The following is a 72,089-nucleotide window of genomic DNA, read 5'->3' on the forward strand; positions in this document are numbered from 1 at the left end:
TGGACCTCACCTGGAGCAGTGCACATGACCCTGCTCCTTAATGACTCTTTTCGCCATAGCCTAATTCATGTTCTTTATGGCACGTTTACAGAGTCAAACTTTGTGCATATTTTATTAGTAAGTAAAGTCAGTCTCTCCAATATACCATGAAGAACACAATCCAGAAGGTCTTCTTCTGCATGAAGATCTATCTAAATATAACAGAACATTGGACAATCAAATACGTAACACAACAAATAGCATCTTCAACATATGGTGCTAGTCTAACTGGATGTCTACATGTAGAAATATGCAAACAAAAATCTGAAACCTCACATTAAATGGCAGCTTTCTAGGGACAAGGTAACAACTTTTTATTCTCTCTTCTTAGAAATGACTGGGCATGTTATTATTTATTTGTTTGTTTATTTATTGATTTACTGGTGCATTTGTGAGGAATTGAATTGACAGCCAGGCACATTCTAGGGAAATGCTCTATCACTGAGATAACTCCCAATCCAGCCTTATTTTTCTAAAGACTCACAGGCAAAAGACCTGTATGACAAGAACTTCAATTCTTTGAAGAAAGAAATTGAAAAAAATACTAGAAAATGGAAAGATCTCCCATGCTCACGAATCGGGAAGATTAACATAGTAAAAATGGCCATCTTACCAAAAGCAATCTACAGATTCAATGCAATTCCTATTCTTTACAGATTTTGAAAGACCAGCCATCAACTTCATATGAAAAATTAAGGATATGGGATAGCTAAAACAATTCTGTACAATAAATGAACTTCTGGAGGTTATCACCTCCCTGATTTCAAGCTTTACTACAGAAGAATAGTACTAAAAACACATTGTATTGGCATAAAAACAGATAGATATATCAATGTAATCAAATAAAAAACCTGGAAATAAACCTTCACCAAAAGACACTTGATTTTTTACAAAGAAGCCAAAACCATACAATGGGAAAAAGATAGCATCTTCAATGTGTGGTGCTAGTCTAACTGGATATTTACATGTAGAAAAATGCAAATAGATCCATATCTATCACCCAACACGAAACTAAAGTCCAAGTGGATCAAAAACCTCAACATAACACAAGGCACCCTAAATCAGTTACAAGAAAAAGTCAGAAAAGCCTTGAGCTCATTGGCACAAGAAATAACTTCCTGAACAGAACACCAACAGGCTCTAAGACCAAAAATTAACAAATGGGACCCCATGAAACTAAAAGGCTTCTATAAAGCAAAGGACACTGTCAATAGAATGAAACAACAGCCTATAGACTGGGAAAAGATCTTCACCAACCCTACATCTAACAGAGGGATAATATCCAAAGTACATAAAGAACTCAAGAAATTGAAGACAATGCAGCCAGTCTGGATGAGACCCGATAAGCTAGGGTCAGATGGAAGGGGAGGAGGACCTCCCCATCAGTGGACTTGGAGAGGGGCATGGGAGGAGATGAGGGAGGGAGGGAGGGAGAAAGGGTGGGATTGGGAGGGAATGAGGGAAAGGGCTACAGCTGGGATACAAAAAGAATAAACTATAATTAATATAAAATATTAAAATTTAAAAAGTAAACACCAACAAACCAAATAATCAGATTTTAAAAACGGGATACAGAATTAAACATAAACTTCTCAACAGAGGAATCTCAAATGGCTGAGAAGCACTTAAAGAAATGTTCACCATCATTAGTTATCAGCAAAATGCAAATCAAAATGACTCTGAGATTCCATTTTATACATATCAAGATGGCTAAGATCAAAAACTAATGTGACAGTACATGCTGGTGAGGTTGTAGAGAAAGGGGAAGCCTCCTCCATTCCTGCTGAGAGAGTAAATTTGTACAGTTACTTTGGAAATCAATCTGGCATTTTCTCAGAAAATTGGGAACAGCTCTACCTAAAGACCCAGCTAGCTATACCATTACTAGGCATATACACAAAAGAAGTTCCACACAACAATAAGACAATTTGCTCAGTTGTGTTCATAGGGACTTTATTTGTAATAGTCAGAAACTGGAAACAACCCAGCTATCCTTCAAACGAAGAAATTATAAAGAAACTGTGGTACATTTACACAATGGAATACTATTCAGCTATTTTAAAAAATCATGCAGGCAAATGGATGGATCTGGAAAAGATCACACTGAGTGAGGCAACCCAGACCCAGAAATACAAGCATGGTATATATTCATTTATAAGCAGGTGTTAGCCATATAATACAGGATAACCATATTACAATCCACAAACCTAAAGAAGCTAAATAACAAAGAGCACCTTAAGGAGGATGCTTAATTCTCATTCAGAAGGATAAATAAAATAGACACTGGAAGTGATTGAACAGAGGGAAGAGGGTGGGAGCCTACCATAGATGTCCTCTGAAAGACTCCACCCAGCAGGGGATCGAAGCAGATATTGAGACTCACAGTCAAACTTTGGGCAGAGTGCTGAGAGTGTTATGGAAGAGTAGGGGGGATAGAAGGACCCAGAGGGGACAGGAGCTCCACAAGAAAACCAACATAGCCAACAAATCTGGGCTCAGGGCTCCCTAAGAAGACTGATGCATCAACCAAGGAACATGCATGGAGAGGACCTAAACCCCCTACTCAGTTGTAGCCAATGAGCAGCTCACTAGTGGGTTCTCTAGTAAGGGGAGCTGGGGCTATCTCTGGCATGGACTCTGTTGCCTGCTTGTCAATCACTTCCTCCTGGTAGGGCGGCCTTGTCAGGCCACAGAGAAAAGGATGCAGCCAATACTGACAAGACTTGGTAGGCTGGGGTCAGTTGGTAGATGACAAGGGCTCCCTTTTCTGAGGACTAGGGGAGGGAATAAAGTGGAAGAGGGAGGGAGGGTGGGATTGGGATGAGCCAAGCAAGAGGGCTATAATTTGGATGTAAAGTGGAATAGATTTTAAAAATTTTAAATAAAAAAATTCTTCTTAGTGCTCAGTGCAGATGGAGACCAATGTGGCTTTCCAATTCTGAAATCTCAAAAGACTGTTAGCCAGATAAAATTGTCTCAGCTTTCATGGGTCAGACCAGGATAAGAGTAGCCACTTTAACCATTTAGCAATGAATGCTGTTAAAATCTAATGGGTGATTCAGAAAAAAAGATGACATAAGACTCTAAGCCATGCAGCTATGACAATTTTGCCTGAAAAAGATTCTAGGAGATCTGAAACATTAGGGATTATTAAAGTAAAAATTGCTTCCTTCTATATAAACTTTCTTTCAGTATGCTTGGCCAGCCAACTGCCAACTTATAATTTCTATCATTTTTCCTCTTTTTAGAGTATTTTATTGTCTGGAAGTAGTTCTAGATAAGTAATAACAGAAAATATATATTACAACTTCTTTTAATCTTGCTCTCTCTCCTCCTGAGAATTTTATTTCAGACAGTCTCCTTAGGAATCATTTCATGAATCATCATACTTCCTCTTAGAATATGTGTACTTTGAAGCTTACACCCTTCTGTGGAAGTTGTTCTTTGTTGAAAGGTGGGTTATATAGATCATGAAAATGACTTAGATCCAGCTGGGAGAGCACTATGCAAACTTCAGCATCACCTATTCCTTTACTGTTTAATGCACCTATTATAACCATTCATTCATCCTTTCATCTTTGCCATAATCATTTTCTCTTTCAATTATAATGCAATGCTAATCAATTTCATGAAATTATACTTTAGTTATTCAGCTGTTATTTGATTTACTACTCTCCTTAAATGTAGATATTCAAATTGATCAATGTATTTTTCTATCTGACATCTTGTTTATATATTTCTCTATGGATATGCTATATTAATATATTTAAGGTGTATATACACTCTTTTATGGACACATTGTTGAGATATTTTTTATTATTTATTTGTTTATTTTACTTCTAAATCACCATGGGAAGAACATGTCTTAGCTACCCTCTGGTATAGAGAAGATGAGAGGCACACAGAGAGCTGACTGGGCATTAACTTAAAACTGCAAACAGAGTCGCCCAGATAAGCCAATGTTAGTCTAATCGAGATCAGTCCAATTTTGGTCAGTGCACAGTAAGTCCAACTGTGCTTAGCTAAACTACCCAAATCAGCTTACAGAAACAAGAATGAAAAGCTTATTAGATTAGTTAGCATTTTCTAAGGATAACCCCCCCCAAAAAAAAAAGCAAAAACAAAAATACAAACGTAGTCTGAGTGGCTTAGGTAATATGACTTTATTTTCCTAAATTGCTGGAGGCTAGAAATGTAAGATTAAGGTGTGAGTGGGTTTCATTTTCTTTGAGTTCTCTTACCTAGGATTGTAGGTGGGTTGGCTTTCCTCTCAATGGGTATTTGAGAGGAAAGTATTCCCTTCATATGCACACATTTATGTTACAATTTGTTCTTATTAAAGAATACAAAGCATATTGGATTATTTCTTATCCCCATGACCTCCTTTTATCTTCATTACTTATTTAAAATGTTTTAAAAATACGACTGTGAAAAGCTGGGGCTTAGAGTTTCATGAACACTAATTTGAATAGACATAGTTAGGCCTATAAAGGCATATCCCCAAGAGTTTGCCTCCTTACCTAATCCATCAATAGTCGGCTAGAACAAGTGAGAAGGGTCATCTCTACGGGTGGAGACAAGAGTTCTGAACATAAAAATCTATAGCGAGTCAGACTCTTTTTTTCCAAGTATTAAAAGTTACTGAAATATCTTTTAATAGTCACCCTAGGACATTGGAAGGGTATCTTAACCATGAGGAAAGACAACAGGAGCTCTGAAACACAGCCATGAAAAGAAAATAAAAAAGAAAAGAAAAGAAATAACATGAAATAAAAAGAAATAAAATACCCTAATCCAAGAGAGGTGGATACAAAGGGAAGAGTGGTCCTTACTTCATGCAGTCCTATAGTCCATATAAGTGGTGAGTTTATAGCCACAGAAAATAGCTTCTTGAGTAAATATTAGTGCCAATATGCTGAGAAGATAGCTCTAAATTTGATGGAAGACACTAATACCTAAGCATACAACCCAGGGAAGGAGACTTCTGAGCTTAAAATGTAGTAAGAAGAACATCCAGAATTTGTTTCTAATATGTATTAGATATGTATGGGGAAGGCCTTATTTGTAAGAGAGAAGAGTAAGAGTAATTTGGACATTTGGAGATCTTAACGGTTATTCTACAGGGTGTGCTCTTGACTGTTGTTCTTTGTTGGGCCTGGATCTTGGCTGGATCTTGGCTCTGGACCTCGGCTTCCAGATGGAGAACGGGCATTGCATTTCTCTCAGAAACAGCTAGAGCACTTTAGGGTAAAGTCCAAGTGCACTTTAAGCAAGGGTGTGGAAAGGTTTTCCGTAGTGTTAGAGTTTAGCTCTTTTAGCATGAGACCACCAGTGGCAATGGAAGCTCTGTGCTCCAAAGGCTATGATGATACCAAAGTGTTACAGCTCTTTGTCAAGCTGCTGTGCTAAGCACAGAAGTGTGGTGTGGGCCAAAGCCCATGTCTGGTTGGCTTGCAGCTAAGACGCAGGTCTGGTGAGGCCCAGGCCCAAGCCCAGTGAGGCCCACACCCAGCCGGCTGGAGGGCAGGCCGGTGAGACCTGGCAGAAGATAACTGACAATCTCAGATGGTCTTGAAGTGAAAAAGCAAGTCCCTTTATTTGTGTGAAATCAACGGCAATATAAATGCTGGGAAGAGGGAGGGATTTCAAGGTGAATATGTTTCATTTGCTGGGGTCAGGGATACTTAACAGTCATAAGAAGAAAAAAATAGTACCTAATTATCCTGGGGGGGTGATCTCCAAGTACAACTGAAGGTCACTGCTTGGCTAAGATCCTTAGCAGGGTGGGGCTTGAAATTCTTAGATGTTTGCTAGAGCAGTTTCCTTATCAGGAAAGGATCTGGCCTGTAATCTGCCACGTTAAAAGACCTGGAATCACCCTGATCTGGGGGGGGGGGGGGGGAGGCTGGAAGGGAGAGACTGTTAGCATCCCACTGAGAAAAGGCAATCTTTCCTCACAGACTGAGGGCAAATAAATGGCTATCTAGAGATGACTGCCTTCAACCTCCTTTGGCAGAGTCTCATACTTGAGCAGGTTCCTTCAGTTGGTAACATAAAGTACAACCCATGAATTTGTTAGGAATGCATATGTGCAGGCCCCAAACTATGACCTTCTGAAATCAGAATCTAGACTTTAATAAGATACCTGTGTGACTCTTAAAGCACACTGAAGCTTGAGAAGCATGGATGTAGAGAGCACTTTTGATTGGAGGTCCAAGGGTAAGTTATCGCCCTAAACTGAACAACACATCAAGATTGTCTAGTAATGTCACAATACCACTACAGTGCCATTTGATCTAGAATCTGATTATGTACCCGTGTGACAAAGGGCAGCTGTATGTGGTAATGTTGTGCCCAGACGGTGGAGACACTGAAAGACCACTAAGGAGCCATTCCAATGCAAACACATGAGGGTTGTTTGCAGGGGTTCACAACAATGGATCAGTATTAAGAGTGCTGAGTGCCAAATCAGCAGGGATTTTATTGGGGTTTCAGCAAGGTTCAGGAACTCCAGCTTGGCAGTTCTATGACTGATTGACATTTAGCAAATATCGGGTGATAAAACCTGATTGATTATGTCTGGAGGGCCAAACCATAATTGTTTCACTCAACCTATTGCAAAGAACACCTGGATAAACTTGAGGTATTTAATGATTAGCCATTGCTAGGGTTGATGGTTAAATATTACCAGAGGGGAGCAGTCGAAGCACATTTGTGTGTGGGGTTCGGGGGTCTCCTTTTTTGAAAGTGGAGTTCATGCCCAGGTCATTTACCCTTAAGAAAGAGGGTATTTTTGTTTGTTTGTTTGTTTGTTTTTCCTTGTTTGTTTTCAGAAATGAGGTCACACAGGCCTCACATTTCCCCCTCAAACAGGACACCATCTCAGATCTTTGACATGGGTCCAAGGGCTGGTACTGAGACTTTAACAGCGTGAGGTGGACCTTGGAGACCTCATCTTTAAAAACCTTTTTTCTGATGATTGTCATAACGCTCAAGGGGCACAAAGAAGAAACAGAACTAAGGGTCAACTTTCTGGTATGTCAATTGGCATGATAGGAACCCATTCCTTAGGCTAGGGAGCCACTTTTGACTTAGCATTTCGACCTGTTAGGTAGGATAATGACTGACAAATTTCTCTTCTTCTGTAACTTTTTCAGGCTGTCATTAGTTCAGTGCTATCAGGAACCCAGGAAGGCTGAAAGGCTAGTCTAGGCAATAGTGCACTTATCAAAACCATTTAATTAGCAATCCAGTTGATGAGACTGGGAGCCATCACATCGGCTTAACTCGTTTACTTCAGCTTTCAGCAAGTCCAGATCTCAGCAGCTTGCAATCCACAGGTGATCCCTAAATGGAGTCTGTCAGCCAGGGGAAAATCTGCTGAGACAAATATAAACTAGAGACAAAGTTTATTGGGGAAGTAAGGAATCCCAAGACCAAGGGGAAAATGCCGTCTCAAAAACAGGAGGATGTATTCATCTGGGGTCCATCTGAGCTGTGGCAGGCAGATCCAGGCCTTATGACTTTTTGATTTCCTGAAACTCATATAAATTTTAGTTTAAAAAAGTAAGTATATTAGTATCACCATTGTGTTGAGATCTGTATTTTAGAAAAAGCAGTTAATAGGTGTCTATAACACAACAGGAGTAGACTCATGCCTTTAAGACTTTGTAAAAGCTATACTTTAGACAGAGATGTTTTTAGCATTATCAGAAGCACTTTTAAGTCCATATCCAGATGACAACCAAACAGAAATTAAAATCTTGATCTTCTGACTAAATAATAAGCAGTCAGTGCACCATCAGTTTGTCAGAACTATATTGATTAACGTCAAAACTCTGACCTTTTGAAATTTTTTTAATTTTTTAATAAATTAGTTTATTCACTTTGTATCCCAACTGTAGCCCCCTCCCTCATCCCTCCCAATCTCACCCTCCCTCTTTTATCTCCTCCCATGCCCCTCCCCGAGTCATAACAACATAAGCACAACAATAGTATAGAGGGGAGAGAAAAATCTGAAATATTTCTCTTATATATTCCTTAAATAATTTTCTTCTAACATTACAACTTGCACTGACATATCTTAAAACATCTTCTTGGACTAACAAACATTTTTATAACTTGCATTTACTAACTTTAAAGCACCTTCTTAGACCCTCAAATACCTTGTTAGAGTCTTTCCTTCATAACATTCATTTAACAACCTTGAAACATCTTCCTAGACCCTCAAACAACTTTTTAGATTCTCATAACTTAAACTTTCATATCTTTAGCCCTTACAAAAACTTTACATCTTTCTATCCAGTTATTCACCATAAGGCACAGGCAATTAACATGAATCCAGCGAGCAAGGCAAATCTGTTTGTCTTTTTAAACAAGAGATTTAGTGCCCAATAGTTTTAACTAGCCAATGAATCAACTAATAAACTAACAGTGGATCTGTCTGCTCTTTAGCTACAAGCTACCATTAGCTTAGCTTAACCATTAATGTGGTCAGAGACCTGAGAAGGATAAATTATAACCTAGATCAATTTATGTATTAATCAAAATGACAGAGATGACTAGTCAGTCCACCGCCTACACAGTTGTCCCCAGCTTCTGTGGTTTCATGGCATCACGGGCAGAGGCAGTCTGGCCATTGGGCACAAAAGATGAGAGACGGTTTCTGTGGAAAAGAGAACATGAGAGACTGGCTTCATATCTCCTTCAGCAACATGAAACAATAACTCTCCAGGGCTCCATTCTTGTCAACAGTTCAGACTGGGCCTTATGAGCAGGCAAGACATTGGGGCAGTGTTGCCTGATGGTTAGCATACCACAATCTAGAATGGAAGACATCTGTTGTTTTGTCTGAACCTTCTCTGAAACCTTGGGGAGCTACTGGAAGGATTTGGGACTCTCTGTCAAAATAAGCTTACAGATGTTAAAATGTCAACATCTGACAAACTTGAGGGGCAGCATATCTGAGTTAATCTTTGTCTGTCTTTAGTTATCTTCTCTAAACTGTATCCTGTGAATCAGAAATGTTATAATCTCTAATTCTGGCATATTCCAGAGATAAATGTTTTAGGACCATATCTATTTCAAGTAGATCTATGTAGGCAAACTTTGTAATTATCCATACTAGGCTTAACCTTGAAAATGTAAACAAGAGATTAGGTAAAACTCAATCTTGAAATTAACTGCAACAGTTATTGGCATAACTTTAATTATATTTCTAAACTAAAATCAAAGCAAAACTTTCAATCACAGATAGTTCATAAAGGGACTGGAAAATCTTGCTAATCCTGGTCCTACCATATTGCATTATTTAGACTAAACAGCAAAAGTTTAAAGGACAGAAGTTGCACTTAGTGCTAAACAGGGAACTGAACACGGTTGGTAGCCATCAACAAAGATGGTGGCATACCATGATTCTACCACAACCAAGATGGTTGCTAGTCATTTGACCGCCCTTAGTTAAAATGGTGGTAAGACCATATGCTTGCCCTTAGGGGAGATGGCAGTGAAGCCATGGCTCCATCGTCTTTATTCTTGAACCAACATGGCATCCAGCCATGTGCTGTTACAGGCTTTGGCAGGCAATCTAAAACATACCCATTAGATGTCACTGCCTCTCACAATATAGCACTGAGGAGCATTTACAGTTTCCAGTAAACAAGTTCTAACACTGTAATCAAATAAGTTTTAGAACCAACTGCATAATAGAACAGTATAAAACAATTGTTAAACTGTACTCAAACTATTCTGGCCATACCAAACCAATCAGCCAGAAGGAAACAGAATTAATCCATTAATTCAGGAACTGGCAGACACAGACAGCTTGTCAAAATACCCTTTAAACTGTTTCATAAGCCTTAAACTTTAAAAAAATAAAAAATCTTCTTGCAATATCAAAATAAAGTACCCTTTTTTAGGAGTGAAGTCACAAAGCATAACCATAATTTTAAAAGTCAAAACCAAATTTTATTTGTGTAAACAATTCAGTGTCTCTAAAATCAATACCAATTTGAAGTGAGACTTGTTTTCTTAGTCTAAAAGGAAATAGGAGGATAAACAGAATTCATTACAACTAAGAGGTTTTGCTTTTTTTTTTTTTGCACTACACCACACCACATGGCAATTTCAAGATGGCGGAGTCACATCACATGGAAGGCCACATGGTTGCTACTTAAAAACAGCTGTGTTTTTGTAGATATTACAAACACATATGCACACATATATATGTTCTAAATGAGAGCTTGAATTTAAACTTCAAACGTTCAATAACTATTCATCTATAACGAAGACACACAGAGTATATTATCCGATTAAGATCAGACAGAAGAAATAAACATGTAATGGCCATCCATATATCCATCCATACATTTAAAACAAACAGACAGAACTTCCCGTACTTCCTCCACCTGTAATTTCAAGCACTTTGTTATCTGCGAATCCAGGCAGGAGCTGGGGCTCGCTGGCAGCATTGCTTGGTTTCAGCAAGAGGCAGACGCGGCTCTGGACACTCTAGCTACTCGCTGGAGCCTGTCCACCGCTGAAGCCGCTGGATCACCCCCTGATCCTTGGAAAAGTGGGCACCACCACCACCACGGGGGTGTCTGTCATATTCCCTTCCTGAAGGCCAGGCTTGCACAAGCCACGCTCTTTGCAGCAGCGTGAGGACCCGCTGTGCTGGGATTTCAGCCAGCCCAGGGGCAGGGGCGGCAACACTTGGGGTGGGGGATGGCTTTGCACCACAGGTGACACCAACCCACCCCTCCCCCAGCCATCTTCCCCATACGGGGCTTTTCCAGCGTCCTGATGGTAGTATGCTCATCAGCTGCCAGTACCTGACGGTCAGGGGGAGGGTGGACCCCCGTGATCTAGCACCCAGCCCTGCCTTCATTCCCTGCCCACCCATGCCAGAGTGTTCAGGGGAAGGGGTGGTGGTAGTGGGGGCTGCAGATTGGTAGCAGCAGAGGCCTGGCATGAGCTCCCTCCTGCTCAGCTACCAGGGCTAGAGTGGAGGCGCCAAGTATTTGTGGCTCAGGACGGGCTGGGGCCGGCCAGGACCTGGCTGTTTCCCATCCACAACCAGAGGCGTCCCAGCTCGTACTGGGGAGCTTGGGGCAGGGAGAGTCACTGCGGCCCACAGCTCTGTTTGGTCACAGTCCTACTGAGACCCTCATAAGCAAACAAAGACACAAAAAGGCAACACAAGAAAAGAATGCACTGCACAGGTACAGTGAGCACAAAAAGAAAAATGAGAGGGAAAAAAAACAAAACTCAGAATGGCGGCCTGAACGAGGTCTTCCTCAGTTCCTCCTTGGAGGACTGGATAGAGTGGAGAAGTCAGCTTAGTCATTTCTCTGGGAGTCTTCTCACACGCTGCCAAGATTACCTCAGGCTGCTGTTTCTGCAGAGGCAAAAAGGACTTGACCCAGGTAGGAGGGTCACAAATCAAATCTTTCCAGGTGACAATGGAAGGGACCTGGTCACGATGTTCCATATGAAGATTAAAGATGGCTTCGCGGACTCTCCTCACTGTCCCTAAATCAAAGGTGGCCTTGGATGGCCATCCTACCCCGAAGGTGGACCCTTCTGAGCTACAGAGACTAAAGAGTTTAGTCTTTTTAACCTAAAAACTTAGATTATGAACGCTCTCCCTGACTTCCTTAAAATGTCCCATCATGAGAGTTAAAGGGGGTAGTCGCAGTCTGTCCCATCGTCTCAGTCCAGATCAAAAGACAATAATAGATGACAGACAGATAGACAAACACACAGACAGACAGAGACTAATACAGAAGAATCTGTACTTTATATGAGTCAGGTTTGCAATGAACATTGTAAAATTCTCCTGCACTTTATATGAGTCAGTTTTGTTTTGTTTTGTTTTTTTCATGCTTCTAGTTTCCATCTAAATTGTATTTGCATCATCCTCTAAGTGTTGGTCAGGATGTTATGTTCTATCTGAGGAGAGTGCTCCCTCATGATAAAATTCTTTTTGTCTAAGTCTGTCTTGGTCTTCATAAAACACCTTCAGATCCCAGTCTCAGGCATATTCTTTTGGTACATGCTGTTAAGTAGTCAATGCATCTAGACTGAGTCTCTTTTTTCCTTTCCCAACGATGAAACGCTTCCATCTAGGCTGAAGAATGACTCAACTCTAGTTGTTGTTGTAGTAGTAAGAAGAATTGAGTGGATAAAATGTCATGAGTGGTACACATATTAGGAAAAAGCCAAACATCTACAAAACCTCTTTGTTTGCAAATTTGTGGTGCTTTCTCTAACCAGGTTCTTTTGAATGACTTGTGTGTATTCCTCTCATGATACTCATTTTCTTCCACCATCCTGCCCTCTTTCCAAGATGAAGGGGATGTAATGAGCTTCAGGAGTAGAAGAAGGTGACCATTTCTGGGTGGCTAAAACATTCAAGATTTTCAGATTCATCTATTCACATTTCTCTGTCTCATTTGTCATTGTTAAAAGCTGAATATTTTTTTTACATGAGTTGTTCCCATGCCTAAATGCTAAGCTTGAATCTTAGCTTTCAGTACTCCCCAGAGGTAAAGAAAGTCTTTGTTATGCTACCAAGGAGGCTTTCAAAGATTCACATTTTTATTTTATTTGATGATTATCAGTGAAGATTTGAAAATTATATCTTTCCCACTCTAAAAGTGGAGCTTAGAAATACTTCAACAATAGCCACTCAATTTTAGTCTTAAAAGTTTCTATTTCCTTTATTTTGCTCAAATTCCTAATAACTTAGCAATTAATAGACTCCCATCAAACAACAAAACACTGAAACTAATTTTGTAGTCCAGTTACTGCTGGGAATGTGGTCATTATTGACAGCCAGCTGGCTAATACATTCTCAAGCTACAAAATGTCCTTGTCTGCAAGATATTTTTTCGTAAAACACTACAGATTATATTATCTAGAGAATGGACTTAGAAATTGAAATTATCACACTAGATGTATATTCCCAGGCACTTTTTTTAAAAAAATCAAAACCTTTGGAAGAGAAGTGGGGAAAAAAGCAGGATTGTGTTGTAAGAGAAATATAGAAGGTGTCATCTCTCCTGACCAGTGGGAGTTCAACGGGGTCCTAAAGGGGGTGGGGGGGCAAAAAGAATAGGTGAACACAGAGATGCGAAGAAGGAAGCCAAGTCTGTTTGTCTGATCAAGCCCTCGTTTATTAGAAATTTTTACTCAACTTTTATAGGGAGAAGGCAGGAAAAAGGGGGAAGGCTTAATTACTGCTGCAGGAGATAGCAAGAGTGCTTTCATGGCTTGAATATTCTGCCTGCAAGATACCATAAGGATGTTTTCTTACAATATCTCACGGATGCTCTAAAACTAATAGACGAATGTCCTCACAAATCTATCACCCATGACTTAGGGTCCTAGATAACTCTTTCACTAAAGAGCTTTAGGTCTCCACTAAATGACCTTTGCTCACTGTTTGGCTTTGGCTTCAGTAAATAGCTTTGGCTCCCAGCAGTCATCCAATGCCATAGAATGCTTAAGAACTGCAATGACCCTTCAGTTATCTTACATTTCAGGAAGAGGATCTGGGCTTCTGTACTCTTCTGTCATTCAGTGAGGGAAGAATGGGTGATGGCATAGTTTCCATCAGACAATGTGAACGCAATCTGTTGGTATAATGTTCTTTTGGAATGTATACATCTTACCCGTGTTCATTCAGATGCTGATTTCTCTTCCCCACTCTCTGGTTTCAATCCAGACATTGCATTGTGATACTTATTCTAAGCATCACCTGTCTCAACTTTGTGTAAACATGCCAAAATAAAATAACCAGCCACAATGTTGAGCAGTGGAGAGGAAGGAATAGGAGGGAAAGGGGAGGAGCCAGAGAACAGGAAGGAATGGGAGGCAGAGGAGGAGAGAGCTGGGAGAGAGAAGCTGGAGTAGAGGTCTTGGACCAAGGTGGAGAGATGGACCGGACCTAAGATATTACTAAAAGCAAGTATAATGGGTAAAATCTGAATGGTAGGAACCTATGTTGGCTTGGAGGTTTAGGATGGAATAACTATTGCCCAGCATTGTAATCTAGGTTAATTAAATAAATCCCAGTCTCTGTGTGGTGATTTGGGTATACAGCTGGTTAAGGATTAACCACCGCTTTACTAAAAGATATATCAATAGTAAATATTAATGACTAAATACAACATCAATCATATTGTTTATTGTATCTGCTGCCTCTTAGAAAGACTTTTATTTGATCCTGACAGTTGCCTACACACTAAGAGATTAACCATGTTCTCCATTGCTTTTCCAATAATTTGATTTTCAATTATTTAAGAGCTCTAACTAATCTACTTTAACTTTTACTTCTCATCTCTCTTTCAAAAAGTTTTTAAAGTTATTTTTTCAATTGAATGGATTTTTTTGCCTCAAAACTGTATAAAGCACATGTACATGTACAATGTTTCTTGACTGTTTATACTTAAAACACGGACACTTGAAGGGCAAAATGGTCAGATGTGAAATATTTTGTTTACACCTTTTTTTTTTGAGCTGAAAAACAAAACTTAGCCACTATTATCTGTCTTTTCATGTTTCTGTGGAGATGTATATGCTAATTTGATTGTCTTTTGTATGTGAGTTTTGGTTTTATTTTGTTTTGTAGGCCACAGGAACTTAAAAAAATGTACAATAGTTGTCCCAAGATATCTTGGAGATAGCTAATTCAGATCAGATTGGATTTAATTACATAGTATATAGAAAATGGGTCCTTCCAGTGACTCCAATGTTCAGAAAAATGTCTTTCTTTATTTCTGGAAAACAGTCTTGGATTATTGTCTAAAAACTATTCTGTACCCTGGAAATCCAAGTTATTTATAAATTGGTTTTTTATTCTGTTTGTCAGTTCCATCTCTAAATTCTATTTCCTTCTCTGCCCTGTTTTCATTCTCTTGATTGTCAAGTGGTCCTTCTTAAATTTCATTTCAGTATGTTCCCATTAAAGTAATTTGCAACACTAATATCAATAAACACAATAATTTGGAAGGAGGAAAACTCACTGAGTATCACTCCACACCAAGAATTTGAGGCAAGTAACAACTATGGAAAGAGAGAGAATTAGCCTCTACAGAAATGACCTCCCTTCTCAGTTATCCAATACAAAGGGGCCAGTTATGAAATTATATACACACAAGCTATGCTAAATTAACTCAGCAGAAGTACTGGGATTAAAAACCTGTGCCACCACACTGAGCATTGGTATAAAAAATTTTAGCTGATTTTTTTATCATTTTGCTTCTTTTTAGTCTACCTTTACATGGATGTGACCTATGATTTTATTTTTAAAATAAATATTGTATTTTCAGAATGTCTACTTTCCTAGATGGCCTTTGTATGCAAATAAAGCAACTGTTCTAGAAAGATGACTAGGTTCTGAGCTCAAGATTAGCTTCAGCTGGTGTTAAGGTCAGTTTCTGCAGCCTATGGCATTATTTTTTAATAATGTTCAGTATTAAATCTATTATTTATTTAGTTAGTTTTTTTTATTTAATCACTTTACAGCCTGATGCCAGGCCCATCTCCACCCAATCCTTTCCTCATGCCCCCTCCCGTCATGCTCCCCTCTTTTCTTTTCAGAGAAATGGGGGGACCTAAGGGATATCAATCTACCATAGCACCTCAAGTCATAGCAGGACTAAGCACTAAGGCCTCTTCCACTGAGGCCACACAGGGCAGCCCAGGTAGGGGAAAGGGATCCAAAGGAACAGTCAGAGAAAGCCCCTACTCCCATTATTAGGAGACCCACAGGATAAGTGTGCTACACATCCGTTACATGTGTGTACGGGGTCCAGGTCTGGCCCATGCAAGTGCTTTGGTTAGTGGTTCAGTTTCTGTGAGCCCCATAGGTTAGTTTACTCCATATGTCTTCATGTGGGTGTTCTTGACCCCTCTGAGTCCCTCAATCCTTCCTCTCATTCTTCACCAGAACTCCTGGAGCCTATTGTTTTGCTGTGGAACTGCATCTGTTTCTATCAGCTGCTGGATGAAGCCTCTCAGAAGACAGTTATGCTCATTTCTCTCCTTCCCTAAAGAAGTCCACAGGTGACCGGAGACCAAAGGTCTCACCTCGAGCGATATTCCCTCTCATTCAGAAAGCCTCACCATCGTTTCCCTGCTTTCAGCTGTCCCTCCACTCACCAACTCCAGCTTTTCAGCTCCTCTGCAACTCAGAAACTGCATGCTCGTTGCCAAAGAGGACCTGGGCTAAGATGATCAATCCTCATTTAGAAAGACAAATGGGATGGACATTGGAAATAGGAGAAAACAAGTAACAGGACAGGAGCCTACTGCAGAGGGCCTCTGAAAGACTCTACCTAGCAGTGTATCAAAGCAGATACTGAGACTCATAACCAAACCTTCCGCAGAGTTCAGGGAATCATATGAAAGAAGGGGGTGTTAATATGACCTGGAGAGGAAAGGAGCTCCCCAAGGACCATATATATCTGCCACAGGGATCTTTTATGAGACTGTTTCTCCAACCAAGGACCATGTATGGATATAACGTAGAACCTTTGCTCAGATGTAGCCCATGGTAGCTCAGTATCCAAGTGGGTAGCCTAGTAAGGGGAACAGGGACTATTTCTGACATGAACTCAATGGAGGGCTCTTTGACCTCCCCCCCCCAAGGGAGGAGCAGCCTGATAGGCCACAGAGGAGGACTTTGAGGCCAGTCCTGAAGATACCTGATAAACCAGGGTCAGATGAAAGGGGAGGACGTCCTCCCCTATCAGTGGACTTGGAAAGGGGCAGGGAGGAGATGAAGGAGAGAGGGTGGTTTGGGAGGGAATGAGGGAGCAGGATACAGCTGGGATACAAAGTTAAAAAACTGTAACTAATATTAAAAAAAGAAGAAGAAAGTTATGCTGGCTCCTGTCTGCATCAGTCTCTTCAAGCCCTCCCATCCAGGCCCAGATTCGTTGGCTCCATTAGTCATTAATAATGTCGTGGGTTGGCTCTCTCTTGTAAGGTGGGTCTCAAGTTGGGACAGTCATTGATTTGCCAGTCCCTCAATCTCTCTCAATCTTTATTCCTACATTTCTTGTAGGCAGAACAAATTTTGGGTCAAAGGTTTTATATGTGGTTGCTGTCCCCCTTACTCCACTGGAAGTCCCACCTGGCTATAGGAGGTGGTGACTCAGGCTCCATATCTCTGGGAGGCTTCAGGGAGTCTATGAGGAGGTGATCAAAGAGCCAGCCACTGAATTCATGTCAGAGACAGTCCGTATTCCCATTACTAGGAAACCCACTAGGAGACTGAGCTGCTATGGGCTACATCTGTGCAAGGGTTCTAGGTTATCTCCATGTCTGGTCCTTGGTTGAAGCATCAGTTTTCAGAAAAGACCCCTGGATCCAGATTTCTTGGTTCTGTTGCTCTTCTTGTGGAGCTCCTTTCCCTTCCAGGTCTTTATATCTCCTCCTCCTTACATAATATTCCCTGCACTCTGCCCAAAGTTTGGCTATGAATCTTAGTATCTGCTTTGATACACTATTGGGTAGAGTCTTTCAGAGGCCCCCTGTAGTAGGCACCTGTCCTGTTCCCTGTTTTCTCCCTCTTCCAATGTCCATCCTGTTTGCCTTTCAGAAAATTTCTTTAAGTGCTTCTTGGTCATTAGAGACTTCTCTGTTGAGAATTCTCAGTTTAGCTCTATACCACACTTTTTCATTGAGTTATTTCATTTGTTGGTGTTTAATTTCTTGAGTTTTTATATACTTTTAACATTAGCCCTCTGATGTAGGGTTAGTGAGTTTTTTTCCATTCCATAGGCTGCCATTTTTTCCTATTGACAGTGTCCTTTTCCTTACAGAAGGTTTTCAGTTTTATGAGGTCCATTTTATTAATTATTGATCTTAATGCCTTAGCTTTTGGTGTTTTCTTTAGGAAGTTATCTCCTGTAACCACTGAGTTCAAGGCTTTTTCCCATTTTCTCTTGTACTAGATTTAGTGTATCCTGTTTCATGTTGAGGTCTTTGATCCACTTGGACTTCAATTTTGTGCAGGGTGATAGGTATCGATCTGTTTTCATTCTTCTATATGCAGACATTCAGTTAGACCAGCACCATTTATTGAAAATGTTTCCTTTTTTCCATTTTATGGTTTTGGCTTCTTTGTGAAAAAGCGGGTGTCTGTAGGTATATGGGTTTATTTCTGGGTTTTCAATTTGAGTCCATTTGGTTTTATGCCAATACCATGCAGTTTTTATTACAATTATTCTGTAGTACAGCTTGAAATCAAGAATGGTGATACCTCTAGAAGTTATTTTATTGTACAGGATTGCTTTAGCTATCCTTGGTCTTTTATTTTTCCATATGAAGTTAATGATTGCTCTTTCAAGGTCTGTAAATAATTGTGTTGTAAATTTGATGGGAATTGCATTGAATCTGTAGATTGCTTTTATTATGTTAATCTTACTGATCCATGAACATGGGAGTTCTTTACATCTTCTGATATCTTACTCAATTTCTTTCTTCAGAGACTTGAAGTTCTTATCATACAGGTATTTCACTTGCTTGTTTAGAGTTCATCAAGATATTTTATATTATCTGTGGCTACTGAGAAGGGTGTTCTTTCTGTAATTTCTTTCTCAGCCCATATATCACATACAGAGGAGCACTACTAATTTTTTTCTTTTTTTCTTTTTTTTTTTTTAGTTAATTTTGTATCCTACCACTTTGTTTAAGGTATTCATCAACTGCAGGGGTTCTCTGGTATAATGTTTGAGGTCACTTATGTACAGTATAATATCATCTGTGGATAGTGATACTTTGATTTCTTCCTTTCCAAACTGTATTCCCTTGATCTCCTTTACTTGTATTATTACTTTAGCTAGGACTTCAAGCTCTATATTAGAGAAACAAAGAGAGTGGACAGCCTTATGTTGTCTCTGATTTTAGTAAAATTGTTTAAGTTCTTTCCATTTAATTTGATGTTGTCAATAGACTTGCTGTTATTGTGTTTAGGTATGTGTCTTGTATCCCTGATCTCTCCAAGACTTTTATCATGAAGGGTTATTAGATTTTTTTCAAAGGCTTTTTCAGCAGCCAATGAGGTGACTATGTATTTTTTTTTCTTTCAGCTGTTTATATGATGGTTTAAGTTGATGGATTTTCATACATTTAATCATCCCTGCCTCTCTGGAATGAAGCCTACTTCATCATGGTGAATGATATTTTTGATTGTTCCTTGATTTGGTTTGAGAGTATTTTATTTTTGCATCAATGTTTATAAGGGTGATTGTTCTGAAGTTCTTTTCATTCTTTTCTTTGTGTACTTTAGGTATCACGGTGACTGTGGCTTCATAGAATGAGTTTGGTAATGTTGTTTCTGTTTCTATTTTGTGGAATAGTTTGAGGAGTATTAGCATTAGCTCTTCTTTGAAGGTTTGGTAGAATTCTGTGCTGAAACTGTCTGGCCCTGGCCTTTTTCTGGTTGGAAGACTTTTAATCATTACTTCTATTTCTATTTAAATTGTTTGCCTGAGCTTTAACTAACTTTGGTAAGTGGTTTCCACCAAGAAAATTGTCCATTTCATTTAGATTTTTCCAGTTTTGTGGCATATAGGTTTTTGAATTAAGATCTAAAGAGTCTTTGGATTTCCTCAGTGTCTGTTGTTGTTACCCCTTTTTATTTCTGATTGTGTTACTCTGGATACTCTCTCTCTCACTAACTTTCTACCTCTTAGTTTGGCTGTGGGTTTGTCTATCTTGTTGATTTTCTTAAAGAACAAACTCTTGGTTTTGTTGATTCTTTGTATTGTTCTCTTTGTTTCTACTTTATTGATTTCAGCCCTGACTGATTATTTTCTGCCATCTACTCCTTTTGGGTGTGTTTGCTTCTTTTTGTTCTAGAGCTTTCAGGTATGCTTTTAAATTGCTAGTATGAGAACTCTCTGATTTCTTTATGAAAGCACTTAGTGCTATAAACTTTCCTCTTAACATTGCTTTCATTATGTCCCATAAGTCTGGGTATGTTGTACCTTCATTTTCATTAATTCTAAAACATCTTTAATTTCTTTATTTCTTCCCTGACCCAGTGGTCATTGAGTAGAGAGTTGTTCAATTTCCATGAATTTACAGGATTTCTACTGTTTTTGTTGTTATTGTTGAAGTCCAGCTATAATCCATGGTGGGCTGATAGAATACAAGGTGTTATTTCAATTTTATTTTATCTGTTGAGGCTTGCTTTATAACTGAGTATGTGGTTAATTTGGGAGAAGGTTCCATGAGATAATAAGAACAAAGTATATTCTTTTCTTGACCGGTCCCGCAGGTCTGTCAACAGAGATCCTGAATGGGGGAGTGGGAATGAAAAAGGGGGGACAAGGGTGCGAGAAATGCAGACCAAGACAGTATTTCTGATCAAAGTCTCCGTTTATTGGAGTTTTCCATGCAACTATATAGGCAGAAGCAGAAGGAATGTATGGCAGGGTTACTAAGTGACTAGAACTCTCAGCATTGCCCACCAAGATATGCTAATGATGGTGATTTGGAAAGTTCCACAGAAGAGTTACTTAGGAAGCCCTGAGGGAGAGGAGGATTTAAGGTATTTCAGGAAGATCATCTTATCGAAAGCCCCAGGTCAGCCAGGAATGCGCTCTTGTATCCGGGCAGTAGTCGGGTCAAGCCAGATGCCAAAATTCAGGACAGCAAGGTGCCAGAAGGCCCCCGACATTTTCTGTTTGGATGGAATGTTCTGTAGATATATGTTAGATCCAATTGACTCATAACATGGATTAGTTTCATTATTTTTCTATTTAGTGTCTGTATCTCATTGGTGAGGTAGGGATGTTAAAGTTTTCTGTTTAATGTGTGGGGTTAATTTGTGATTTAATCTTTAGAAATACTTCTTTCATAAATGTGGGTGCCCTTGCATTTGAGGCATAGATGTTTAGAATTGAATCATCTTTGTGGATCTTTTCTTTGGTAAGTATGAAGTGCCCTTCCCCAGCTCTTTTGATTAATTTTTGTTGAAAGCATATTTTATTAGATATTAGAGTACCTACTCCAGATTGCTCCTTGTGTCTGTATGCTTGGAAAACCTTTTTCCATTCTTTTACTCCGAGGTAAAGTCTATCTTTGTTGCTGAGGTGGGTTTCTTGCATGCAGCAGAATGATGGATCCTGTTTTCACAACCATTCTGTTAGCCTGAATCTTTTTATTGGTGAATTGAGACCATTGATGTTGAGAGATATTAATGACTAATGATTGTTAATTCCTGTTATTTTGATGTTGGTGGTGTTCTCATGTGTGTTTGTGCTTGCTTCCCCTCCTCCTCCCCCACTTCCTCCTCTTTCTCCTCCTTTTCTTCTTCTGTGAAACTATTTCTTTTCTGTGTTATCTTGGATGTAGTTACCCTCCTTTGGATGGAGGGTTCCTTCTCTTATTTTCTGTAGGGCTGGATTTGTTAATAGATAATGTTTAAATTTGTTTTTGTCTTGTAATATCTTGTTTTCTTCATCTATTGTGATTGAGAAACTTGCTGGGTGTAGTAGTCTGGGCTGATATCTCTGGTCTCTTAGGGTTTGCAAGATGTCTGTCCAGTCCTTCTTAGCTTTTAGAGTCTCTGTTGAGAAGTCAAGTATAATTCTGACAGATCTGCCTTTTTATGTTACTTGATCTTTTCTCTTGCAGGTTTAAATATTCTTTCTTTGTTCTGTAGATTTAGTGTTTTGATTATTATGTGGCAGAAGGAATTTTGTTTCTGGTCTAGTCTAATTAGGTTCTTTATGCTTCTTGTATGCTGTAGGTGTCTCTTACTTTAGTTTAGGAAAATTTTCTTTTATGGTTTTGTTGAAAATATTGTCTCATCCTTTGAGCTGGGATTCTTGACTTTCTTCTATTTTTATTCTTCGTAGGTTAGGCCTTTTCATTGAATCCCAGATTTCCTGGATGTTTTGTATCAGGAATTTTTTAGATTTAACATTTTCTTTGATTCTATCAATTTCTTCCATCATATCTTCTATTACTGAGATTCTTTCTTTCATCTCTTAGATTGTATTGGTGATGCTTGCTTCTGTTACTCCTGTTCTCTTTCCTAGGTTTTCCATCTCCAGGATTCCCTCAGATTGTGCTTGCTTTATTGCTTCTACTTCCATTTTCAGGTCTTGGGCAGTTTTACTCATGTTCTTCACATGTTTAATTATGTTTTTCTGTACTTCTTTAAGGGATCTATTAATTTCCTCTTTAAAAGCCTCTACCTGTTTGATTGTATTTCACTGTACTTTTTAAAAGGGATTTATTTCTTCCTTAAAGTTCTCTATCATCTTCATCAGATTAGATTTAAGGTCATTTTCTTATGCTTCATCTGTGTTAAGATATCCTGGGCTTATTGTAGTATGATAGCTAGGTTTTGGTGTTGCCATATTGCCCAACCTCTTATTATTTGTGATCCTATGTTGGCCTGTAGCCATCTGGTTGTCTCTGGTGTTGACAGGCCTCAGGTAATGCTGGCCAAGTTGTGGTTCAAAAAATAGAGCATTGGGAGAAAAGTGTGCTTTACCTCTGTTGGGCATATTTTAGGTGGACCAGCTAGCTAGTGGTCTGAGGAGTAAGTCATACCTGTGGTCCCTAATGGTGCCAGGCCTCTGGGAATGTAAGTACAGCTGTGATCCAGGAGACAGAGCAGGCAAGGGGGAGGTATTACCTGTCTGTGCTGGATAGCCACCATGAGCCTCCGGGTATGCAAAGGGGATGGGATGGAGTTCATCACTACTAGGTTTGCAGGAGGACAAGGCAGGCTAGGAATTGTGGTCTAAGGGGTCTCACCTGGTGGTCCTTAGGCACTGCCAGCCTTTGTGAGTGCACATAGGAGTGAGGTAAATGGTTGGAGTGTTCAGGGTCCAAGGCATAGCTTACTGCTGCCGTGTTTGCCCAGCAGCCTGGTGCAGGCTTGCGGCTGGCATGTAGAGGTCTCACTATTCTGCCCTAGTAGCTGCCGTGATCCAGGGATGGGTTCTGTGCTGTGCACCAGGAATGGGGTGGGCAGGAGATGGGGCAGGGCTTACCACTGCTAGGTTGCCAGTAGGACAGGGCAGGCTGGGAATTATGATCCAGGATAAAAACCTGTACACCACACTGAGAATTTGTGTACAAATTTTTAACAGATTTTTTTTAATCATTTTGCTTCTTTTTAGTCTACATTTGCATGAATGTCACCTATGGTTTTATTTTTAAAATAAATACTTTATTTAAAAATATTTTCTAGATTAGACAGCCTTTGTATGCAAATACAGCAATTGTTCTAGACAGATGACTAGGAACTTAGCTCAAGATTAGCTTCAGTTAGTGTTAAGGCAAGTTTCTGTAGCCAATGATGATATATTTTTTTTAATTCCTTTTTTTCTTTGTGTGTGTGTGCTTATTATATGGGCTCTAGGGAGCAAACTTGGGTGATGAGGTTTGACAGTAAGTATCCTTACCCACTGATCCATTTTGCCTGTCCAATTCTGCTATTCTGTATTGAGTATTTGTGTCCTTACACATATTCCACTCCCTGTCCCTCACACCTCCCTCTTTTCTCACTTTTTCTTTTTTTCTCTTTTTCTTTCTCTTTATTTTTCTCCCTCTCTCTCTCACACACACAGACACACACACATGCACAGAAGTTTCAAATCTTTTTCCTCCCCTTTGCATTTTTTCTATGTAAGTATCTAGAGGGCATATGTCTATTCCAAAATTAACTCATTCCCCTGCGGAAATAATTGCTTTTTCTGTGAAATCTATTTCTTTCATGTTTTATAGTTTCAAACATGAATTTCAGTCCTTTCCACCTCCATCATCTTTGGTACCTCCTTCCTTTGGCTGCTGAAACTTTCCAGCTCTCTTCCTTTCATATCTTTTATGCGTGATTGTAACTCACTGACTTTAACTAGGGTTGCCTGTGTGAGCAAAGAAATTCTCTTTCCTTTGTTGTGGTGTATTCTTTGAGTTGCCCCTGCTCTTGTAAATAACCTCTCCCACAATCTCATGTGGAAGTATCTCCTTCTAAGATGCTGCTCTGGTCCTGCTTGCATTGATTCCTTACTTTTTGATTCTCTGGTGGCAAGTGTTTGAATCTGCCAGAATTTAAGTTTTCTTGGAGGTTTTTTTATTTGTTTGTTTTTTTGTTTTTGTTTTTCCAGTACGTTGTAACTCACAATGAGAGTTTTTATTGGAGGATTAATTCTACTGGACTCTGGTTTTCTTTTTCTCTGATGATTCTGGATTCCCCTTTCTTAGGTTTCCTAAGTAATCCCACATTACTTTCCCCCATACCAGCTAAAAACTTTTCCAATACTTTATGCTCATAGTATTTTGTTTTCTGACTCTCAAATGTAAAGAAATTATGCTAGTTTTTGGCCACTAATTTTAGGGGGTGCGGGATGCATATGGGAGAAGTGAACCAGAAGTCATTATCATTCTGTCAGCTTTGAAAAGCTGTCAAACTAAATTCTAAACAACAGTATGCCAGTTGTAAGAGTTGTGATAGAGCTCACAAATATGTTGAGATAATTTGTTCCTAGCTTGGGAGCAAGCAAACCTGTAAGGACACCCATTATTACTCACCACACCCATCCTGACCTCACCCTGGCTCATGAGGGGTGAGATGTAATAAAAGTCTCCAGTAGGATTTTCACAATAAATACCCCTCTAGTTTCATTACTGACTGCAGCTTCTCGCCTTCACACTTTTTCTCATCATGGAATAAGATAGTGTCCCTAGTATTCTTGAGCCTTTTCAATAGCTAGTTTTACCCTTAGATTCTCTTTAAATATCATCTTGACTTAAGGCAAGCTGGGTTCTCAACATTTTCTGCAGAAAACCACAGAAAAGTATGTGCACTCCTATAATTGCACTCTTATAATATGATCTTCTGCTTGTTCATACTGTGTCTACCAGCTTCCATGGATGCCTTCATGGTGACTTCTTCATCCTGCATTTATTTAGAGTAATTCTAGCCTGATATTTAGTAAACCAGTATAAGGACTAGTTAGATAATTAAAAGAATACAAATGCATCAGAGGTGCCTGTACATTGCCTGGTTCCAGCCAGAGGGAAAATGCCCTTCAAAAATGTTTTGTTTTTGAATGACTAGAACTCACTGGTATCTAGGACACAGTTTTGTAAGCCTTTAACACTGGTCACAGGGTTGCTGGAACCTAAAGAGTAACCAGACTTACCCATGGGACTTGTAAGTGTAGAGTGTACTGTCTGATGCTCTCTCTTTTCTTAATTCTACCCATGTACCATTTGGGGCAAAAAGTTTGAATCTATCATCATTGTATAAATCTAAGCCGTAATAGCCAATGCATTCTCAAGATCACAGTATTGCACTCATGTATATAGAGTTGCACTTAAGCAACTCAAGTCCTTCCTTTCCTTTGTACAACCTTTAATTCTATTAAAGAAGAAATGCAAAATTATTGTAAGATTTTAAATTCCAAAGCACCTTCTTTCTTCTACACAGAGAGACTTAGGACTTTAAGAATAAATAAAGCATATATTTAGGACCAGAAGGGACTTTGTGATCATCTTACAGACACAATTTGCCCATAGTTCTGGTAGCAGAAAGAGAGGTAACAAAACTCACAATCACTCCTTCTCTCCATCCCCTCTTTTCTTGTTCAAGTTGCAACGATAGTGGCCTCTCCTAGATATCCCCTAATGTATTTAGGTCAGCTAGGGGATCCCTGGTGGCAGTTTAGAAATCTCTTGATTGCTCCACATTGCCATGGTATCACAGGTGATATCATGTATTACATGGTATTATATTACTTTCTCAACCTATGTCTCAAAGCCTGTCTCAAAGCCTGACAATCTTAGATATGGTCTATTCTTCCTTCATTTTACTTTTGATATATAAAAGGATACAAAATTTCCTTAGGAAAAAAAAAGGAAAAGTAAGTAGAAGCCTCCCCAGCCAGACTTTGCTATGATGTTAATCAAGTATTCTTCAGTTAACAATTTTTCCCCCAAATTTTTCACTTAGGAAGAAAATTAACAATGACTTTTGAGCCCCTTTAGGTAATCTGCAATCTCAAAATCCTTCCTTTCACTCTTTTCTATCTAGATGGTAAAGGGGTAATTCTGTATTCTCTGAGAGTAGAAAAGTCATTCACAATCCTGATCTTACTATATCCCAAGGTGCCTTCAACAATACAGCATTGTCAAGCGACTTTCAAAATGAAATCAACTGAAATTGAAACAATAAATTTCTTCTATATCTTCAGAAGATGCAGAAAGAGTGTATTATAAAACAGAGCAGTAAAGGGTGTGCCCTAGCAGGTGGGAATTGTTGACCCCAAGAGAAGATGAAAATTCCATTAGCATCAGCCATGTATTTAAGATCTCACAGGTTTTAGGAGGAAAAAAAAAATTCAACCAGAATAGTCAAAACAAGAAACCACATCTAGCAAGTCAGGGCACTCCACAGCAAATCTGACAGTTTGAACACCAGCTAAAGTTTTTTTATAACACCAAATTTAACATGCACAGGCTTCAGATCTGTCACTGGAAGCAGGATGATGTCAGTGAGAAAATCTGGTGTTGTTTCATTTTCACAAGTTTTTTAGGATATGAAACTGAGCTGTGGGTTGAGAATGTCACCACAAAGAAGGGGTAATAATTAGTGATCAGTGAAACAAGGCCTGCTGTGAGGTTAGGAATAAAAATCTTGCTTTTTAACAAGCAAGTCTGTCATAGGGAGGAGGAAGTGAGGCCCATGTGGTATGCATCACGCCAGAGGCTCTGGTGTTTAGAAACTTTGGGATTCTGTTTTCTGGGCCATGTGTGTGATGCTACGTGAACGGAGCCAAATCCACACTTCAGGGGAAAGCCGGTGTATGTAGTGAAATATGTGATGGTGTGGGCACTTGTGTCTTCCCCTTCACTAGCGTGGCCTGTCGCCTTTAAATCTTGAATTGTGAAATCTGACAGCTCAGTTCTATTAAGAAGTTTGGGAAATCTCTTAAGCAGTCAGTGTTGAAATCTGAGACTCTTTCATTAGTCTTTCTATGCCTGTTCAAGTCTCTGGCCCATGTTGAAGGGGTAATATTCTTCTCTATTAAATATGCTTTGCCTCAACTTAATTTTTAATTATCTTAGAATGGTTGCATGTCTGTGATTTTGGAGAACCTGGAATTGAAGAATTCGGGGTACATACTTTAGCTACAGTTCCCCTGGGGAAGAAATTGCTGGTAACCTTTTGAAATCAAGTTGCTCCTTTTTCATTAGTTACGGGATACTAGTTTTATGTGGATGACAATGATTCATGGTTGGGAAGCCTTATTTCTCTTGCTTTTCATTTGAGGCTATATAGCCATGAAATTAGGTCTTTATCTTGATGTGCTAAAAAGAAAGTTACATGAAAGGTAGAATAAGACTCAAAATGGCGTGAAATCACAGACAAGTCTGCCCCTCTAATGTAACCTTCTTCTCCCTGCAATCTGGCATTTGCTTCTGATGGTTTTTCTTCCCGCAAGCTGACTTGATTGATGTAATTATTGACTTAATTTGTCAAACTCTGCCTGAACCATGGGGTTCAAATATTGATCAGATGTTATTTTTAGTACCCCTGAAAAGGTGTTCTTAGATGAGACGAAAGGTTGTGCTGGTAAACTGAGTAAAGCAGAATGTTTTCCCCAGTGTAGGTGGGCTTCAAACAATTATAGAATAAAAGGGAACAGAACAAAAGGATGATGATCCTATAGTAATTACTGCTTCCTCTGTTAGCTGGATTATGATTATCAAACTACCTCTGGACTCAAACCAAGATGTCTGCTTTTTTGTGTGTCTGAAGTATAGTGGGTTTTAGACTCATGATTACCGTTGTCTGTTCTTGGCTTGCTGACCATACAATTTGGGATTTCTTGACCACTATAATCCTGTAGTCAATTTTCCCTCCTCTGCCCCTTCCTTTATCTCTGGGGAGAATCTGATTAATAAAATTATGTAAGTAACTCTAAAGGTAGAATACATGTTCAAGATAGAATACATGATAGAGGAACAGCCAGAGACTAGGTTTGGACTACTTCACAGAATGATTATTCTAGTCCTAGGTTGATAAACTGAGTTTCCAAGTTATGCAAGAAAGTAAATAAGTAGATTAAATGCCATTAGTTATGCTTTCTGTTACTCTCAGCCCAATGCAATTCTTAATTAATATGCCCCTAAGCTTTACATAAGCTCAGCAAAAGCCAGAAAGAGTATTTATGCTTTTATGTTTTACCGTCAGTGATTAATGCAAAGCTTTGCTTAGAGCAGAAGCTCTTGAGATATTTGTAAAAATCGTTTCCTTCAATGAACATGTGCTCAATTCCTAACCTGTACCCAGAATGTGCTGACATGGAGAAAATAGAGAATATTTCTGTGAGAGCTCTTATAACTAACCTTGATTTAAACACCTTGATGAGTAAACACACGTTCCTCTTAAATGCATTTGTTTTGCCTCTGTACTTCTGATCTCATGTTGTTAGGTCTTGAGTGAGTTTTGTTTATGCAAAGACTTGATTATCCCACCAGAATGTATCATTGTAATGAGATAATCATTATATAGTCAGTATAAAGTGAGTGTGCAAAGAAATGGAGTTGCTGTTTGTAAAAAAAGTTAGGCTGATTTCTACAAAGTAGAACCACTGTATTAATCACCTGTTTATCACTGTGACCAAGCATGTGATGCAGAAACCTTACAGAACAAAGGATATATACATTTTTAAACCATGGTTTCTGAGGGTGCAGCCTATAATTACTTGGTTCCATCTCTTTGCACAGCACATAATGTTGGCAGAAATGTGTGGACAGCTGTTCACATCATATTGGACAGGAAGCAGAGAACTCCGCACAAAGGAACCATGGAAATTGCTCTCAAAGTTCCACCTCCAATGACCTACTTCTACAGGCTAAGCTCTGACTTTTAGTTCCAATGGTCTTTCTAAGGATGGGTAATGAATGTAAGCTTGTATATCACTTTGTAATGCCTCATTTTAAATAAAAATTTAAATGAACAGACTATTACACTCTGCTACCTCTCATTACAAGTTTTTTTCTATTAAATAATAATCATGATTTTGATGTTAAGACATTTGTAGCTTAGTGTCAGATTTAGATATTTACATATATAGTGAAGAAATGACTCAAGGATTTATGTTAGCAACTTTTTAAATACCATTCAAGGGACCTAAAAAAAATATCAAATCCAATGTCTCCAAAATCAAATCCAGAAGGAGGAAATAATTTTTTAAGAACATGAAACCAGTTAATAAGACACAGAATTCTCTCCAATCTTCTGATACATACTTTGGGGACTTTGTGCTAAGAACTGTCTAACAAAACCAGAGGCAAAAATGACATACCCGTCTACAAATTTAAATAAGCAATCTGAATAATTTAAGCTACAACAGTTTATTGACTTACCATATAAAGACCAATGGTGAAGGGTCGACAGCTCAAGCTTATGTATATTGTCAGATATATTGATTATCATTTCCTGTGCTTGTTATTGGTTATATTTGCTCATCATGGCTTTATAAAGAGAAATATTTGTTTATATCACTTTTAGAAGCTGTGAATTTAAACAGCATGACACTTGTCTGTGCATATCTCATTGTTTCTATGGTCTCTTCTCTTTTTTGTACTCCCTCCACTAACAACACTACTAGGATTCAATCTTTAGCACTCCAATGATCTGAACTAATCATCTTCTATTACTTTTGATTTCCATAAAGCTTTTTTTTTTTTTGCTTCATTCTTTTATACTATAGTGAGATTTTCTTTCTGTATTTCAAAAACTGAATATCAGCATCCTCAAGAAGATCTTTCCTCTACTTAATGGTTCTGATTAGGTCTATGCTTTTAGGCTAATTGTAGGAAAAGTCCATGGGTGACCTTTGTCAGACCTAGTTCTCCCTCTTTTATTACAGTTCTTAAGAATAACTACAGAGTGTACTGGAAACACAACACACTGATTTAAGAAGTGACTAGGTGGAATGATGAGGCTCTATTCCAGCATACACACACACACATACACACAAATACACACACACACAAATGCAAACATAATTATTTCCAATGCTTTAGTCCATGATGATTATGGGCTTCTGTTGTGGCATGCTGATCATCTATCTGTAAAAACTGAGCACCATAACTTGAATATTGGGATTCTCCTTTTCATAGTATCAGTTAATTAGTACACAGTGAACCTGTTTCAAAACAACCAACATGAAGAGATCTGGCTTATCTTGCTTGTCAATTCTGACTTATCGCCATACCATTTGGGATAAAGGAAATGTAGATTGTCCTCAGTCTCCCCATTGTTCCAGGGGTCTGCTCTGCTCCACCTTGGGAGAGCAGCTCTGTGCTTTTTAAGCTGCTTGTCCCTCTGAATGCTGGTACTATGTGGAATTTTATCAGTCTCTTCATTGGCTATTGGAAGCCTTTGAATTACATATCAGTGAACTGGAGAGAATCTTGTAGCTCATTGTAATCTTTAGAAGTTACTCACTGCTTCCAGATTTAGCTTTGAGGACATTGGACTTGATATATATTTTTAGGAAGGTTTAATCCTAAGTTCTACAGCTGTGAATCTACACTTTTGCTTATGCCATATTTCCATGCTCTTGGAATATTTTTACCAGTGGAAATTGACATACAGAGTGCTCCCTTTGAGAAATAGCCTGGTGTTCTGCATTAATATGAAGAGTCTAGGACAAGTAGAATTTTGGTTTTGTTTTTGCCATTTTGAGGATATTTATTCAAGAAAAACAGAGCCCCCATTTATAGAAACATGTATGCTTCCTAACTACTTTCAAATTAAACAGAAAAAAAAATCAAAGAAGGAGTTGTTACAGGAAAATTGTATCAAAAATGGTGTTAGATGAAGGGAAGAAACTTAAGGATGAGGAAATGTTGAAGAATCACCAGACCTACTTTGAAGAAACATGTGTGTCTTATCTAGAAACACGTTAGATGAAAATTGTATTATTTTGAAATAAAAGAAGAAGAATTATCAAACATTTTATGCTAGACAATACATTAAATTCTATTCTTTGTTGTTTTGTTTTTTTTATACTTCTAGTGAACATCTTTGTATGGGTAGCCTTCGTTATTCAACCACTCAAGTGAGAAAAGGGTTAATAAACAATTAATGGTAATGTTGGAGTTCAAACTTAGGGTTTCACACCAGAGGCCAACCTTACAGAGAACCCACTTCCTGGTTGACAATCTTTTCAGCTGCATTTCTTCACTCCTTTTCCCCAGCCTCTGCTGCTGCCTTCAAGGTTCCTATTCTAACTCTGAACCACACTGAAGGGAAACTCTATACACACACACACACACACACACACACACACGCACACACTATTTAGAATGAATATGTGAACTCTGCAAAGAGCGGCTACTTCACCAGATTTAAAGAAAATTAATGAGTGGTTTACAGGCCCTACAACAAAGATGGAGAAAGGGAGCCTTGTCGGTAACTAAGTGGTCTCTTTGGAATTTATTAATATTTCCTTGGAAACTATTTTAAAAGAAGGAAAGAATGTATCCAGGAGTCTGTGCTCTCCTGTAAAGTCCATCTGGGATTTCACAGGTATACATGCCAAATTATACGATTAAAATAACACTCACAAAGGGCTGTTCCTTTTATAAGTTGAAAATCTGTCTGATTTTTCACACTCTTACCAAATCAATGTCTAGGGAAAGATTTTATAAATAAAAATATGTTCCCTGTTGCGACTGCTTCAAGTATGTTAGGATTAAATTAGTCTAGCTTGCATTTGGAAATTTTAAAGTTTTTCCCAGCTGTGATTTGCCAACAATAAGAACTCAGTGTCTGTTGGGAAGGACAGTTAAGCCTTTTCTCCTGCAGATTAGCAAATCCTCCTCCACTGCTAATCTCATAACCTGTTTTTCCTCTTGCAAGATTCCACATTATTGACACCATCTCCCAGGACACAACATTTATCCATTTTGGGAGCTACTTTGTTCCATTGCTGTAGAACATCATAATAATTTTTCTACTTGGGGACTGAGAACTTCTTCAGAAAGTCTCCTGTTGTTCATCTTTCCATGCTGAGCACATTTGCAGATGATGTCCTAGACTTGATAGTATATTGCAATGGCTATGGACAAAGCTCCGTTCAAGATGACTCTGTCTAGCAGGGGATTGAAGCAGGTGCTGAGACTCACAGGCAAACTCTGGACAGAGTGCAAGAAAAGTAGTGGGATAGAAGAACCCAGAAGGGTCAGGAGCTCCACAAGAAGACCAACAGAGCCAACAAATCTGCGTTGAGGGGGCCCTGCGGAGACTGATGCACCAATCAAGGAGCATGAATGGAGAGGACCTAGACTCCCTGCTCAGATGTAGCTCATAGCAACTGAGTCCCCATGTGGCTCACCTAATAAGTGGGTGAGGGGTTGTCTATGACATGAACTTTGTTGCCTGCTCTTCAATCGCTTCCCCCTGGTGAGGTGGCCTTATCAGCCCACAGAGGAAGAGGATGCAGGCAGTCCTGATGAAGAGGGCTTCCCCTGTCTGAGGACTAAGGGAGGGCAATAAAAGAGAAGAGGGAGAGAGGGTGGAACCAGGAGAAGATAAACAAGGGAGCTACTATTTGGATGTAAAGTTTAAAAATATATTAAAAATTATTTAAATTAAATGTTACTAAAAGTTTACAAATAAATAAATCATAACACAAGGGAAGAAAAGAATATTCAGAGGATTCTAGAGCCATAGCCATGGCTCAGTATTCACAACTGATCTTTAAAATCAAATATGAGAAGAACCACATTAAAGTCAGTGAATAACCAACTTAGTTTCTCTGAATTCCATGCATGAAACATTCATCATTATAGGAAACCTCAGAAAGCCATCATCCAAACCACTGGATAATTCATTACTTTATAGTTCAGGCATGTGGGAATGAAAAGAAAAATCAAATTTCATATGAACATGGGAAGAATTGTTTTTTATTATTTTTGTCAAAAAGACTATGTTTCATTGATGGGAGTACGAATGAGAAGACTCAAGAAAAAGAATAAGACAAACCATAGTAATTTTTGAATTTTCAATTCAAAGCAGTTCTTGGAAGCTTCGTATTGGGAACAAAGTTCACAGCAGCTCTCCCACACCCACCATTAAAAACACACTTCCAAAGTTATTTCAAGGCTAAAGACTCTCAACCCACATAGGCATCTTCCAATAATGGGATGGCATTTAAGGAACATTTTCCAGACTTCATTTTACCTAGCAATATATTTCTTGCTAATTTAAATGTCAATATAAAACAACTTTCCTGTTCTGCATTGTTTTCTAAATGTCAAATACTATAACAATATATATCAAAAGGCAACCAATTCTTCTAGAGTAATGTAGCCCTGTGATCAAATACATTTTCTCTAGATTAATAACATGTTTAATCAAGTAGGTTCTATTTCTGCTGTCTACTATGTAATTCATCTCAGGTAAGTAATTAAACTCCTCTAAACCTCTATTCCCTCATTTGTTAAATGAGATTTTTTTTAACGTGGTAATATGGAAGGATATATGTAAAGCCCTGAAATGTATTATATATTCAACTGATAATACAGTTTCTCTCATAAAAGGAAAGCGTACTTGAAATGAGTCCTGTGTAATCTAATAGCCTTTACTCTTTGAGCAAAACAATTTCTTTTAAATATTCTTCTAAACAAGTCTCATCTTTATTATACCACTTATATTTGGAACCACTGGTGGATTTTTTTAAGTTGATGTGAAATTACATAATCAGAAATTAAGATGATGTTCAGTAGTTGTGATGACTCAGCTCTTTGTATTCAAAATTGAAGTAAGGTAAATTTCACAGGTGGCCTCATTTCAAGTAGTTAATTAGTGTTGACTTGAGGTTCAGCATTTGAGAGAACACAGCAAACCGTTTTCGAAAACAACATCAACGAAGGAAGAAAATGTATTGCCTGGGTTCTATACTTGAGACCTTATATAAGTTTCCACTTCCTCTTTGTTGAGGTCATAAATGATCTAGAAAAGTATTGAGACAAACTTTTCATAAGGTAATTTTCCTGTTGCTAGCTAAGGCTGGGGTTGGGGAATTAAAAAAGAAGTGGCGGGTGGGGGGGAGAAAATAAAAGAAGAAAAGCAAGAATGTGCACGTGCATGCAGGAATGTGTATTTTCTAGAGTCATGATAAAATCTCCACCTTTTCCTTTTATTGAATTATACCACCCTTGAAAGATAATGACATGATGTCATAGCTATACTGGATCTCAAATGCCCACCCAGTCAGCAGTTCTATTGAAGTCTTGACATTATGCTGGTTTGTGTATAGGATTATAAGGTCAAAAATATTTGGAGATCTAACACTTTGGTGAATAATGCTGTTTTGCAGTCCTCATATTCTTAATATAGGCTATTTCTGGCCACTTCTAACTTTAAGATGATGTTTTTGTTTTTGACAAATTAAAGATGATTTCAGGATGTTGTTAGTAAACTTAACATTTGTACTGAATACCATTGCTTCTACAGGTAATTAATAACGTGCCACTTTTCAGCATAGCCCAAATGGAAACAGAATATACTAAGAAATAAGGCAGCATGAACTGACTTCTTACCATGTGCCAGTTGGAATTGTTTGTCCCATTGTGTCTCACATGTAACTGAATTTCCACAACATCTAACTGATATCATCTCCATTTTCAGTTGAGAAAATGAAGAACAGTGGATTTAGGTTGTTTACTCTAAGTCCCATGATTGAGTCATAAAATTAATCAAGTAATCTGACAACACAGTCAGACTTCTACTCCTTTCTTTGCTTGAGCAATATTATTACAGCATATTTGATCATACTGTGAATCCTGAGATTGTGGTGTTTACTAGAAAAACCTGTTTCTAGTTGTGGTGTGGCTCAGCCCTACCATGTACCTTTAATCCTCTAAGAGCTTTCTGCTTGTTGTAAACTGGATTAAATAAAGTCAACCAGAGGTCAAGAGGTGGAGCAAGCAACTAGTTGACAGGAAGTGAATACAGGAAAAAAAAAACAGAGAGAGTAAGAAAAAGTCAGGAAGTAGAAGGGAGAGAAATTCAGTTTGAAGGTTTTTGAGACTGTATGGAAAAGATGCTTTCCCTTTGGAATGTCAGCTGAGGAGGAAGGTCAGCTGGGTACTTTCTCAGCCTCACTAAGCTAGTAGGCTTTCACCCCAGCTTCTGGCTCCTGACTTTTATTGGTAAAATTGAACATATGAGATTTTGTTAAAAACAACACAACATCAAATATTCTTTTTAGAGTAGAATATTCTATTCTAAATCCACTGCATGGATTTAGGTCTTAATGTTCTAACTCAGAACGTCAGTTAAATTCTCACCGGAAAAAACAACTCTCCAAGAATGCTTTCACCAGAGTTTGGAAAGTTGAGGTATATATGACTGTGCTGTAGGTGAATACACATAAATGTACCTTTTCCATTTCGGGCGAAGAGTTGTTTAGCTGCACTTTCAAAGCAGCAAACACAATGTGAGTGTTGATAATTTGTATCACCCTGGACAATAAATGGTTGGTGCTGGGCCACTCTGTCAGTCTTCCCTTCCTGCATGGTAACTAGAGCGCATACCATGCATGACGGGTCTGTGGTGCTAAAGCCTGGAAAATCAAGCCACCATGTGAAGTTCAACATTAGGGAGCCTTCTAGTCTTGTGAAGATTCTGAGCAGGAAATAATACCTCTGTGGTTCTAAATCCTCTAATTGTGTGTTTATTTGTTACCACAGTATGACTTGGTCTAGTATGAGCCTATTGGAGACTAACATAAGATATCAATTAAAAAAAGGGGGGTAATTGGAATTCTCTGAAACTAGACATCACTGACACTACAGGGGTACAAAGTGTCCAGAATAATTCTTTACATTTGCTATAGGCGTACTTCCATAAAAATCTTTGCTAGAGCAGCCAATCCACATTACAGAGACCATGTCCTTCACACATGCAGGCAGAGCACGACTTTAATGAGTGCTCATGGACTAACATCTTACCACGTCTCTTCTGGGAACAACACTCCAAACGGCACTTGCATCTTCCTAGTTTCCTCTTTCTTTCTCTGTGAAGAAGTCACTATATTTCTGCTTGACACAGTTCAGAGTTCTCAATAAATAATGAATTTCATCTCTTCGTGGGGGAAGATGATGTAAAGCCTCAGAGCTCACCCTTTAAAATCCACTATATTTCATGCTGGTGTCCAGTCAGTTTCTCAAGAGAGCAGTGCTACTTCTACACTAAGTGTCCGTAGAGGTAGAAGCATTGTGCACCTCACAGAACGGAAGCACAAGTCTGATCTTAGCAGAGATCTGCGGGACTCTGCTCAGGTGCTGAGAGCTGCCAGGATTTACTCTCCTATTAGATTGTGAAGCCATTCACATCCTGTGAACTTGAACACTTTGCCCTTTGTGCTTGCTGCAATGTCTCACGTGCATGTGCATGGCTTATGATGTTTGAGTCTTTTAGATAAAAATCTTACTTCACATCTGTTACTAATGTATATATGTGTATATATACATATTAGTGTATATAGTATATATATTAATATATATTACTAGTGCACACAACTTTTTTTTTAGTACACACAACTTAAGAGAAGTAATTTAAGGTCTTTTAATTTTTGTTGCTTCATATATCAAATTAAAATAATAGTACCTAATTGCGTAAATTAGTGGTAAAGTACCTGGGATAATATTGGAAGTTGGCTGATACACAGCAGAGGCCTATACACAGTAATTTCTTTTATTTTTTACTTGCTATCATCTATTAAGTAACAAGACCTTAGATTTCTATTATATCTCCTTGAAAACAAAAACCCAAGATCTCATTGTGTAGTCCAGAATGACCTCAGACTACCCAAATATTATTATTATAGGTACACATCACTATGACCTGCTCTATTGTTTAAAAAAGTTCTCCCCAAGAGCCATAGACTAACAAAAATTCCAACACCAGGCATAAGAAGCCCACTTTTGAGTTGCTGATTTGTTGAAAAGACTCTCCAAATATTACAGGTTACTGCTGTTGCCATCAGCTGCCCCCAGAGGTGGAAAGTGAGTCTCTACTGGTGAATATACTTTACATACAGGACCCAAAACATCTGAGCTGGATCTGTTCTAAATGCTTTCTTCCTTAGAATTAGCTTCTATGGTAGCAGTAGGTGTCATGCAGGTTTCCAAGGCAGGAAAGTAAACAAGAGTACTACCCAGTTGTAATGCCTGTAAACCACAATAATGACCAGCATGGCACAATAACTCGAAGGGTGCAAAAGTGGCATGCATACCTTAGCAGTAACCAATAGCTCATTTATTTGAACATAAGGCATTCTCGACAAGAAGAAAATCATATCTGGTAGGAGAAATCTAGCCAATTCCCCAGGGCAAGTGAAGTCATGGATCTTAGAGTGGACCTACAACTGTCAATTTACTGAAGAAGCATAAATCCTAAGTTGTAAATATTTGTCTTTATACATACAGATAAGTGTGTTCTTACCTCTTACGAAAGAAACTTCTCTTTGTAACAGATGGATACCATTATAAAAAAAAATCACAGCCAATAAAAATACAGAAAATAAGAGACTGTGTGGTATCCTGTCCCAAATGACATACCTACAGCATAATTACTGCACCTACAGCTGAGGGGTCTTTGTAGAGGAGGAGGGGGGCAGAGATTGTTAAGAGCACAGAAAGTTTGCTGTGAGTTTGGGTCTTCTGGGAATGTCAGAGAGGCTATCCCCATGAAGTTTCATCAACATGGGTGCTTACACAAGACCTGAAGAACACCACTAATGGACATGCTAACATCAAAGTAATACAACTTTGCAGGGCCTCAACCCTAGACAAAGAACTGTGGACAACTGGAGAATGCTGAGAACAGAAAAAAATGGTCTTCTCCTATGAAAAGTCCTCCAGTTGATTATCCAATACACAGTGGTCAGCCTTGAGATCATATCTGTTCAGGCAACATTACACAGAAATAAGCAGGTTTTATGTATATACCTATATATTTATATGTACATGTTTCTATTTTTGCCAATGTAAGAATTTTAAAAAGAAGTAACAAATTGAGAGATAGCAAGGAGGTGCATGGAAGGGGTTAGAGGAAGGAAAATGTTAAAAAAATGATTTGGTTTTAATTTTGAAAATAAATTTTTTTAAATTAACTCTTATATAAAAAGTTTTATTTAAAACTTTCTTTGTATTTCAGAAAATGTAGCTAGACTCCCTTAGCTTCTCCACAACCCTGAGTTCTTTTGTTTTGCTTTGCTTTGCTTTTCTGGCGTCTTGAAGTTTGCTGTTACTGTGTACTGTGTTATCACAATTCAACCATAATTGTTCTACAACAGATAACAGTTCTTAAGGAGAAACTATTAATACTACTGTGCAGATATTGCTAATAAAATATTCAGTATTTACTCTGATATACTTTGATAATATATAAAATATATACACTATGTAAACTGCATCAACATACCTATGCTTGTTTAGCATATAGAATTACGTAATTCACACACAAGTGAGGCTGGTATTTACTACCAAAGACCCGCCATAGTGACAATTCTGGAATTTAGGTTTCTTTAAAACACACAAAAATACTGTAAGAATATGTTTTCATCTTAATCCCAGTTTTGAGGCTATAGAGCTGCAACAGCTGACTATGATTTGCCTCATCTCTAAGCAGAGGCGTGGCTTTGCCAGCTGCAGATAGTTTCCACAATTGTGTGACATTTGAAATTCTGGGAACTTTTCAGAGGGCATATAAATACAGTGGCCCCAAGAGGCATTAGTGGTTGTTGGTTGTTCAGGGCGGTTGGCTGTGTACTTGACCTATTTTTTTTTTTTTTTTTTGCATCTTTTAATATCCTTTCTTTGTTCTGTACATTTAGTGTTTCGATTATTATGTGGCTGGAGGATTTTCTTTTCTGGCCCAATCTATTTGATATTCTGGAATCTTCTTGTTTCTTTAGGTTGCAGAAGTTTCTTCTATGATTTTGCTGAAAATATTTTCTAGGCCTCGAAGCTAAAAGTCGTCTTCTTCTTCTTCTTCTTCTTCTTCTTCTTCTTCTTCTTCTTCTTCTTCTTCTTCTTCTTCTTCTTCTTCTTCTTCTTGTACTCCTATTATTCTTAGGTTTAGTCTTTCCATAGTTCCCCATATTTCTTGAATGGTTGTGCCAGGGACTTTTTAGATTTAACATTTTCTTTGACTACTGTATCAATTTCTTCAATTGTATCTTCTACACCTGAGATTCTCTTTTCCATCTCTTGTATTCTTGTTGGTGATGCTTGTGTCTGTAGTTCCTTTTATCTTTCTTAGAATTTTTATCCCCAGGATTATCACAAATTGTGCTTTCTTTATTGCTTCTGTTTCCGTTTTCAGATCTTGAACAGTTTTATTCATTTCCTTCTCCTCCTTGACTATATATTTTTTTTCTGTATTTCTTAAAGGGATTTATTCAATTCCTTCACTTGTTTGATTGTATTTTTCTGTATTTCTTTGAGGGATTTATTTTTCTCTTTCAAAGCCTCTGCCATTTTTATAACATCAGCTATGAGATAATTTTCTTGGGTTTCGGATGTATTAGGGTATCCAGAGCTTACTGAAGTAGGATAGCTGGGTTCTGGGGGTGCTATACTGCCCTGAACTTTGTTGCTTGTGTTCTTATGCTGACATTTAGCCATTTGGTTGTCCCTGGTGTTAGCAAGCCTGGTGGTACCTGATAGTAGTTGGCCTCTGGGACTGTAGGTATAGCTGTTTATCCCGGATGGTAGGGGTCCTCTGGTTTTCGTGGGTGGTACCAGGCCTCTGGGGTTAAAAGGAGAACTGGTAGTTTCTGATGGCTGCTAGTTTCTAGGATTGCAGGTGGAAATGGACACCAGGAAATGGGGCACAGCTAATGCTGTTGATCCCTAACCAGTGCCTGGCTTTGTTGCTCCCTGACGGCTACTATTCCCTGATTTTTGCTGGTCTCCAAGAATGCAGGTAGAGATGTGACCCAGAAAATGAAGCATGCCCCAAAGATGGAGTTTGGGGCAAGCTGGAGGGATTAGGCCTCGAAGGCCTGAGGCTCTGCAGCTGGACTCTAGCAGGCCAGGTGTTGGGGGAGGATTCTCACCTGCTGTTCTCAAGAATGCAGGAAGGGAAATGGAGTGTGCCCCACAGATAAAGCTTGGAGCTGATTTCAACTTTTTTTTTAAGTAGCTGAGTAATACTCCATGTAACACATTTTATTATCTGCTCTTCCACTGAAGGACATATAGGTTGTTTCCAATGAATACAGAAACAATGAACGTGTTTGAGCAAGTGTCTTTGCGGTCAGATGAATCATCCTTTCTGTATATGCTCAAGAGTGGTATAGCTGAATCTTGAGGTGGATCGATTCCCATCTTCTTGAAGAATCACCACACTGATTTCCATAGTGGCAGTGCAAGCTTGCAGTCCCACCAGCAATGGATGAGTTTGCCCCTTACTCCACATTTTTACAACCATGAGCAGTCACTTATTTTATGAATCTTAAACATTCTGACGGGTGTAAGATGAACTCTCAAAGCAGTTTTGGTTTGTAGTTCTCTGATAACTAAGGATGTTCAACATTTCTCTAAGTGTTTCTCAGACATTTGCGTTTCTTCAACTGACAACTCTCCTTAGAGCTGTTCCCCATTCAAAAAATCCAGATATCTAGTTTTTTGAAATCCAGTTTCTTGAGTTCTTTACGTAATTTATATATTATCCCTCTATCAGATGTATAGTTGGCAAAAATAAAATCTATTACTCTGTAGTCTGCCGCTTTGTCTCAATGATGGTGTCCTTTGTCCTGTAGAGTCTCCTCATTTCCATGAGATCCCACTTATTAATTGTTGATCTTAGTGCCTGCACTGAAATTGTTCTGTTCAGAAAGTCTTTTCCTGTGCCAACGCTTTCCAGGCTATTCCCCACTTTCTCTTCTATCATGTTCTGTGTATCTGATTTTATGTTTAGGTTATTAACCATTTGGAGTTGAGTTTTTTGCACCATGGTAAGTGTGAATCTATTTGCATTCCTCTACATTCAAGCCATCTGCTATGTCATCACTGCTTGTTGAAGATGCAGTCTGTTTTTCGGCATCTTTATAAAAACCAGGTGTCCGTGGATTCATAGCTTTTTGTCTGGGTCATCAATTCAATTCCACTGATAAATATGTCTGTTTTTGTGTCAATACCACCTTTTTTTTTTTTTTACTATGACTCTGTAACAGAACTTGAAATCAGTGATGGTGATACCTCTGGCAAATTTTTGATTATTTATCATGGTATTAGCTATTTTTGTTTCTGTATGAAGCTAAAATTATCCTTTCAAGGCCAGCTAAGAATTGTGGTTCCTTTTTTAAATTTAATTAATTTAGTTATCCACTTTATATCCCGATTGTATCACTCTCCCTCCTCTCCTCCTGATCCCTCCCTTTCTTCCTCTCCCTCCCAGCCCCCATCCCTTATTCCTCAGAAAAGGGGAGCCCCACCACCACCACTAACCTACCCCAGCTCTTCAAGTGACATCAGGACTGAGTGTATCCTCGTCCTCTGTGCCTGCGAGGTAGCCCTGTCAGAGGGAAGTGATAAAAAAGCAGGCAATGAAGTCCATGTCAGAGACAGGCCCTGCTCCTCTTATCAGGCTAGGGCCTGCCTGCATTCCAGTTGGGGTCCTAGAACTCGGCTTCCGGACAGAGAACAGGATTTCCGTTTCTCTCAAGTTCAGCTAGAGTGTTTCAGGGCCAGGCCCAAGTGCACTGAGGTGTAGAAAAGGTTTTTCCATAGAGTGTTACAGTTTGGCTCTTTTTTTTTAATTTTTTTATTTAACTTTTATTAATTACACTTTATTCATTTTGTATCCCCCCCATAAGCCCCTCCTTCCTCCCCTCCCGGTCCCACCCTTCCCCCCCTCCTGCATGCACGCCCCTCCCCAAGTCCACTGATGGGGGGGTCCTCCTCTGCTCTTTTAACATGAGATCGCAGGTGGCAACAGGAGCTCGGACATTCCAAAGCCTATAGCGATAGGGTCAAGTCGCTGTGCTGAGCACAACAGAGGGGCAGGCCAAGGCCCAGCATGGCCAGCTTGCAGCCAAGACGCAGGCTGGGTGAGACCCAGGCCCAGAGGGGCCCAGGCCCATTGAGACTCCACCCACCTGGCAGAAGATAAATGACTAATGTCAGATAGTCTTGAAGTAAGAAAGCTCTGTACCTTTAATCATGTGAAATCGAAGACAATATAAACCCTGGGCAAAGGGAGGAATCTTGAGGGTGAATGTGTTTGATTCGCTGGGGTCAGGGAAACTTAATGGTCCTATCACAAGAAGGAAAATTCACTACTTAATTATTCTACGGGCTCCTCTTCCCTGATCTCCAAGTACAGTTGAAGGTCACTGCTAGACTAAGATCCTTAGCAGGGTGGGGTGTTTCTAGGAATTCCGAGATGCTTGGTATTGCAGCTTCCTTATCAGGGGCAGGTCTGGCCTGTAATCTGCCCTGACAGCCGTGTGACCTCCTTCCAAGACCTGGAATTACCCAGATTAGGGGACAAGGATTAGACTCAGATCAGAACAAGGATTGCAACCAGATATGAGGGGTACAGAAATCACCATTTGAATTACACAATAACTTTATGCCTTCAGAGATTACATTGAACCTATAGATTACTTTTGGTGGATGGCCTACTGATCCATGATCATGGGAGATCTTTTACTTGTTTGATTAGAGTTACCCCAAGATATTTTATATTGTTTGAGGTTACTGTGAAAGGTGCTGTTTCTCTGATTTCTTAGTTCATTTGTAATTTTCTTACAGCTTAGGTAAAGACTTCACATACTCTATAGAATAGGTATGGAGAATGTGGTCAGCCTAATCTCATTCCTGGTATTAGTGGAATTGTTTTGAGTTTCTCTCAGTTTGCATGGATATTGGGCTTGCTATAAACTGCTTTTTTTTTAAATGTTGAAATATGTCCTTTGTATTCCTAATGTCTCCAGAACTTTTATCATGAAGAAGTGTTGGATTTTTATCAAAGGCTCTTTTTTAATCTATTGAAATGATCATGTGGGGTTTTTTTTTTCAGTTTGTTCATATGGTAGATTATATTTATCTATTTATATGTGTTGAACCATCCCTTTATCTCTGGAATGAAGCTGACTTGATAATGATAGATCATCTTTTTGCTGTATTTTTGAATTTAGTTTGCCAGGATCTTTTTGAGAATTTTTGCATCTATGTTCAAAAGGAAAATTAGTTTTAATTCTTTTTCTTTGATGCGTCTTTATGTGGTTAGGGGAGTAAAGTTTGGGAGGAATGGGAATGGTGGCAAACAGGGAAGGGAGGCTGTTCTTCTGGAGACCTGTGGCTAAGACTGAGGGAGAGGTGAAGCTCTGAAGTTAGCCTGCTTCCCTGGCCAGAGTCACCTCAAGCTGATATCTCTAGCTAGCTAGTGATATCAACTTGAAATATATATAAATATCAACTTGATATATATATATATGTATATACATGTATGTATCTTTGAACTAAGCATAGAACTATACCAGATTTTAGGTAGCTTTCAGTGTTAGGCCCAGGAGTTGATAGAGTAGCCCGGAAGAAAGATTTTTCGGATGTGGGTCTGGAGTCAACTTTTCTAGTTCTGCTCATTACATGGCCATTTACTGAGGGAAGTTGCCCACCTTCTCTGAGTCTCGGGTTGCTCAATGTATGTAACATCCAGAATCTGTTAACATACTCTGTTGTTGAACATGCGCCAGGTCTTTGTTAAGTTCTGTAGAGGGCTCGTTATAGCAACAGGATATGTAAGTACAAACAAGTAAGTGGAGTATATATACAGTTCTACCCTTCTCATTTATATTTCACCTATTCTTATTCTTTAATAGCTAGAGGATTTTTCACAATTTTATTAATTTTTCCTGTATTGGAAGTATATATTCATCATATAACACTGACAGTTTCCTTCTAAATTTAGTCTTGTAGTATTTTCCTTCTGTTTCTACTCCTACTTAGATTTAAATTTTGCACTTATCAAAGTTGTTGAAATTTCTCAAGAGGCTATTGCTAATATCAGTAGGAGGGTGTAGACTAGGTTAGGCATCATCAATCAGGTATTCCGTTTGCACTGAGAATTTTCAGCACGCTGCTGACAGACATGCTAACTATTCAGATGTTGCTGTGCTGTGTCTGTCAGTGGGTGGCACTTTACCATACAAGGAGAAGGCTGCATATGACTATGCCACTTCATCTTTTAGAGTGATAGCACAGCAACAGCTTTTGTTAGTTTGCAGAATCCTGGAACAGATTGAATTCTTGGCAAGATATGAAGCAAACCCTTTCACAGGCTTTGCTTGTTGTGGTGCACCCTATGTCATCAATGTGACTGGGGAGAGACCCTGTGAGCCAGACTGTTCACAGTGTAAGCAACACATCACCAAGCAAGTGCCCTCTTTTAACCAATTTTACATGGCAAAATAAGGATAGCGGAAAAGAGAGGCACTAAACAGAGCCAAATCATTGTTCTGTTAGAAGCTGACTCCTCGTTTCTGCCTTCGCTGTTGATTTTAATATGCATTAAGTAATTACAGGGCATCCATTCCTTTCATTGTTCAGCTTCCAGATTTGTTTTAATACTTGTGCTTGTATTTCTTGGGTAAACTGAGATTTATGTTCCTAGTGTGCAGACTGTTTTTCAAACCAATAAACCATAAAGACCATCTGAAAACCAGGTCGACTTGAGTTGAGAAACAAGGCCTTGAGAAACTGGCTGACCACAATGACGTTAAAAACGTGTAACAAAGTGTTTATTGCAAATGCTAATCAGGAAAGTTCCACTTTTGTGAAACTTTTTATTAAGCATTGTTTGCTTGCAAAGAGGAGGAAGAACTTACATAAGAATTTCCCTGCTGCAGTTTAGATATTGCTGTTTTCTTACTCCTGTGGAGAATAAGTTTACCTGGCCACAATAAAAAACTTTTACCTTGCAACACTGCTGTCTCTGAGAGTGTTTATATCTTGACTCTGACACTATAGCAGTTCCTTCTAAATGGAAAACTCAGAAGCAAGCACACACACACAAAAAAAATCATGAATAGCGAATTGGGCAAGTAGAGGAGTGGAGATGGATATAGGAAAAGTTGGAAGAGGCAGTGAATATAGTTGCGACTTACTGTGTGAAACTCTAAAAGGACTAATGAAAATAAACATACTATGTGCTATTTGTAGATGAAGTGGTTTACAACAAATGTGCTACCATTGAAGAAGAAGGGATTTACAGCTAAGTTGTCCAAAATATTTTCTGTTTTCACTTCAAGCCTAGATGTTGGCAGAAGGGACTCTGCTTTAGGTGGACAGGTGAGCTGAGGTGATTTGGTTTCTCTATCAGCAACCCATTTGAAAAGCTTGAGTGGACATACTGGGTTCACTGATAACAGTGAAAACTTAGGTTCATCACCTATCTTACTATGGTAGGTAGAGTAGATTAATCTTATAGATATTACCAATGTTAGAAAATAAATGCAAGTTATTTTCTTATAACTGTTTATAACTCTCAAAAATTGAAAACCAACATTATGAAGAAGGCTTTAGGGAGGAGGCAATTCCAGAGTTAAATTTGCATTAGGCTCCTCTTCCTTTGTTTTCTCTGGAGTGTTCTAGATCTCAATAAACTTTGATTCAAGAAGTCTCTCTCCTGATGAGACCTGATAGACAAGGATCAGAAAGAAGGGGAGAAAGGCCTCCCCTATCAGTGTACTGGAGGAGGGGCATAGGTGCAGAAGAGTGAGAGAGAGTGAGTTTTGGAGGGGAGGAAGGAGGGAGCTACAGGTGGGATACAAAGTGAATAAACTGTAATTAATAAAAATAAAAAAAATTCAAAAAAAAAAGAAGTCTCCTTCAGCATGTCAACAAAGAAAATTCTTGCCAGTTCCTGGCTTATGGTACCATTCAGAATCCTAATAGCAAAGAAGAGATTAGCAGTCTACAAGTGACCAAATGCTCTAAATAGAAAAGGCTAAGTCTGTGCAATAGATCAAGTATCTCAGAAGAAAATGTATGAGCTTACAAAAAGAACTCACTCAAGGATAAAAAGAAAAAGTCTATAATTTTGTCTCCAAAGAAGACAATTACAGTGCCTGTAATTGAACATGCTAGAAATTGTGACAGTAATATCTTGAAAAATATGAGAATTAATTGCTTCTGGGACGGAAAGGGAGCCCCAAGATGACTTGGTTTTCTCTGCATAATATCTTTCAACTCTCTGCAAAATACAAAAATAAGATGAAGAGTGAACAAAAAGAAATAATTCATCATATAATTATCAATAGGATAATGGCAGAACAGATGGAGAAATGTGTGGTAAGTATATCCATGCCATGGGTTAATGCTCATCTATAAAAAAGAAGCATTTTGATTACATACGATAATATGGATGAATTTAAAGAATAAGACTGAGTGAAATCCAGACACAAGAATACATAGCACATTCATAATTTTATTTGTAAAATAATCTAGGGAAGTTCTCTCTAGGAAACAAGGTTTAGGTTTAAATGGAAGAGAGCATGTGATAAGAGGGTGATAATATTCCAAATTATTACAGAGGTCTGGGTTACAGAAAGATGTGCATTTTTCTATACAGGAAAGGATTTTTGCATATCATCATATGTAAATTATATAGTAAATATATTAAACTCTGGATATATATATGTTGACCTACTTAGGAAAAAGTGTATTACTGTCTGTCATTTACTTTAGAATGCATAACTAGTAAACAATACTTATGAATGACTAGAGGGATGGATAAATATAATAGAACAAGTAGCATAAAAACCTAATGAATTGAAGTGGTAGATAGTGGTTATGTACATATGTATGTGTATTTGTATGTTTGTATATATGTATAAATACATATTACAAATAAGACTAAAGAAGTCAATATGCCTTCTGAGTAAAATGTCATATAATTTGTATTTGTATTCTTAACATTATTTGTACTGTTAAGAAATAAGCCCTAAAGCAGAGGTTGAAAAATGTGAATTTAGCAGAAAAATACAGAGCAACCAAGAAAGTGACACATAGAAACCTTTGGATGAGCCCACATTTTTCTTCCCTCTCCCTGTGAGAGTTCTTGTACCCTGGTCCATGTCACATAAGTGTTCCAATGTCTGCTGACAATAAGTGTACTTCTGCTAAGGATTTAATTGCTGTGACAGTTGATTGCAAACAGCCCTTCCCAGCGCATACATTTGATAATCCCCAGTGCTTTTGCCCAAAGAAGAGATGAAGAAGGCCGAGAATAGAGGTTATGTGTTCTACCTTACTCCCCTCTGCATACAACAACATCTGCCATAAAACCCTCTAGGAAGGATAATTGTTATACCCCAAACCACATGTCTTGTTTCCTGTAAGTCTATGCTTCTTTGAATTCCTGTGTCAGCTAATGGTTCCAGCCGCCCTCTCTGACTCTCTCCTACATCCTGGAACAGGGAAATAATAACTTACCTAAATTATTTTATATTTCACTCATATCCTAATTAGTTTTCTCCTCTAGATTCTGACCCCTTTCAATAATTTTAATATCTCTAGTTTACTAATTTCTGGAGTGTTTATGCTCAAATGTCTGAGTTATTAATCAATCAGTGCTTATTTGACTGCTAGATGTTTTATAAATTTTGTGACTCCGCTTTTAGACACACACGTATTCTGATTGCTAAAATTCTTTGATATATTGCTCATCATGAACATAATCTCTTTAATGTCTTCTCTCTACAATTATTCAAATAATATTAAATTGTTGTCATGGCTTATTTGCATAATTTTATCATATCTCCATTTAAATACTTTATGTTTCTTTTCAAACTATATTCACTCAAGTACTTCCAATAAATAGTATTTTATATTTTGTTTTGCAGTTAATATAGGAGTTTGAAATTTTTTTGCATTGATATTAAATTACAAAGTTCCAATCAGTAATGCATTTTGCTAATTTATTTAACCAAAATGTTGGTTCTTATATTTTATTAGATACTCTTAGATGGGTTTAAAAAAAAAAAAACTGTTTTCCAGAGTATTTGTTTTTTTGGCAGTAACGTATAATGTTTGGCAAGGTCTGTGGGACCCATTTAGCCAACAGTTCATAAAGATGTAACTTATTCTTGGTACTGAGGATTTACTTAGTAGCGTATGATGTCTAGTTGAGGCACTGTCTCCCCACTATTTGTTAACTGTGTTTAAATTTTACTATTGTGTGTGTATATATACATATATACACGTATTTTGTATCAGGCTTTCATATGGCTTTTGAAAGGGTCGTTAGTCTTAATTATCCCTTCCAATATTTTCCCTCAGCCATTGTATCTCTAGTCTAATTTTCCTTTATCCCTTTATATTCTATTTCTCCTTGTTAAAGGATTTGTTCCTTCTCCATGGGCCCTTAATAGCTCTCTAACCTCTGTGGCTATTCTAAATGAACCACACCTATTTAAAGCTTAAAATCCAACACCCACATAGAAGAGAAAAACATGTAATGTCTCTCTTTCTGGGTCTTCTTTACCTAAGTCAAGATGATTATGCCTAACTTTATCCATTTAACCTACAAATTTCGTAACTTCATTTTTCTAACAGGTGAATGATATTTTATTGTCTAAATGTACCACGTTTTCCTCATTTCTTCATCAGTTGATGGACATCTAGGTTGTTTCCAATTTCTAGCTACTGTGAATAGAGCAGCAATGAATATGGATAAGCAGGTATCTCTGTAGCAACATGTATAGCACATGCTCAGGAATAATTGGCCAACACAAAATAGACATCGTGTATGTGTGTTTATGCATAATATTTTTGGTTCAGTATGGTTTAAGATCAGGAAAGAATCTGAAGATCAATAAGGAGAGACTGGAAGAGTAGAGGGAAAGGACAGAAAATGACTAAAATGTATGGTATAAAACATTTAAAAATAAATTTTTAAAAGTACTTTCTTTAATTTAAAAGCATTATGTGTATGAGTGCTTGCATTAGACGTATGTACATGAACCACATTTGTGCAGAGTGTCTGTGGAGGCTAGAAGAAGACCCTGATCCCCCAGAGTTCTAGTACATATGGTCATGAACCCCTAGGTGGGGATTAGGAACCCAACTCACATCTTCTGCAAGAGGAGCAGGTGCTGTTAACTGTTGACCCTTCCCCCAGCCCCTAGAGTATTTTCTTTTTAATTGAAAATAGATTCTTCTCTCAAACAATCCAATCCACAGTTTCCGCTCCCTCCTCTCCTCCTAGCTCCCACCGTCACATTCCTGCTCCTGCGGGTACACTCTCCCTCTAATTTTTCATTCAGAAAAAAGCAGGTCCCAATGAGAGGACAGCCAAACAAGACAAAACAAGGTGCAATACGACAAAGCAAAAGCCCTCATATTGAGGCTGCATGAGGAAACTCCACAGGAAGAGAAGAGTCTCCAGGAGGGAGTGTATTCCTGAGAGTATTTTTAAAGGATGTTTTTGTGATAAACTGCCTGAAAATATCCCCATTTAGCTATTGGCTTTTAATGCTAGTTTAACTAGACATAAAACTTCAGATAAATGTTAGCCTTTTAAAGGTGTGGACGTTTACAGCTTGCCTCTGTCTTTCCCGTAGAATTTTCATGTCAGTCTGATTGATCCTTGATTTTTTTAAAAGCACATTGTTGTTATTAATCAGTTTTTAAAAATGTTTCTCCTTGCAGTGTTTCTCTCCTTCTGTGACTTTGACGATAAGAACATTTCAAGTTCCAATTCCATCTCTTCTTTATAATTTTTATCTTTTATTTTGAAATGTTTTTCTAAAATGATTTTCCATTTGTTTTTTGAGATTTTTTTAAAATATTTATTTATTTATTTATTTATTACACTTTATTCACTTTATATCCCCCCTGTGGTTCTCTCCCTCCTCCTGTCCCAATCCCTCCCTTCCTCCACCTTCTGCATGCCCCTCCCCAAGTCCACTGATAGTGGAGGTCTTCTTTTCTTTCCTTCTGATCCTAGTCAATTAGGTCTCATCAGGAGTGGCTTGCAGTGTCTTCTTCTGTGGCCTGGTAATGCTGCTTCCCCCTCCCGGGGAGGTAATTAAATAGCAGGCCAATCAGAGGGAGGACTCTTGCTAGAATGCTCAAGTCCTATCCAGAAAGGCAAAGAGGATGGACATCAGAAGAAGGAGAAAAGAGGGAACAAGCCAGGAACCTGACACAGAAGACCTCTGAAAGGCTCTGCCCTGCAGACTATCAATGCAGATGCTGAGACTTATGGGCAACCTTTGGGCAGAATGCAGGGAATTTTATGAAAGAAATGGGAAACAGTAAGATCTGGAGAGGACAGGAACTCCACAAGGAGAGCAACAGAACCAAAAAATCTGAGCACAGGGGTCTTTCCTGAGACTGATACTCCAACCAAGGACCATGCATGGAGATAACCTAAGACCCCTGCACAGATGTAGCCCATGGCAGTTCAGTATCCAAGTGGGTTCCATTGTAATAGGAACAGGGACTGTCTCTGACATGAACTGATTGGCCTGCCCTTTGAGACTTTTATACAGGATGTTTTGACGGTATTCACCCTCTTCCCCCAATCCTTCTGGATCTACCCTTCCATACTTACCCATATTCACATACGTTTTCTGTTCCTGACTCATCAAGTCCAATTTGTGCTAGGCATATACTTTTGAATGTGTGACCACTGACTAAGGCATGGCCCTTCTCTCTTAAAGAAAACTGACTCTCCTTTCCCCAGTACTGCCTTAGCTGGTGATAGGACTTTATGTCCATCTCCCTCTCCATCCTAGGATTTGATTTTGGTTGAGCTTGCAGTTTTTTCTGTGTGTTGTTACAAATGCTGTGAGTTCTTATGTACAATTTCCCCACAGAGTCTGGAAAATACTGGCTCTTAGAACCTTCTCACCGTCTCTTCTGTAATGATTTCCGAGTTTTAGGAGTAGGGGATATGAAATAGATGGTCCTCTGAAGACAGAACATTCCAAAGTCCCTCATTCTCTGTACCACACATCTCTATTAATCAGCATCTTTTGAAACAAACAAACAACAAACATGAAATATTCTTTAATAAGAGCTGAGTTGAAAGATGCTCTAATCTATGGGTCATTAGACTTTGATTAATGCTATGTCCATTTATCAGAATAATAGTGGACAATTTTCCCCTAAGGCCTATCACTTGTTTAACCATAAGGTGTTGGCCCAGATCATACTGCCAGGTTTGAGTTTCATCTCATGAAGCAGGTTTTAAATAGAATCCCATGGCATTCATGCCACTATTGTCCCAGTGGACATGCTCCACAAGCCAGTCATTTGTGTAGATGACAAGGTTCACAGCTGGAGAAGGTGGATGATTGGATTTTTCTCTGGTAGTATAGATAGCACCGCTCAGCGCTATGAAGGGACAGTGCACGTGAAGCCTCCAGGTCAGTACCATAGTTATACTTCTCTACCATGCAATCCATTCCTAATTTCAGCTACATATATTTCAGTACCTTCAATTGAGTCTATATTTGTTGTTTTGTTTTGTTTTTGTTTTTTCTAGACAGGGTCTTTCACTATGTTACTCTGGTTGTTCTGGAAATCACTATGTAGACCAGCTGGCCTTGACCTCAGAGATTCACCTGCCTCTGCTTCCCATCTGTGGAGGCTAAAGGTGTGTGCTACTATGTCTGGCCTATTTTTTTTTTAAACAGTTTCTTTGGTTTTCACTGATCTAATATTATTTGCCATGCTTCTTATAATATTCAACACTTTTTAATGTTAAAAACATATTTTTTGATTAATTTTGCTCTTTAACAACTTTATACATGTATAAAATGTATGATAATCACTCCTTTCTTGCTACCTTCTTATAGTTCTCATCTAGCCCTATCACCACACCACACTCCTCCCCATCTCTTTCCTAGATTCATGCCTCGGGGATTTTCTTTCTATGACCCACTTAGTTCAACCAGGGCCATCTGTGTGAGTGTTGCATTGGAGCTCTCCATTTGAAAGTTCTTCTTCCTCTTCTTAGAGTATTAATTATGCTTTTAATTTAGGTACATCTGCCTCTACCCTTCAGTTGTCTTCCTTTCATAGCTATTATGCCCTGAACATATTTTAGATTTTTTTTGTTGTTAACTTATACTTTCATGAATATTTTATTTCCTTCTATCAGTAATGCAGCTTTGGAAGAGATGGCAAATTTCTACACACCAACCTGTGTTTCTAAACAGCGATAGAGAACCCTTGCTTATGTGTGTGCATTGTGTGTGTGAGTGGGTATAATGCTGTGGGAATGCACAATTAGGAGCAGAAAGCCTCTGGAATTACTGCTTGCATTTGCCTGCCTTAGCTCTGGCATTGATTTGGAGTTGTTAGATGTAATTGCTTATCACTTAATGAGTGCAGAGAGGAGGGAACATGGAGGGTGTGATAGGCCTACTGAGCGCGTACTTAGCTGCCATCTATCTCTGAAGCTTTAGCATCACACTTACATTTTCATCACCTTCCACAAAGAAGCTGCTTTGGACATCCTTTTTTCTGCTTTATAATTTAATAATCTTCCCAAGCCAACATTAGAAAGAACAACCAGCCAGTGGAAAATTGCTTCTCTCTTCCACATCCAAATGCCTAGGCTGATTACCTAAAATATACAAAAGGACCCAGCACATTTGCCCCTGCTGTTGCTCTGTTCCTGTTGGTTTGATGGACTTCTCTACCTTTACCACAGAAACACTTCCAGGTGTGCATTTGGAGAAGAACCCGAAAGCAATTTCACAGTGGTCAACTTTCCACCTACACAACAGCACTCAGCGATTGTATCTCTCTGGTCTTCTCCAGATAAACCACCTTCAGCAACATTTTAAGGCGAAGATCCCCAAGTTGTAAGCCCTTCCTTGTGGATTCTTCTGACCCTTTAACTTCATCTAAGTCAGATGACAGAGTGACTAGGAAATTCCTGCACTTTATAATTGTGCACTAAAATCACACCCTTCATGGAACATCCTGTCTCTTCTCCTTTAAAAACCCTAGTCAGTATGCTTTCCTACCTTGAGGGACTATTATTTCCTCCCTGAAGATGTGATTTATATAGTAGAAAGGATCAGGACGGAGCATTCAGGATTTCAACATGGCACTCTTGTTTTCTTTCCTTCTTTTGAGGGTGGGTCACTTTTCACTTTTTGCTAAAGTTGTGCCTAACTTGTAAAATATGTAAGATAGTATATAAATGTCCTGTGATAAAGATTTTATGAAATGAAGACTACTAAAATTTTTAAAAGAATAGTGAGAAGTTATTTATCTACATCTGAGTCATCTCTCTTCTCTAGGGTTTTAAGTTTTGTTTCAACTACTTTTCTAAGCCAGGTAGAATTTATCTTTTTCCACCAGTGTCCCATGATATCTTCCCAGTAGTATTTTTAGAGTATTTATCTAATTTAATCTGAGCTGTAAACTTAGATAGAAATATAAATTCTCTTGTTGTTGATTGAGACAGAATCTCACTATATAGCTCTAAGCTAGCCTCAAATTTATGATCCTCCTGCATCACCCTCCACAGGGAAAGGAATGTAAGTATGTCCTACTACACCTGGCTAATTTCTACCTTTCTCTTAATAAATATATGTCTAAGTTTGACATATTGTACCTATTACTAGTGTATAATCCACACTATCATCTACATGCATGCAATGAGAAAAACATGCATTTAAAAAATTTTTGTTTGAAATTTTACTTGCTTCCTATTTTGTTGCTCTTCATGAAGGAATGTGGAATGGTCCTTAAAGGAACTAACACACTAATAATGGGATGTTAGTATGTCTCAGCCTTGGAGATTTGATAGGAAGTTCAGATTTTGAAGAAGTAAGCTGAATGTGCCCACTAGCCATGGATTGAAGGTAAACATTACTGATGTCCATCTTCTAATGTCAATGTGCCATGAGCTTTTCATTTCCCATGCTACATTAGAGCATGTACACCTCTAATGTAAGCAAACAAAGTGGCATAAAACAGTAGAACTTTATTCTTTCACAGTTGTTTAGGCTGGAGGTCTTAAATCTGAAGATGCTGGGAAGGGAATCTGTTTAGTGCTTGGTGGCTGTTGATAATCTTAGAATGCCTAAGGTTATTAAGCTGTAGCGCTCCCATTATCTTGACATTGCCACCTGTTCTTCTAGCCATGTATTCTGTCCCTTATCTCTTCTAAAGACTTTTGTTCTTTGATTTAGATCCCCCCTGGGTCACTTTTGATGATGTTATCTCAAAAATTTAACCTGGTTATGTTTTACAAAAGATCCCTTTCCAAATTAGGTAACACTCAAAGGTTCTCTAGAAAGTTGAATGCAGACCTCTCTTTTAGAGGATTCACCATTCAACCTGTAAACATGGCAAATGTAGAATATTTTGAATTTAAGATTCACAAGGACAAAAATTATGTGTATAAATTACATTTATATTCTACAGAACAAAGCCTAGTATTTAAATGAATTTTGGATGTCTTTTTCTTATGACTGAAGGCTCTTTGGTTCTAAGTATTATGAAGAAAATAAAATTTGACTTTACTCAGTTGCTGAAATCCTGATAAAGTTCCCATTAAAAACAAACAAACAAACAAAACAAAACAGAAAACTTAATGCTTAATCCTGGTGGTTTAGACTGGCAAAAATTCTGCTGATAGTATGTTTGGCTGAGTAGATGACCAAGGCATCATTCTGGATTATGAGAGAATAATTTATCTCACTTGTAGCTACTATAAGATGCTACCTTCCAGTGGTTGGTAAGCAGATATTTTCTGATAAAGCATTAGTGAAGAATGACAGATTGTGTCTTTTTGGAAACATTTACCTTTAAAAGACCATAACTTTTAAAAATCAAAACAATGAGAAGTCAGTTTTAACCCATGTGTTTCCCATAAGGAGACTGTGGCAAAGGTTTGAGAAGAGCATCCATTCTTCAAATTTCCATCTGCTGATCTGTCAGTGATGCTGTGATTAGCTGACATTCACTCAGAAGTTAAGAACTGCAAGGAAGCCCAGTGATTAGGACAGATAACATTGAAGAAATTGTCTGTATGACATTTTCTATGGCCTTCCAAGAGACACTTGACCACTCTGTGTCTCAATTATTGGCAAATTGGGGACAGTGGTAACAACACTTACTTACTGTATGGAGGATGCTGTAAGAGCCAATTAAGTGTGGGCAGTGTCACTGGAGAGTGAAGGATGGGCACCATTATGTAGTTACAAAGCATTATCACTGTAGTGTGAGTGGTGAATGGAAAGTGGAGGCTTAGGGGGAAATTCATGAGTCTACCTTGCAGCAGCTTCCTGACAAATTGCCAGTAAAGCTTTCCTAATTTATCTCATTCTGCCAGTGTGGTGACTTGTCCCTAATAGTCTCTGCAGAAGATGGAGAGGAAGAGCAAAGAAGCCAAGTCAAGTTCAAAACATTGACAGTATGAAAGCAGGTTCCACTGAGGTTTCCAATGAAGCTGAACTTTAACTAGTCTTTTAAATTACATTTTAAATATACATAAAACTATATTTAACTATATAGTATATAAAAACTATCTTCTAAATTATATATCTAAATGTAGACTACAAGGATATATAGGAAGTTGGAGAGAAGGAGATACATTTTTGAAGAGTTTCTTTACCACAACCAGAAAGCCAAGGTATTTACTGGTGACCTGTAGGATTTAGATTGGTGCTCATTACTTTGACAAGCCCTAGTGAGAAAGGAGACTACTGAAATGGGGCAGATATTGCTGAGTATGCACTCTGGCAATGTATAAAGCCTACTTGGGACATAACCAGAAGAACTACCTTAAGATTTGAAACTATGGGCCAGTGAGAATGCTCAGCAGGTAAAGGCACTTACTACCTGGCCTAAAGACCCAAGTTTGATCCTCATGGTGGAAGGGGAGAACCAAATACTGAAAGTTATCCATATGTCATGTGGCATGGACATGATTCTAGACATACACATACATGTGTATATGCGCAGAAATATTCACCATACATAAAGAAACAACAAGTAAATAAATAAAGTATATACATATTTATATATCTATAAGAGCATATATATATATGCACATTTGCAGGAATAACCTGGAAGAAACGAAAGGTTGTCTTTAAATCTAAGACAATCTGCCAAGCCCCACTGGGGAAAGTGGCACTGAGCCACCCTTGATGTGTTTATCACTAGCTCCTTTGGGTGAGGAAAAGGAAAAGAAAAAAATAATAGACTTGCATAAGAAAATAAGAAAAACATATCTTTAAGCCTCGGAAGAATCTAGAGTACTGGGAAAAGGACATCTGCTCCACAGGAAGTTCGTTGTGCCAGCTGACCAAGAAGGAGGTTTGGGAATTAAAGTAAAAATCTTTAAAATTGGAATACTCAGAACACTAAAAATATGCTGGAGATGATTGCCACTGAAGCAATCACTTAAGCATAAGAGGAAAGGAAAACGCTTCTGGGGAACGAGAAGGAATGTTTCTTGTTACTATTTGACTTAAATTTCTTCTTCCTTTGTAGTCACTGTCATTATTGCACTCTTATTATAGATGGGCACTGCATTAAATGGCTCAGGTATATTGGGGGCTTCGATGCTTGTGAGATGCCTTTCGCTCATGGGCATTCTAGAACATCTGTTTGTAGAGTAAGGAGAGTCGTTTGATTCTGCTTTTGACAAACATCAAAGTTTCCCATAAGGGTGAGCATGTACATTGCTATCATTGTTGCGTTCTTCATGCATAGTACAATGCCTGACCATTGACTGTAACAATGATAAATATATCTAACCTTTATTAAATTCATGTCTGCTAGGATTTAGTTTAAGCTTTCCTTCCCTCCTTGTCTCTGTCTCTATGTCTGTCTGTCTGTCTCTCTATATATATGTATATATACATATAGATCCTCTCTCTATATATAAACATATATATGTATATGTATACATATATGTATACCCACATATATACATATATATGTAAGTATATGTATAAGCAATTATACATATATATATATGTGTGTGTGTGTGTGTGTATATCCAATTCTATGCAAGAGATATTTACTTGACCTTTGTTTATAATGAGAAAAAGAGGGAGATAGGCTAATAGATGTTCACTGTGTTCCTGACAGAAATCATTTCACTGAATTGCAAAGAGCCTCTAGAAACTCAGTTGCCTACTGCCCTTTACTACACTGTGTTTCTGCCTTTTGTATCTATGGGCCTCACTGTAGTCGTCCTGTTCTACATTATATCTCAATAACTTATTCAACTTGTAACTGAACGTTTATACACTACCTCATTCCCAAACATCCAGGCCATAGCAACTGTCACTCTGCACTCTTTTCTGAGTTCAACTTACTTTTAGACTCAACATGTAAGTAAGATCTTGTGCTCAGTTTATTTTACTATTTTACTCAGCATAATATTTTTCAGATTTTCTTCATGAGGGTTATAACCCTCTGTCTCAGTGTGTGTGTGTGTGTATGTGTGTGTGTGTGTGTGTTACACTACTTTTTCTTTTTTCTTTTTTCTTTCTTTTCTGTCAGTGAACATTGAGGTATTTTGTCTTATAGATAATTCTGCAATAAATGTGAGAGGTGAGAGGGCAGATAACTTATTATATAGATAAAACAAATGGCATTCTGTTTTTAATTTTTTGAGGAACCTCCATACTTCTGAGCATAATGACTGCATGAAACTGGATTCTCACTAACACTGTATAATGTCTCCATTTTCACTACAATCTAAACACTTGCTACTATTAAAAAATAAACGTTCACACTTGGTGTGAAATTATGTGTCTTTGCGGTTTTGATTTATATTTTGCAAGTGGTGGAATTATAGTCTTCTTTGGCATGTTTATGTCTTCAGAAGAAACATCTATTTGTGCTCTTAGTCTACTTTAAAATTGTATTTATTTCTGCCATTAAATACTGAGAGTTTTATTATTTTTTTTTAACTTTAGCTTTGTTTATTTATTTATACAATGTTGTCTGCATGTATACCTGCACACCAGAAGAGGGCACCAGAACTCATTATAGATGGTTGTGAGCCACCTTGTGGTGGCTGGGAATTGAACTCAGGACCTCTGAAAGAGCAGCCAGTGATCTTAACCTCTGAGCCATCTCTCCAGCCCCGAGTTTTAATTTTTTATTTTGGATATTAGTGAGCTGTATGTTACATGGTTTGCAATTCTTTTCTCTCATGGCTGTCTTTTCACACTGTTATCAGTTTCCTTTGCTGTACTGAAGCTTTTCAGTTTGATATAGTGAAATTTCTTCACTTTTACTTTTGTTGACTGTACTCATAATGTCGTATTTCTCCTCAAAATAATCAGTTTTGAAACTGACATCCAGAAGCTTTTTTTCTCATGTTTTCTTCCTTTAGGTTTTTTAAGGCTTTTAAGTCCTTCATCTCCTTTAAATTGTTTTTATACAAGCTGTAAAAATAAGGATCAAATTCAATATGTTTCTTGTGGCTATATACTTTTTCTAAGCAATGTTTATTAAACAGACTGTTCTTCCCCATGGGATATTCCTGGCACCTTTGATGAAGATTAACTGGTCATGGTTTTCTTTCTGGGCTATGCTTTGTTCTACTAGTCCATTGGTCTTTTTATGCCAGTGCCATATGCTTTGATATACTGTGGTTTTGCAATAGAATTTGGAGTCAGGAAGTGTGATGCCCTCGGCTTCCTTCACAGAACACAAAATTAAGTTGGTTGCTCTTTGTCTTCATTTTAAGTTTCAGTAAATTTTCACAATAAATGCTACTGGAATTTTGATAGTGTTGCATTGGATGTGTCGATTACGTTGAGTGGCCTGGACTAACCGTTATGGAAGTCTTCTCTGCGCCTAGATACTCTCCCAATCACTCAGTTGGGTCGGCACCGTTTGGAGTCAGTAAGAAAGCAGTGAGCTTCACAGTGGCCTCCTGCTTGCCCAGGAAAGCCTTATGTTCACTCACTGAACTTTTACTTTTCCCAATGGAAAACGGAGGAGAAATATCATTATACTGAGTCTGCTACATTGGAGCAAGGTCAACCAAGTTGAAAACGAAACTCCTATTCTAAACTGTGTTCAATCTCGGGCTGTTTTATTCCATCTATATCCAGGAATTTCCCTGACAGACTCCTGAGTCTCTTCAAGGGTGCCCAGGTGGAAATGGTGTCGGTTTGCTGGTTTGGACATTGCAAACAGCCAGTATGGCATTGCCACTAAAAACTCTTGGTATCTGTTTTGACAAAGTTTTTGTCAGCTGTGTTCAGGCCAGATTAATAGTTTGATTTGTGATTATGTCACAGCTCTTGCCATGTCACCACTTTCAAGCTAGCCTCATGATCCTTCTCTGGTTTGTGCAGCTTAACATTTAGTCAAATAACTGGGAAAATCATTGTGGTACTTTCCAGTTATTTTCTTCTGTGACTTATTTGTTTCTGGTTCATTCCTCTAACTCTTTCAGCTACCTTAGTTTCTTCAAGCTTTGATCTCTGTTGTATAAGCTGAGCGAAAGGACCTCTATTCCTGTGTTTTAGGCTTCCCTCAGTCATTTAGATGTGCTGTACAGTGGGAGATACTTTTGGAACCTCTGTTTTTGGAGTTTCTTTCTCAACTAGGCAGTGATTTTCTGGGAAAAAAAGTGACTATTAGTGACTACTGTTTCATCTCTTGCCCAAAGAGAGCATAAAATCAAAAGTTTAGAGATCTGGGTATTATTATTATTTTGTTATTATTTAATCTCAGATCTATTTAAATTATATATATTTCAGATAAAGAGGATGGGGTAGAAACAGGCTTGTTTCTGTCTAGAACAACACTCATAATGTATACTAATTGCACATTATGTACACTAAACTTTAATGTTTAATGTACAGTAAAATCTACACAGGTTTGCTAACTAAAACTTTTCAAGATTTCCATCTTTACTAGTATCCAAAGGAAAGTAGAAATCATACAATTCCTTTAAGTTGTCTAACCCTTGTTTTTATGGTAAAGTCAGAGTAGTGTTCAGGTAACCTATTCTAAGTCTGTGCTTTACCGTAATCTAAATCTCCCATGTGGAACATGAAGATGCCAGTCTGTGGCTAAAAGTGTGAAAGCCTCTGCTGGATGGGTTCGCAGGCCTTCAGCAGGGGCTGGAGAAATGAGTTTGCACTCTCTCCTGCTATTTGCCACACTACGCTTTTTCTTCTGCCTTTGTGCCCTCGTACACCATGTGAGAACACTTAGATAGTGCCATCCATGAAAGACAAATATTCACAAGACACCTGCTAGCAAACTGACCTTGTATTTTCCAGCCTTCAGCATGCTCAGAAATCAATTCCCACTCTTTATAAATTACCCAGTCTGCTATATTGTATAACAGAGTACAAATAAAGACCCTTCCTGATGGTATTCACATTTGAGAGTACACTGGAAGGCAAGGTATAAAACCGAGGAGAGGTTGTGAATTCTAAACTTGAACTTTAACTTTATGTAGCTTTGCTTTTCATTATTTATAAGAGAAGAAAGTATCTAGATATCTGTCTTGTCAAATATTTGTGATATGTCGAAGACTCCTTGGAGAAATGTCAGTGCTGGTTATAGTATCTAGACAGGGAATTTTTAAAGCTTGACACTAAAACCTGCACATTCCCTTCACTTTCTTTCATCTGTAAGGAAAACTCATTCTGCCTGAGAACTAAGCAACTTTGACTATTAGAAGAAAAAATTTATGAGTCAGTAGACTGGGTAAAACAACAACAACAAATCCTACCTTCACTTACGTAAACGGGCATCAATCGATTTCTTGGATCAAAACAAATCCGAGAAAGCAGGAATCCTGTGTCTGATTCAGCTCACATCTATTGCCTTTTGCCCCTCAGTGCTTGTATGCATGGATCTCAAACGGCTGGACTCAGCATTAGACTCACATCAGTACCTCAGTTCTCCAGCATTTGGAAGAAACCACTGTTTCTTTTGGCTCACCATATTACAGATGACAGGCTGAGAGGCTTCTCACTTCTGTAGCTGCTTGAACCAATGCCCAGAATAAATAAATATGTGCATGTGCCTATATGTCTCTCTCTCTATCTATCTATCTATCTATCTATCTATCTACATCTCTGTCTATCCATCTATAACTATCTCTCTATCTCTTTGTATAATTATGTTTTTCCAGTTAATGTATTAATAAAGATGGACTGAAAAATAAGAGTACATTCCTTGATCTCAAAGAATTTGTGAACTACTGATAATTTATTTGTAGGTTCCACAAATTTGCTTATTTATTTATTTACCACTTTGACATGTGTAGCGTTTTGATGTTGCAGACTCATACACTTCAAGCATCTTGAGTCCAGCTTCTGCAGTCAACCTTATGTCCCCAGCAATGAAACAAGGCCAATGTTTATAAATACATACTAGTACAGGGAGGGACTGAATATCATCAAGAGGCGTGTGTTTGTGTGCATGCCAGTGGTAAAGCTCTGCTTAGGGACTTGTATAATATTCTAACCAGTTTTCTCAAATCCATTTTCTAGTCCCCTAATTCTCACAAATGTATTCTTGGTGCTCACAGGACACAGTGGGCATTGTCACCCCCAGATGTGAAATGCCAGACTGGTGAGCAAGCAACATGTCCTTTTTTTTTTTTTTTTTTTTTTTTTTTGATGCTCACACACACCATTGTAACTGCTTTTGCTCTGCCATGAGCCCTGGTTTCAATGTTATCACTTACTCCTGTTTCTCATGTCTATATGCCTGTTTCAAGTATTGATGCCATATCAGGCTCCTCTTGAAAGATCCACTGAAGGAGGCCAGCCCCTGGAGTACCATGTCGCATCTTCAAAGAATTCTAACAAAGCAAGAATTTGAAAACTGTGCCACTGCAACTTCTCTTCTCTTTGATCCTGTGAAATAGATCATAAGTGTGACTGCTTGGAATCTCTCCCTGGAGGCCCCTCACTGCTGGGTGCTCTTGGGAGAGTGAAGAAAAGGGGTGGTAGAAATAACAGCCACATCAGAACTTGTAAGTTTCCCCCCTACCTTCTATCTTTCTCCCCTCCCTGACAGGGTGAGAAAAATATCTAGAAAAATTCCTCCACTCCTGCAAGGTAGGTGTCTGACAGCTTCTAGTACTCTAACTTGAGTCTCAGGTATTATTGGCACATTCTTTAATTTGTCCTCAGGGATGTATATAATTAAAGGTTATGAAATTTGGGCAATTATCCAGCCTCTTTCTTCCTAATGGCAGACAGCAAATATTAAACGGCGCTCGGCATTCGCCGCTGCCATCAGCAGCCTTGTTCTTTTTCACACGGATCACATCCTTTCATGCCACACTTAATTGGGAATAAAAAAGGCCTCTCAGGCTCCCATTCACCTCTGTGATCATTTTTTCACTTCCCTTTCTTTTTCTTGAGGGAGGCCTGTGATGTATTCAGTCTTAACTCTGTGTCTGCCATCACGTCAGTGCTGGCTACTGCTGTCTTATCACTTAACACATCGAGAAGGAAGCGTGTAGATAAACAGGTCCTTTTGCTTTTAGAGAGATCCTTCGGAAGGTACGGCCTTAGAAATTCATGTTTTAGAGAGTGTGTGAGACACAGACTCCGTCATGCCTTGTAGGTCTTACTGGACTCTGCAGCAAGGCTCTGCTCCCACCTTCCTGGTGAACACCTAGACCACCTGAAAGCTCATAAGCTGTTTGTAAACCACACGAGGTAGCCTTGTTGTAGACTCTGATTCTCTCAGAACCTGTTCTCAGAGGGTTTCCTGTAACACATCAAAGGTGAATGACAAAAAGTGACTGCTGAGGGTAACTGGACCAATATCTCTTTATTTGTAGCCATTTTTTTGTTAGGCCTGATGATGACTTAATAAATAATGGCACATCTGTCACTTGACTGTTCTCAGTTGCCCTGGTAGGAAGGGGTTGGTGGTCTCCCTTTTACAAATGAGGCAAAGGACATTCAGAGGCTGAAAGGGCCTCATAGTAGGGAGTGCGAGCTGAGAGTCAAATGTGGTGACTCGAGTGGAGTGCGTGTGCTCTGTCAACCAGAAGATGACAGGCTGGAGCAGCTGACATTTCCAGTAACGACCCAGAAGGGATTCTTCTCCTTATTAATCAGAGCAGGGTTGAAACTTACTCTTCTTGACTCAGACGTGCAAGATTAGTGGTTACTTATGTCTTTTAAAATAACAGGTCTCATCCTGCTCGGAAGCCCTCATTTCTGACTGTGGAAACAGGATGTGTACATGAGGATCTGTGAGTGTTGCAGAGTGTGAGATGGGAGAGAATGTTTAATAAAAGTAACTTCATACACACATGCATGCACACATGCTATGCACACATACGTACATGCGTGTGCTATGTATGATGACATGCTGATGGTCTGTGCGCAACAATCAGCTTTCCAGGCAACACAGGATCTGTTTGTAGAGTCTATTTGTAGAGTCTTCCAACTGTTATGGCACAAATGCACTGCTTGGGGCTGATTTTGGTTACCAACATAATGTTACTGAACGTGGAATCAATATGAGATACATAAAATGTTCTTACACTGGCACTGTAAGGCAGACCCCTCAGCATTCTGAATCCGTATATAAGACTGAAATTCCATAGCAGGATGCTGTTGCTCCTTTATGAGCTGGTGCCTGATCCTTCTGAAGACACACCTATGTGCAGATGTGGCCCAAGAACCCTCAGATGAGCAGAGGAACACCCCTCCAGGGACAGTGTTCTTCCGCTAGGTCATCCATAGATTCCTCTAAGCAGTCCCCAGTCCTGATGTTTCCTGGTCCCGCATCAGTGTCTTCAACATGCCAGCAAATCAACTCTGGTGAATTTTATGCTGGCTTCCATTTCAGATAGGTGGGTACCCTGTCATCGCATCATACTGTGAAGGCCTGATTTCCGCAGCCTCGTCTCCCCACTCTCTTCTTCCATCACCTGTTACCAGGGATTTCTCACTTGTTATTTCAAGAACCAAACCTGTGAGACACCTTTAAGCTTTCTGTAAGCCATCGCCATCCTGTGCCATGTCAGTATGGCATCTTCCAGATTTTAAGACATTCTGAAAGGATTTTGCTATCTCCAAATTCAAGAATGTGGAGCACAAGCCACCCTAAAGCATCTAAATCCGTGTACTACTGCTGATTCCGTGTCCCAGACTTTAAACTCCAATACCAAAGGGATCAGGAAATTAAAGCGGGACTGTACATACTTGACATCTTTCCTATAACCCCTCCCCAATCTCAACATCCTTCTATGTTTCACATGCCTCCCGTGTCATTTTTTAGTTCCTGGCCTGTTCTGTGCTGTCCTTGCTGGCAATTCTCCTCTGCCTGCAGGATTCTCTTATGAACTCCTGGGGGTCTGAATTAAGCTTTACTTTTTCTTCTGCAATGACAGAGCACTTACTTTTAAACTACTGAGTTCTGCATCAATTTCACCCTGGAACATATAGCCTGGTAAGTGACTTCTCCCCTCTAAATGGTGCTGCCTTTCTCTGAGTGGATCAATGCTGTGGTTTTAATGGGTATGAAAGGACAGGACGGCACATTTTGCAAGGGTCAAAAATCTATCCACTTAACATTCCTGCAGATATTTTGCCCTCTAAACAAATCACGATGAGAGCAGGCCAAAACTGGTTGCCCCCTTCCCATCGTTTTGCTTCCTCTGGATTTTTAAAGATTTAATTAAAATATAGTTACATCATTTTATCGTTTGTTCCTTTCAACCCCTTCCATGTCCTCCCCCTTACTCCCTTCTCAAATCCATAGCCTCTTTTTCTTTGCTTACTCTTATTACCTATGTGCGTAAGTACGTAGCTACCACCCATAGGTTGTTTATCGTTGTTCTATGCATATTATTGGAGGACTCGCTACTTGATATTGAAACCCAATTAGAGTTTCTCCAGCTCATGCCTGGAGAAGACAAATTATCCCTCTCTCAGAAGTCATTGGTCGCCTGTAGTTCTTTGCCTAGAGGTTGGGCTCCGTGGGATTTCCCCTTCCATGTTAACACATCTATTGATGTTGTCATTGTTCAGGTTTTCTTTAGGTGGTCTTGCTCTTGAGGTATCATGGTGCAGCTTCCCTGTCGTTTGTAGGAGATACAGTCTTGCAGTAGACTTCTGATCATTTGTCTCTTACAAGTTTTCCACCCCTTTTTCTGTGATGTTCCTGAGCCTTACAGAAGATGTGTTACAGATGTATCTCCTGAGGTTGGGCACCTCACCCTCAGTTCCTCTCTGCATTTTGACCAATGTTTGTTTGTTTGTTTGTTTGTTTGTTTCTATACTGGTTGCATTTCCTAGAAAGAAAGATTTGAGGAGGGTGAGAGCCTCAGTGAGTTTGCAGATACCTTATAGAATTATGGTAATCTGGTGAAGTGGCGGTAAGATGCTCTCCTCTAGGATCCGTGACCTAAGTAACTGCTGGTAATTTACAGGACAGAGGTCTACGGGAAATATAGTCATTGCTAGTTTTTGAGAAGGTGAGAAGGGCTACTGATCATTTTAAAGTGACCAAGTGTGATTTAATATGAAGAACTGGGAGCTCAGAGTTGACAAAAAGAAGAATTTACTAATGATGATTCAAAATATGCTGGGTGATAGTGATGAGTGCTTGGATCTCTACAGGCAAAGGTAAGTGCACCCTAAAACCCAGTACTGCACATAGCTCACCAGAGCCCTCAGTTCACAATCCCTCCTCTCTTCTCTGCACGACTCTTTCCTCTGTTGGGCATGTGAGTCCAGACAGGGACAACCCTGTTTCCCTCATCTCTACCATTTTGAATCCAAAGGAGTGACACCATGTCTTGGTTACTGTTCTATTGTGTCACCATGACCAACACAACCTATTTGAGAAAGCATTTAGTTGGGGGTTTACTTCCTGGTATAGTTTCAGAGTGTGAGTCCACCACTATCACAGTGAGGAGCACGGCAGCAGACAGGCAGGCGTGTCACTGGAGCTCTGGATGCAAGCTGACATTTCAGAGTCAGCTCAATGCAGAACAGGAGAAAATTGGGAGACCCTACCCCCAAGCCAAAATAGTTTTATGTGCCTGAAACTTTCAAGTTGTCTCTAGACTCAAATGGGTCTACTCTTATATCATAAGATCCTGTAAAGTGGACATAAGACCTACTGTCATGCTGTAAAGTGGAACAGAGATTTTAATGTACTTTATCAAAACCAAGTCAACATGTTAGAGCATGTTAGAGCAGAAAGCTGACCATGTCATCAATGTATTGGCACTCATACACTGGATAAAATATTTCTCCAGAAGTATATAAATCGCATCCTTCTTCAAAACACAAGAACTCTTCAAGTGTATGTGTGTATAATAATTTTTACTAGTTGGACCAAACTCAGGAGAAAAATCTCTGGGTGGAAGTTGACAAATTCTGTCTTTCTTCAAATATGTCGGTAGGGGGAGCTCTTGCTTCGTCCTGGAACCTGGAGCCAGGCTCAGGGAAAAGGCAGACAGATTTTTAAGAGAGGAAGAGGTCTGAAGAGAAGCTTTGGGTGGGGTGGGAGGGAGAAGAGAAAAGAAAGAAGAATCCTGAACTCACATTTCTACCAAATATTATCACTTTGATTCACCATGCTTCAAAGAATGGAAAATGTGTGCTGTCTACAACAAAGCCCGGGCCATCAGCCTTGCCCTCCTGCCCCGCCCCCAGAATAGCTTTTCTGCCTGTGGAACTGCATATCCTAGAGTGTAGCAGGCTTGATAATGGAGGTTCAGGTTTTCTTATGTGGGAGGAGCTGGTCTCTTCGACGTTTACCAGGGAAGGTCTAGAGTTGCTGGTAGTTGCTGGTAGCTGCTGGTGCCTGTAACCAAATGTGTCTCGAGAGAAAAGACATGTGACAAGGAGACACAGCCCACCTGGCTAAGGGAGGATGGAGGTTTCGCCTGGGTCAGGCTGCTGAACAGGACGTGGGGGTTGGGGCAGGACGCCTCTCGTGGGTCCTGCTGCGGGGAGTGAAGTTCAGCGCTGGGTGGCTGGGAGAGCAGGAATGGGCGCCAGCGTGAGTTCGTGAGTTCGTGTGCAACAAGTTTGGGTGCCTGTGTCAGTCAGTACACGTGCCTTGAATCTGTGTTCTGATCCAATGATTGAAGCAGGCTGGAAATCCAGGACAGACATCCAGCCAGTTAGACCACCTCAAACGGGAGGAAAAATTTCCAGGGGAAAACCATTATAGTTTCTTCTTGGACATAGTGAAATAAGAATGAAAGTTTCCCTTGAAAACGGCTCACTATGCTATTCTTTGCTGTAAAGTGATCATTTTAGATGTTAGGGATTAAAGACTGTGCTTTAATATTTAACTAGAATTAGAACGGAATTACTCACAAGTTCTTTTCTTTGTTTCTGAATCTCATTTAAAAATAGTATGCTCTTTTTTTTTTTTTTTAAATAATGGAGAAAAATCCTGTATGTTCCTCTTTCTATGGGGAATCTAGCCAATAATGTGTGTACATACGGAAACAAATGTGCTTGTGGGCACGATATAGCGTGTAGGAGGGAGAACAAGAAGGCTAAATATTAGCAGTGAGGAAGGCCCGAATGCAGGCAATGCGCATGAGCTGCAGAAGGGATCTAAAGCTTATTTACCTCTGTTACTTTTTTTCGTCTTTAGTGAGAAATTTTATTTTAAAAAGTACATAAAATTTATTTTAAAAATAGTGAAAGCATAAGATCTGATGTGGAACCACATGGATTCTTGTTGAATGGCTGCTCTAACTGTATAGAAAGAAGTTCATTGAGTTGAATAGTATTTAGGTCTGGTTAATTCTGTTTTTCCTTTTTTTTTTTTTGTAACTTTTTATAATAAAGTTTAAAATAAAATGTAAAATGAGGATGATTAAGAAGAGGTGTGAAAGGCTCACTCTACCTTCTTTACTAAGTTGTTTTTGTTTTCATAAATTCTATTTTGTTTGTTTTGTTTGCCTGCTGGGCGTCTCCACACCCCACACCCTACCTACCTGGTGTAGGTTAACTGTTGGAGAGTGCTGCCATCTTGTGGTCAGACTAGGAATTAAGTCTAACTATTAAAGAGCAGACAAAACAGCCAGTTTTGGAATACATGGGGAAGAAATGGTTGAGTTAGGGTCTCTCTCTCTCTCTCTCTCTCTCTCTCTCTCTCTCTCTCTCTCTCTCTCTCTCTCTCTCTCTCTCTCTCTCTCTCTCTCTCTCTCTCTCTCTCTCTCTCTCTCTCTCTCTCCTACCCCTAGGATTCTCTAATTCAAGCTTGGTACCAGATACACTTGGAACCCTCCCACTGACACAAAGAGATCAGCCTATCACATACACAGATGAGTTTAACATTCCTTCTTTTTGGTTAGAACTGAAGTTTCTCTAAAGAGGACCCTTTTTAAATTTTTTATCGTATTGATTGATTGATTGATTGATTACAATTTATTCACTTTGTATCCCCACTGTAGCCCCCGCTCTCCTCTCCTCCTGGTCCCACTCTCCCTCCCTCTTCTTCCCCTATGGCCTTTCCCTAGTCCACTGATAGGTGAGGTCCTCCTCCCCTTCTATCTGACCCTAGCCTATCAGGTCTCATCAAGGCTGGCTGCATTGTCTTCCTCTGTGGCCTGGCAAGGCTGCACTCCCCGCCTGACACTGAGTTCATGTCAGAGACAGTCCCTATTCCCTTTACTAGGGTACCCACTGGGACAATGCGCTGCCATGGGCTACATTTGTGCAGGGGGTCTAGGTCCTCTCCATGCATAGTCCTTAGTTGGAGTATCGTCTCTGCAGGCCCCCTTGGGCCCAGGTGTTTTGGCTCTGTTGGTCTCCTGGTGGAGCTCCTGCCCCCTCCAAGTCTTTCTAATTCCCCCTCTTCCGTAAGGTTCCCTGCATTCACTTGGCTAGAGTCTCAGCATCTGCTTTGATCCCCCGCAGGGTAGAGTTTTCAGAGGCTTTCTGTGGAAGCCTCCTGTCCAGTTCCTTGTCTTCTACTTCCGATATCTATGCTGTCTGCCCTTCTGAATGAGGATTAAGTGTATTCCCTAGGGTCCTCCTTGTAATTTAGCTTCTTTAAGACTATAGATTTTAGTATATTTATCCTACATTATATAGCTAATATCCAATTAAAAGTGACTATATAGCATGTGTGTCTTTCTGCTTCTTGGTTTCCTCACTCAGGATGATCTTTTCTAGTTCCCACCGTTTGCCTGCAAATTTCATGATTTTAAGGAGGTCTCTTAAATGTCACTTTTCATTAAGTGAAGTGAAGTCATATCTTGACAGAGTTTCCGACAAGAGGAAAAGATTCACAAGAATCTGAGAAAAAGCGTTAATCATATTTGACCTGGGAAGGAGATGAAGGAGAAAACTGGCATTTGGGGCAAGTTAATTTTCTAAAATTGAACGCATAGAGAAATCCTTGAAACGCTACCTCTTCGCATACTGTAGGGGGCGCTGTTGCCTCGTGGTCCACTTTGGTTCCCCTCTTTCTGGGTGATTCTGCCTTTTTCATTTCTTTTTAAAAAACCTGAAAACAGAACCACAGAGGTGTTCTTTGTGACCTGGTCTGTGAACAAATATTGCAGACTTTCTCTTATTAGGGCGTGTTTTTCAGGTGTGTTTGTCTAGTGCAATGATATTTATCATCCTATTCAAGGCTGGCTTTCTGCAATCGGATCCCTCTGGCAAGAAAAAAAATTATATTAAAAAATATTTGGAGAACACAATATTTTCTTGTGCACAATGTGGGTTTGTTCTTTTCATTGTAAGTGAATGAATTTGAAGCTATGTCACTTGTCTTTGAACAGTAAATAATATTTTTCCATAATAACTGCAAATGAAGAGAGATAAATCAGTATTTATTGTCATTTAAGATGTATTCATGGAGAATACAAATGCACCTTGTCATTTTGGAAAGGTGAAAGAGACTGATACATAGGAGATGACTCAGGGTCAGATGAAACTCATTAGAATCCCGGCTTAGCTACTTACCAGCTGCATACATCTGAATAAATTATAAAATAATGTGAATTTTGGTCTGTAAAACTGGAGCAATATTCCAATCACGGAAGGCTTCTGTGATGATTAGAGGAGACGATGTGAATGAAATATTTGCCAGTTCTTTATTACTAGGAGAAAATAAATCCTCTTCAATTATTGGATGCTCCTTGTCATGTTGATCCCTAATAGACTGTGGCTCTAGGGGAAGCTCAGACACCCTTTATCTCCTGTGAAAACCATCACAGAAAACAAACGGCACTTTACTGTTGGCCCAAGTCATGGAAAATCATTTTGCTTTCAATATCTAGAACAGAAAATTGGTCTATAGATTTGATGCAATCCCCATCAAATTCCCAGTGACGTTCTTCTTAGGACGAAATAACATATAGAATCCTAACATTGATACAGAAGCACAAAAGAGCATGAATAGCCAAAGCTTTAACAGAAAACAATATTGGAGCTATTACAACACGCTAACTCAGATCGCATTGTAGAGCCATAGTACCCAAGACAGCAAGGTCCTAGCACAGAAACAAATGTGTGGCAATGAAATAAAGCAGAAGAACCAGAAATAAGCCCACACAGCTACACCCACCTGATCGTGGGAAAGGCGTCAAAAGCACTCGTCTCATGAAGGACAGTTAATGCTCTGTAGAAACTGGATTTCACACAAGAAGAATGGAAGTAACCCAGATCCCTCACACAGCACAAAATTAAACTCAGAAGTAGATTGAAGAACTGAGTTTAAGACTTGAAACTTTGAAACAGCTAGAGGGAAATGGAATTTAAATACTTCCAAACAAGGGCACAGGCAAGTACTTTCTAAACAGGAATCTAAGGGTATAGTGAGTAATCCCAAGAATGGGCAAATGAGTTTCTAGGAAATTAAAAGGATTCCAAACAGCAAAAGAAGCAAAATGAAGAATGCTCAAAAAGAAGAATCTGCCTGTATCTTTTCCAACTACTCACCAAACACTATATTAAGATCCAAGGTTTATAAGGAACTGTGAAATAAATATGCCAAACCCCACACCATCCAGGCTCCTGTATTATCCTTAAAAGCCAAAGTGGAAAGAGTAAAAATTTTTATGTGGATTCTTTACTGTTTATTTTGCATTACTGGTTTTAAAAACGTGGCTTGGCTATTTCATAATTTATACTTATCTGATCACAGTGGAGTACTTAGACTTTAGTCTGAATTCACCCAGTTAACTCCTTTCCCACCTCTATTCTATTTTAACCCTTTCCCCACCTCAACTCTGGTCCAATATGCTCTCAGCAAGTTCAAACCCTAGAAGAGCCCTGTGTTTTACGGACCCTCAAAGACTGCATACAAGCTGCTCTAATCATCTCAGCAGAAGGGAAAGTAGTTTCCCTGCCTCCTATCGTACCGAAAGCTTCAGCAACACACACAACACAACCCTGTGTTGCTTGAACCTGTCTTTGAAACTAGACTGGTATTGACCATCTGATAGATGACAAGAGATTCAGTTGACACTGGGCCATTAATGTTAATTTCAAGTTTTAGAAATATTAGCATAATCAATGAAAAATTATTTACAGGGAAACATTTGTCTACTTGCAATGAAAGTAATAATATAATTTGTGTTGTTGTTGGTCAAACATCTCGTGTGTGTGTGTTTGTGTGTGTATGTGTGTGTGTGCACTTGTACGCTTGTATGAGCATGCATACATGCATCACATGGGAATGGGAATTAAATCTCCCTCAAAATTTCTGGAAACTCTAAGCTTTAATATTTTTAAGGTTTTCTAGACAGCTCAGAAAATAAAAGTTTCTACTGCTTTTACAAAAAAAAGATTGGACCAGTTATCTCAGTTCAGGTAGAATCATAACTAGAGTTTAATGTTTTTCTTTTTTTAAAAAACTTGCATAAAGAGCTAGCAACAGAATCTATTTTCCTCCTTATGTGGATTAAAGTTTCAGAGTAACTGTGGCCTGGTAAACAGAAATGGGCAATGTTCCTTCTGTTTTTGTTTTGTGGAATAATTTGAGAAGTATTGGGGTTAACTCTTCTTTGAAAGTTTGGTATAATTCTGTGC

Source organism: Meriones unguiculatus, chromosome 8 (assembly GCF_030254825.1).
Source record: "Meriones unguiculatus strain TT.TT164.6M chromosome 8, Bangor_MerUng_6.1, whole genome shotgun sequence".
Classification (NCBI taxonomy): Eukaryota; Metazoa; Chordata; class Mammalia; order Rodentia; family Muridae; genus Meriones; species Meriones unguiculatus.